Source organism: Plectropomus leopardus, chromosome 19, assembly GCF_008729295.1.
Source record: "Plectropomus leopardus isolate mb chromosome 19, YSFRI_Pleo_2.0, whole genome shotgun sequence".
Taxonomy (NCBI): Eukaryota; Metazoa; Chordata; class Actinopteri; order Perciformes; family Serranidae; genus Plectropomus; species Plectropomus leopardus.
The window spans coordinates 17,208,218-17,269,165 of NC_056481.1; the positions used below are offsets into that span (position 1 = coordinate 17,208,218).

General features: G+C 38.5%; 3 protein-coding genes across 3 annotated transcripts; all 3 read left to right on the plus strand.

The window, feature by feature from the left end:
- The first annotated feature begins 5,046 nt into the window (after positions 1-5,046).
- LOC121959308 (glucagon receptor-like) lies at positions 5,047-13,524 on the plus strand. The gene is made up of 13 exons (XM_042508555.1): positions 5,047-5,106; positions 5,284-5,386; positions 5,589-5,699; positions 7,456-7,577; positions 9,658-9,764; positions 10,258-10,414; positions 10,533-10,692; positions 11,781-11,841; positions 11,968-12,037; positions 12,133-12,224; positions 12,403-12,541; positions 12,666-12,707; positions 13,453-13,524. Exons 1-13 carry the CDS (start codon positions 5,047-5,049, stop codon positions 13,522-13,524), a joined length of 1,296 nt encoding a protein of 431 aa, XP_042364489.1.
- A 1,642-nt stretch (positions 13,525-15,166) lies between these two features.
- On the plus strand, positions 15,167-43,052 carry wdr90 (WD repeat domain 90). Its single transcript, XM_042507796.1, has 43 exons — positions 15,167-15,413; positions 15,545-15,636; positions 16,624-16,800; positions 17,837-17,975; positions 18,126-18,296; positions 18,977-19,103; positions 19,554-19,621; positions 21,189-21,301; positions 21,653-21,889; positions 22,011-22,073; positions 22,173-22,241; positions 22,330-22,440; positions 23,009-23,154; positions 23,299-23,356; positions 24,006-24,124; positions 24,829-24,987; positions 25,107-25,237; positions 25,395-25,511; positions 25,780-26,015; positions 26,583-26,719; positions 26,973-27,103; positions 27,322-27,452; positions 28,119-28,280; positions 28,567-28,695; positions 29,533-29,666; positions 29,770-29,810; positions 29,919-30,044; positions 31,055-31,219; positions 31,323-31,405; positions 31,494-31,596; positions 31,996-32,117; positions 33,103-33,259; positions 33,423-33,613; positions 34,533-34,701; positions 34,957-35,080; positions 36,219-36,390; positions 37,561-37,683; positions 37,926-38,094; positions 39,196-39,326; positions 40,914-41,057; positions 42,200-42,316; positions 42,433-42,517; positions 42,630-43,052. Exons 1-43 carry the CDS (start codon positions 15,401-15,403, stop codon positions 42,785-42,787), a joined length of 5,550 nt encoding a protein of 1,849 aa, XP_042363730.1. The 5' UTR covers positions 15,167-15,400; the 3' UTR covers positions 42,788-43,052.
- Positions 43,053-45,778: 2,726 nt separating this feature from the next.
- Positions 45,779-60,705, plus strand: rhot2 (ras homolog family member T2). The gene is made up of 19 exons (XM_042507460.1): positions 45,779-45,943; positions 47,302-47,360; positions 48,593-48,674; positions 48,840-48,883; positions 49,412-49,465; positions 49,572-49,624; positions 50,376-50,484; positions 50,686-50,787; positions 50,926-51,024; positions 51,117-51,225; positions 51,324-51,444; positions 52,363-52,447; positions 52,654-52,799; positions 52,927-53,027; positions 55,744-55,874; positions 56,013-56,093; positions 56,185-56,307; positions 58,231-58,433; positions 59,347-60,705. The coding sequence occupies exons 1-19, from the start codon at positions 45,907-45,909 to the stop codon at positions 59,462-59,464; spliced, it is 1,857 nt and encodes a 618-aa protein (XP_042363394.1). The 5' UTR covers positions 45,779-45,906; the 3' UTR covers positions 59,465-60,705.
- Positions 60,706-60,948: the final 243 nt, after the last annotated feature.

The following is a 60,948-nucleotide window of genomic DNA, read 5'->3' on the forward strand; positions in this document are numbered from 1 at the left end:
GTCGTACTAGATTCCGAGAGAGAGAGAGAGAAAAATGTCCCATGCTACAACAGGCAATAAACACTGTCCAAAAATTATCATGAGGAGAAAAAAAAACTCATGAGTAAATTTGCTCAAATTGCCATTATCACTACTAGTATTTCCAGAGAGAGAGTTTACTGCAGTTCTGTGTGTAGTTTGGTTCTGCCTGAACCCAAGAGAAACCTTTGCTCTACTGCTGTGAGTAGGCTTTGCTTTAAATGTATCAAAAAGTGGAAGACTAGACTGTAATATGAGTGTTATATGACATAAGTCAAAGTATAGTATGTCATGAAAAAAGTCTATAAAATGTCATGGTATAATCTTCATAAATAAAAGTCATTTCCTGTGCGGCCCTCAATCATATGCCGACTCCCTAAAATCGCACTCATAAGTGTCTAGTGTTATGTTTTGATGAGGAGGCCCATACCAGGATACACTGTAAACTTATATTCAGATCTTACTTTTAAAAATCTAGCAAACTGATTGCCTTGATAAAGGTAAACAAATATAGCTATTAGTTTTGATTTATGTATATTTCATATTTAATTGTTAAGCCTACTTTTATTTTAGTTGTATATACTTAATTTCGTGTAGTTGCTGCTACTTAAAAATGAAGAGTGAATTTGGTCGTTCTGTGTAAGTAATAGCAGCTTAAGTTTTTAAGTGAGCTAAGTTAGTCAGACTTAGCTGAAGTTTTATATATTTTGCAAGTTTGCTGAAGCTCCGTTGAGTATTGGTATTTGTGATAAAACTATATGACATGAGGTCCTGTTGAAATATTAAGTAAAGTCAAAGAGAAAGAATTAGTTTGAATAGTTCTAGTTTTTTAAAAGATTGTTTTGTAAGGCTTAAAAGTGGATTTGCTTTGATTGTATAATTTTGTTTGTTTCCACAACCACAGATCTTGTCTTAAGACATTGTGAATCACATTTTGTTAAAATGAAAATAATCCTGCAAACTAATCAGTCTTTGTGCTTATAGTGCTTATCAAGCACAATCAGTTTCCAAAATAGTACTGAGTAAACACAACTGTTCAGTGAAGTCAGGCAAACTTAGACTGATTAATCTGCTATCACTTAGAAAAAAGAAGTTATTTTCACTTGTCATTTTTAAGTTGAAGTTTAATTTCACAAAATGAAGTAAATACAACAACATTTTAAGTAAACCTTACAAATAGCTGTATACGGTGAACATAACATGAGTGGTTACATTTAAGTAATTATTTATTTATTTAAGTAAAATCAACTAAAACAACTAATCAACTAAAAACAAAATCAGATTTTACAGTGTACCTTTGGAGGTGATATCAGTTTATTCTAATAAAAGAGGTAAATAACAAAATCCTCCATCATTTGTCATCTATGTAACTCGGTCCTCTCCTCCATGGAGAACAACAGCAAAAGGACAAAAAAGGGATACATGTAATACATCAAACATAGACAACATACCTGACAAAAGAGATAAACAACAAAATCCTCCATCGGTTGTCATGTATGTGACTTGAGCCCCGCACCAACAACAGCAAAGGGGCAAAGGTAAAGGAGGGAGACACATATAAAGGGTGTGATATAACATGCCAGGTTATAACTACTTTCACAGCGCAATACTACTCAAAAATTTGAGAACCTCTGATCTGAGATTTTTGTTGAGAAATGCTTTAAGGCACCCCCACCCCTCATGGACCAATTGTGGCTAAAGAGGCAGAGCCGTAGTCAATCCTCAACTCCTCCAACATGTCTAGCATGTCTGAACCCGATTGATTGATTGCCATCAGGATGTGAGTGAGTGTGAATGCTCACACTGAGTAGCAGGTGGCATTTTGTAGCCTCATCCACCAGTGTGTGAATGCGACATGCAATTTTCTGAACATAGGCTCTAAACAGGGCCCTATGATCTCGAAAAAGAAATATGTCGTCACAGACGTCACAGAGTTGAGAAGCAAATAGTCCTGTAATAGCTATGAATCGCATTACTGTAATAGTTTTAGTCAGCCCAGGTTTAAGCAGTCTCGCATAAGACTCCTGCAGGTTTGGACATCTTCAGAACAGTCAACGCTAAGTCACACCTGTAGTGTCAAAGTTTTTTTTGACAACCCTCATCAGCTGAGGATGAACCTGATCTGGGGTGGAGATGAGTTGGCTCTGGGCTAAAAGTGAGGATATCCCTCTCTTTACATTCATGTGTGAAATTTCTGTTTGCCAAAGATTGTGGGAAAGAAGCTTGTGTCAAGCCCTGGTTTTATGGAACAACTCCACTGGCTCTAGGTAATGATGTGATGATGTTAATAGCCACTCAAACTTTTTTGTTTTTTTTTTCACTACAATGAGTCACATTCCGCTTCCTGTCATCATATCAGCCAGAGTGTGGAAGCTCCAGATGGGGCACATGGACCTATTAATAAACTGAAGCAATGTGGTCTCATTCTTAGAGCACTACGGGCGATGAGTGTCAATAGTCACCTACCAGGGGGGAGAAATCAAATCAGTGCTTTGGCAGTCTGTTGGCACACAGTGGCAGGCCCCGCTGAGCCTGAGGTGGGACCCCCACAGATGACGGGCACTTGGGGCCCGCTGATCTCGCTTTGCCAATTAATGCAGTTCCATTAGCAGGGCCACAGGCCAGACTACCAACCTCTAATATTTATCAAAGCAACGTCTTTTTTTTTTTTGACAAATAGGACACAATGAAAAAAAATTTAATTGACAGAAATTGAAACAAAAACAAGATTAGATTTGATAAGGGTTTTAGTGTAATCACCTCCTCTACCAGAATTCAAAAGATGATTATAAATTTTATGTTGTTGTTTTTTTTTTTATTTTACTTATATACCTGCATATGCAAATTTTAAACAGTTTTAGCTCCGGCCAACAGAATACAATGTTGGTAGTGTACATTTCTGCGAAATCACAGATATGTCGCATTTGTATTCTTCGTATGCATCATATCAGCGTTTCTAAAGGGACATAGTTTGGATGAAATGTAAGTGAGTTAATTAGTTAATTATTATTCTGGGTTAATTATCTAATTATCATGAGGTGGAGCGGATGGTGGATGGCGTGCGGCTCTATCAGGCATCTGCGAACAACTGCCAAGCAGACAGCAGCCGAGTCCAAGCGCAACAAACACTGCAAAAAGACACTATTTGGTTTACCTTAAAAATGACAGCGTCTGGGCTGCCTGAAATTTTTAGATTAACTAAATTTGAAAACACAAATTGAATCACCTCAACTTGTCTTCTAAAATTCAGTCAACTTAAAGTTTTAATACAGCAAAGACGCCTTTATCAAAGTTAAAAATTTGGTTTTTTTTACAGTGCACAAAAGCGGGTATTTTAAAGTTATACTGTGTAGGATTATTTGTTTCTGTTTGTAAACATCTTCACAGACAAAAGTGACAGTAAAAGCCAACCCCAGATTAAATTTTGTTTAAATTGGAGTTGGAGTTTCGGTTTGCTGTGTTTGTGTTTTTCGGCGCTGTGTCTCGCTGATGCCTGCTGATGACGGTCTGGTACCTGGTTGCTGCTTTTTTTTTATAAAGCTCTGACCTCACCTGAGCATTGTGTGTACACACCCATAAACGAAACATAAAGAAAATAAGAAAATAGAGGCGCATGGTTGAGACTGCAGATAAATACACCAGAACATACTCACACACGTCTAGTGGGTCATAAGTGTTGATTCAGAGAGATTACTTCTGTATGAGTCTTTACATTTTCTTTCTTTTTTTTGAAAATCCTGCATATCTTTAAGCTCAAGAATTATGTTTTGTACACATTAACCATAGCATTCTTACAACAGAATTTTGAAACGGAAACCAACATAACATATCTACTGAAGCTTACAAATGTTATAAATTTGTGGTTTGCAGAAACGTATGACGGTAACATTTATTCTGGTGACTGGGTTGTGCTGGCATCATTATCTGCCCCCACCAGACAGCTGCTGTGGGAGGGATCAATGCCAATGTGGACGTACTGTGCAAATTAAGAATCCAATGAGTCACTATAACATATACGTCATATGTGATTTAAAGGATGAGTGTCTGTCTTATGCCAATTACTGTCAGAATAACACGTTATTTATAACTTAAGGGGGTGTTAGGTTAAAAAGGAATTGGCAAAACCCCAACTCCCCCACTGATTTTTAACCACAGACATCAGAGCCATTACATTCTACATCCTGTAATTTAAATGTACATCCAAGGCAAGTAGCCTGTGAAACAAGTCTGTCATAATGAAGATGAGGGTAATATAGCATGATTTTTTGGATGGCAGAATGTTGTGGTTGCATAAAAAATAAGACAGTCCTGATGTGTTCAAGTGATAGCCACATTCCAGTTCTGTGCTACATACTTACTGGTTTTGAGTGTGTGTTTATTCTGGAAAAAACTTGACCTTTTATTGTTTGAAGAGTATTGTGTCATTGTGGCTGATATTATAAATTTGTGACAAAAACAATGTTTTTGAATTTGCATATTTAAATTTGTAGACATGGTATTTTCTGGTAAAAGTCCCTCTCCACTCAAAAATGTGGCTTGTTTGGTTGTTTGAGCTTCACTGCACAGAATGATTGATGATGATATATGGGTATGATTTCTCTTTCTGAAGTGAGAACACAATAATACAATAAAGCTCATTTGGGTATAAAAAGAAAACAAACGTTCTGTAAAATCAGGTTCCTGTTCATTGTCCATGGAGCAGCTCCAGACTTTATATCCTATGACAATGCAAGTTTGAGACATACGTCTCCGGTTCTGGATTTGAGAGGGAGTAGCTTATGTTCACAAATGTTGTTTTAAATTTTTTCTAGGCAATGGAAAATACAAATTGGAATTCATTTTTTAGGTAGTGTTCCCTTTTAATGGTTAATGCAGATCAATTCAAGGACAAATACCTGCTCTCTAAAGTCTGTTGGATTGTGCAAATTTTGCCAGCATTTACTGTCCTCAACTGTTGCAGCTGCTGAAACGGTTCTGTTCGTCTTCCTCCTTCTAGTCTTTCCGATGATAAAGAACAGGTCTGCAGTGATGGACAGGACACAAAAGATAATGGCTATGGTCTGTCTGCTGTTCCTCAAACTATCAAAGGTAAGTTTTCGAAAGAAAAAAATCAATATCAATCATTTTTTCTTTTGAGCGACTCTTTTGACAAGGGCGACTTTTAAAAACTGCAGTTTTTCTCTTTAAAAAGAACTTCAAAACGTGTTGGAAATAAAAGGTTGTAAAAGTCCTAGAGTAGACTTTCTTTGCCCTTTGTCCTTACAGTGTGGGATGGCCAGTGGGAAAGTCTTAGAGGAGACTTATCTAAAATGGGTCCAGTACAAAGAGGACTGTGTCGAAATGATAGAAAGTGAGCCGCTCCCTCAAGGTATGGATAAACTTGATTCATTTAATACTTCATTCATAATCATGCAAAAGGAAATATGGAAAATGGTGGAAAGGGGGAGGAGAGAGAACAAGGAAAATGTCAAATTTTGCTTTAGTAAATTAGCACTGAAATGATGATGATGTTTTTAGTTTTTATGGTTAAGACACATATCTTTTCAGTTTCTTATTGTTTGTGTTTCTAGCTGGCTTGTTCTGTAACCGGACATTTGACAGATATGCCTGCTGGCCAGATACTCCTGCCGGCTCTTTGGTCAACATCTCATGCCCTTTCTACCTGCCATGGTATGACAAAGGTAAGTCAAAATTTTAGTGATACTTCTAAAAGTTAAGAACACTAAGAATGTGAGTGTAGCCGAGGAGCGTATCTATGTTCGCAAGGGCATATATGTTCCTCTACTCAATATCCTCATGACTCACTGATCAGACCTTTCAAAGGGTTCCATGTTCTAAGCTACGTTTTTCCCATAGTTCCAATATTCATCGTAATTTCCCGGGGTCAATATGTTGAAATCACCCATCGGCTCATAGCCTCCTGATGTTAAGACCTATGCCCTCAAATTTGTGGGGCACAGGACATTTTTTCTAGATTTTGGAAACATCCATATCCCTTTGCTCTTTTGCAATTCAAACTGTGAAGCTATGAACCTTTACCAGTCTCTTTCAATGTTATATCAAGAGACATGTGACCCTGGGAACGTAGGGATGACCCTGCCTAAAGCAAACAATGTGTAGGGGCCAACACCACACAATACAACACGACAAACATTTTGGCAAGTATGCTTATTCATTTTATTGCTGAGAGTTAGTGTAGAGCCTCTCTTACATCTATCTATTCAATAAGAAGCTACAGCCAACAGTTAAATTAGCTTATAACAAAGACTAAAAAACCCAGAGAGCTGCTAGCCTGACTGTCTGAAGCTAACAAAATCCACCTACCAGCACCTCTAAAGCTAACTAATTAGAAACTCATGTCTTGTTTGTTAAATAATTCTAAGAAATATGTGTAAAAAAACAACATGCCAGGTAGCTGTTTCCCCTGTTTACAGTCTTTGTGCTGAGCTAAGCTAAGCAGCTATGGGCTTTAACGTCCTTACTGTACTGACATAAAGTGGTATCAGTGATAGCCGAGACCGGAGGCATTATGTTTTCGGGTTGTCTGTCCGTCCATCCATACGTACGTAAATATGAACAATTCCTCTGAATGCGATATCTCAATAACACCTTCAGGGAATTTCTTCAAATTTGGCACAAATGTCCAATTGGGCTCAAGGATGAACTGATTAGATATTGGGGTCAGGGTCCTGGTAACTGTGCATTTTTCTCATTCTTGTTAAAGCGATATTTCAAGAACAGCTCAAGGAAATTTTCCAAAAATTGGGCATAAGTGTCCACTTGGACCCTATAATGAACTGATCAGAATCTGGTATTGAAGGTCAAAGGTCATGGTGACCTCATATAACATGTTGTTGGCCATAACTAGAGAATTTATATGCTCAAATGTCACAGAAATGTTTAATAGGATATAATGATAAGGTTCTGACATTTTATATCTGAAAGGTCAAAGGTCACCTGTGACATCATAATGTTCTGCAAAAACACTTTTCTGGCCATTACTCAACGTCATAAGACAGGAGCAGAAGGGAAGACATTTGGTCAGATACTGAATTGGTAACACTAACCTTGGGTGACCACTATGCTAATTGTATAAATCTTGTGTGCTGCTGGAGGAAAAGTTTGTGATGCATCCATGTGTTCATACACATGGATGTAACTGTAAGTGCGAGTTGAATGGTGCGTGGAAGCAATCAACCACATGGCTGTATTTCTAGTTTTATATCATAAACATTTATGAAACCCAATTTGTTTATTTTATGTTTGTATGTGTTTATTGTGAGCAGTATATATCTTTGTTTTTCTATTACCTTTATGTTAGAATGATAACCTGTCCTGTCCTGTGCCCAGTGTAAGCTGTGATTGACATCAATCCCCTGAAGTCACTTATTAGCAGTAAGTGGGCTGAGACTGAAGAACTGGCTGTTTCTCCACCAGTGTCTCAGGGTGTTGTGCGTCGCCTGTGTGGCTCTGACGGCCTCTGGGTGAGAGGACACAACGGACAAGTGTGGAGGGACATGACCGAGTGTGAGGAGGAGAAAGAGGTTACATCTCAAGAGGTATGCTGGCCAAAATGTCTTCAGCTCGGGGATTAATTTATTGCAGTTGTAAACACTTTCTGTTGCTCAATTACAGTACACATATTCTTTATTGAGGAAGATAGTTTGATTTGGTTTGGTCGTATGTATTACTGTAATATATTTTTATAGCTGTTTTACATAGTTCGTTGTAGATATAAACATTACTAAAATCCCAAGTACACAGATTCACATAAAACACATAACAAATGTGTAATGTATATGAGTAAAATATCCATTAAAAGCATGTCAGTGACAGTAAAACTAATTTCAAAAAATAAGTTAAAAGAGAAAGGATACTGGGCTTACATTTACTAGATGGCTAGATACACAGCTAATAAGCAGAAGAACTTTATTTGTCATCTTATGTACAGTCATTCTCTGAAATTGCAATATTCCTGTGTTGCACAATATACATTAATAAATAAAAAGATCATTTAAAAATAGCCACTAAGTAAAGACAATGCACCAATGGTTAAATAGGCACCATAATAATAAGTAATACCTGTTGGATGTGTAATTAGGCAACTGTTTGCTGATATGAGCTATATCAACTCAGAAGGTGGTAATATGTCATTACTTTGTTGACTGCCCTTAATGCTGCCCTTAATGGCCATAAAAAACAAAGACAGGTGTTTTTAATATGATGCCTAATTAGTCTCCATCTCAGGGTCATGGGGGCATATAAACACTGTGTTACACATCTTACACATCTCTCTGGCACTCCTATTCATTTTGTTGGACCCATTTGGTTGGAGAAGTTGCAGTTTTAGGGCATGGTCTCACATGAGCAAAATTAATATTGCCTAATATTTACCACCTGTTCCCTTTCATCCGATGCGAGCAGAGGGGTGAATAAAACATTCACTTCTCAAAGCAATTTCACATCCTTGCATCAGGCGGTGTTCAACTTTGGTGAACTTTAACTGACAAAGTCGCAGCCTCAACCAGTAACAAGGGAGTAAGGAAACACTGATTGTTGACATGTTTAACCAGTCTATACTTCACAATATTGGCCACTAAAATACAAACTGTCCCACATGAGAGACACTGCCTTCCTGGTAGTGACTCAGGAGACGTGTGGAACCAAGCGCCAACCTTAGTGGCACAAAAATGAAGCCAACAAGGAAGCGCAAAAAACTGCAGTTCCTCTAATGACCACTGGAAGCAGGCTCCAATCAATCCCCCTCTGTCAAAATGCCAAAATTCACAGCACAAATAAAAAACTGGTACAAGTTTTAAAAACTGGTACAAAAAACCCTTTGGTCTCTTTTCCCATTCATGACAACTGTACGGGGGTGAATTTTTATATAACTCACCCATTTATATTTTTTAAGGCCCAATGTTACGCATAATTAAGTGCGGGCTGCTTTGAGTGACAGGCTGTCTGCTGAAAATATCCTCTGCTTCTCAGTCAGATCCACCCCTTGCTACTCCAAGTATGGTCACTATGGTCGCTAAAAAACCAAGATGGTGACATTTGAAATGCCAATCTTCAGGCTTCAAAACAGGAGTCCACAAACCAATGAGTGATGTTGTGTTAGCTCGGTTCATTATTTTAACAGTCTATGCATCGAAAGTAAGAACATTTTAAATGTACCCGTAACATAATATTTGGTGGCAGTAAGACTTAAAAACAATGACATGTCACTAAAAAGTTTCAGCTGCTTGTGTACAGTGAATGCCCATGCATACAAAATACCATCACATTGGCGTCATCAGCATTTTACGGAAAAAACAACTACTTGGCATTCAAGGTTTCATGCCTGCTAGATTGCGAGTATGGTAACAGAGGAGAGGTCTGGTGGGTTTATCAGCTCATACCTCTCTCACTCTATCTCCCATGAGAATTTTTTCAGGCAACAGTCATGTCTTTCATTCATGTATTAAACTCACACCCTGTAAAAAAATACAAAATGAGTCTCAGAGGTTCATTACTAATAGTTGCAGTGGAAAGATTTACCTCCTGCTTTTTTTTTTTTTAAGTCTTCAATTTGAGGTCTTATCAGCAGTTTTTGAAGTCTTACTTTCAAACAGTGACGGGTGTTATTTGCCTTCACAGCTTTGGTTCAAAGAGCTGATGGTGAGCTTCAGGATGTTGTACACTGTCGGCTATTCCTTGTCCCTCTTCACACTCGTCACTGCTCTCATCATTCTTCTGAGCTTTAGGTAAGCTGTCCAATAGATTTGTCAGCCTAATCAAGCTGCTCAAACAACAGTGAAACCCACTGTGAGTCTGTGTGACCTCTTTCCTCAGTTCCTCCTCACTGACTAATGCTGTAAGAAATGCTTTGAAATGCAAATAGACAATCAGAAAGCAGTCAGCGACATACTCAACAATAATCAAGATCTCCTGCAATCCGAGCAATTAATCAGAAATGCGGGCACAGAGGGTTGTTTTATGTAAACAAATGTTGAATGGAACCAGCATTTCTCAGTTTTGCAGTCCAATTGGACTATTTTACCTTTAGTGTGCATAGTGATGAAATAGAACAACTAAAGGGTGATCAAACAATGGCAAATGATGTGCTTTTGCAAGATAAAAACAGACAAGAAGTAAGAACACCAACAAAATTAAGTCCTAAGACACAAGATAAAAATACATAATTAAAGCTCTTATACACAAAATTCAAATTTGGGGTATTTTTATGTCCCCTGACAGGAAACTCCATTGCACCAGGAACTACATTCACGCTAACCTCTTTTTGTCCTTCATCCTGCGAGCTGTGTCTATCATTATTAAGGACACCATGCTGGAACGCCACTGGGGACGAGAAATCATAAAACAGACCGATGTGAGTGACATGCTCAGTAACCAGGTGGGTCTTGAAATATACTGATGATTGTTTGCTGTTGTCATTTATTGTTGTTTAAACACTGACTTTTTGTGATATGTATTTTTGTAATCTGTACATTTTGATTTTCTGTTTCCTCTAGGCTGCCATTGGCTGTAGGGTAGCACAGGTAATGATGCAGTACTGTGTCCTGGCCAATCACTATTGGTTCTTCGGAGAGGCAGTTTATTTGTATTCTGTGCTTATTGCCTCAGTGCTCATCGACAGCAACAAATACTTACCTTACATCTGTCTTGGCTGGGGTAAGCTCCATCCCTTTGTGTCCACATTAACATGCATCTAATGAGTTTTTCTGGGACTCGTTACCGAGATTTCTCATGTGATAGTAGAAATGACCCTGTAACAGCCCCTACTGATGGATGCCATGGACAAATCTATGCAAAATTTAGTAATTTAGTTCTTAAAGGGATAGTTTGTCTCAAAAAAAAAATAAAGAAAACAAAACAAAAAACATATTTTCCCTCTTACCTGTAGTGCTGGTTATCAATCTAGATTGTTTTAGTCTGAGTTGCAGAGTGTTGTAGATATCTGATGTAGAGATGTCAGCCTTCTCTCCAGTGTTATGGCAATAGATGGCACTCAGCTTGTGGTGCTCAAAACACCAAAAAAAAAAAGATAGATAGATAGATAGATAGATAGATAGATAGATAGATAGATTTGAACAACTTAACAGTATTTTTTCCAGCAGTTTCATAAAGGAACTATTTCTTCAGCCATTAATTATTACATTTCACGCTATCTCAAGCATGAGCCTCTCGTCCATGGGTAGCATGATTTACAAAGAGAACTGGATACAGTGTCAAACTGCTGTATTTCGTGATTGACTTCCGCATCATTGGGCCCATGGGGCAGGCGCACTAGAAATTTCTGCCCTCCCAGCTGGCTACTTCTGATTTAGCGCTCCACTAACTTGAATGGGAATGACATTATTTATTCATGCACATCTGCTAGACTTTCTAAATGTTATCGAATGGAGTGGATAAAATTCTGATAGTGAAGTCATTTTCTGCTCACAACAAGATCTGTGTAATATCTTAAGTAAGTGATATTTCTGGAACGAGACATTGCTGGTGGGTTTTTAAAATGTTTTTGAGTACCACAAGCCGAGTGCCACCTAGTTACATTATGTTGCAGAGAAGGCAGACATCTCCATAGCTGATATGTCTAACACTCAGCATCTCAAACCAAAACAATTTAGACTGATAAATAGCACTTCAGGTTAAAGAAAATATGTATTTTTGATTTGGGGCTGAATTGTCCCTTTAAGCTTGTTTTTGAAAGCACACACTAAACATCACTAAATCCTGCATCTTTTCCGTCATTCTCATAGGATCGCCACTTCTGTTTGTGGTTCCCTGGGTGGTAATGAAGCAATTGAAAGAGAACAAAGAGTAAGTGTGCTCTCAGGTGTGTGTAGTGTCCCCATGTGTCAGATCAGTTCATGTCTAGACCTCTGCCCCCCCCCATGGTCCAGATTAGACACTAGAGTAACTGTAACAACTGCCTTTTCTTCTCAGGTGTTGGGCTGTCAATGACAATATGAACTACTGGTGGATCATTCGTTTCCCAATTCTATTTGCTTCAATAGTAAGTAAGACCTATGAAAATAGTGTACGAAGTGAATGAGTCAGACTTTTTTTCATGGGATACAATAATTAATATTTTGATTTTCTTCTTAACAGATAAACTTTATGATCTTCATAAAGGTCCTGAAGGTCATCTTTTCCAAATTACGAGCCAGCAACCAGAGCGGATATCCTGATTACAAACTTCGGCAAGTTGTCCTGACGTATTTTTCCACTGATGATAAATTAGTTTTGTTAAACTCTTTTGTCTATTTTTTCTTAAAACTAAGGCCATGGCTCTGGCTGTTACAGAGTATCACAACAATGAATGTTACCAAGAAACAGTGTGGATGGTGTGACAAATTGCTATGTTTGATGTCTTGTTAGGCTCGCCAAGGCAACCCTTACCCTTATCCCTCTGTTTGGGGTTCATGAGGTCATATTCATCTTTGCGACGGATGAGCAGACAACAGGTGTTCTGCACTACTTTAAAGTCTTCTTCACCCTTTTTCTCAGTTCATTTCAGGTGGGTCCAATTAGATCGGAGAGTGACTGCTTTCTATATGACAATGTGATCATCTAGACATTATCTAATGTGTTCCTTTTATAGCAAATATGGTAAACAGAACTTTTTTGTGGCCTCTCTGCAGGGCTTTCTGGTGTCTGTGCTCTACTGCTATGCCAATAAAGAGGTTTGTTTCATTTTATATTCTCATTACATTTTTTTTTACCCTGCGTAGAAAGCAACTTGTTAGCCATATGTCACAGTGATAGTATCAGAGATACAGCATCTAGATAAATCTACATGGGTGTAGAACTGTAAGATTTGGCTTAAATCATATCAAAACATTGTTTATAATCCTGATAATGGGAGGATTAAGCCTATCGAAGGTCAGGTCCATCTATCGTACGATATTGCCAATGTGTTTCATGTGTGTTTGTTTACATAAGAATGTCAGCAAAGCCAAATGAACAGACAAAAAAAAAAAACTATGCTGAGACACATTTTTCTGCCATTTCTGCTCAAGTTTAAAGCATAAATTGGCCTTAAAAGGACAATTTTATTGTTTAGCACAAATATTTCTGGGACAATATATTGTCTAACAAAAGTAGTTTTTGTGACAGCCTGACAGCCCCATTTTGGATATAAGCCCACTTATATCATACAGATCACATAAGGATGCAAAGACAAAATTAATGTTTTCGTCATCCATTTTTGTACAGGAACCGGATCTTTCATATTTAAATTTGTTTCTCTGTTGCTTTGTTTGCTGAGTTTTTAGAGTGTCAGATTGATTTGAATATTACCTTGGTGAATTTTCAGTTTCCATTCGATTTTGAAGTATCAGACTGGAAAATGGTACAAATCAAGTACAAAAAAGGTAAATTACAAAATATCGGAAAAAAAAAAATTGCTCACCTCTGCTCTGTGTACAGGTCAGAACAGAGCTGAGGAGGAAATTACGCAGCTGGAGGACAGAGGCTGAAATTGTATGTTGTGGACAGTGACTAGCCGCCCTGAACTCTCGAGTGGACACTTTCTCCATTGCCACAGCGCCGGAGCGCAACAGATCCTCTGCCACAACAATGAGGGCAGTGCCTGATAGTTCACCCAATCCGGAAAGTTCAATGACTTTTAGAAGGCAAGACCAGCCAGCATCCCCCCCACAGGCTGAAACCTCTTTGTTGCACTGTCCATCAGTGGTAAACAGAGACAACACCCTGCATGAGGATCAGGATGACACTGGCCATTCATCTGCAGCGATGCAGGTGTCCTTTGTCATTCACCTACCAGATCCTGTGGAATTACTTCCACATGTTGTAAATGTAGACTCAGACTGAATGCATTTTTGCACATTTTCAGATTGTATGCAGAGTTTTTTGGGTTGTTTTTTGTGAATGTGTAAAATTGTTAATAAGTAATTCTTATCATTTAATTGGTAAAATTGTAAATAAGTGATTGTGGTCATTTAAGCCTTGAGACATATTTACATACAAAAATGTAAATTGTATTTGTTTATACTGATTTTTTTTTTATGTGTGATGACAGAAATACTGCATTGTTGGTAATTCATTGTAAGAAAGTAGTGTATGGGGTGATCGCTATATTACTTGATATGATTGACGGGTAGAATGAAGCAGTATAGTCAACAAAAATGTAAGCAAATGGGCAGTTTCTTCTTTCAAGCTTGGGTCCTCTACTTGAGTCCTGAGAGCTTGAGGGTCCTGCACAGTGTCTCAACTGTTCCTAGGACTTCACTCTTCTGGACTGAGATCTCCGATGTTGTTTCTGGAATCTCCTGGTGTCACTGTCCCAGTTCGGGGATGACAGCCCCAAATGCTTCAATCAACACTGCTACCACTACTACCGTCACCTTTCACACCTTCCCTAACTCCTCTTTAATCCCATGGTATTTTTCAAGCTTCCTCTGTCCCTTTTTCCTGATGTTGCTTTCGCTCAGGATTGCTACATCTATCACTACTTCTTTCTTCTGCTCTATTGACCTCTACAATGTCTGGTTGGTTAGCCTTCACCAAGTTGTCAGTCTGGATCTGGAAGTCCCCTAGGATCTTGGCCCTGTCATTCTCCACCACCTTTAGAAGTCTCTTCCATTTGGAGCTTGGGACGTCTAGCCACAGATGTCCCTGTACACAATGCCAGCGACTTGGTTGTGGCACTCCATGTACGCTGTGCCTGCCTGCATCTTACAACCTGCTGTTATGTGCTGCCATGATCAATGCCTTTGTGCTGTCCTTCAGACCAGTCTTTACCAGCCATTGGTAAGAAATAAATCTATCTATCTCTCTATCTATCTCTCTATCTATCTATCTATATATATATATACATATATATATATATATATACACACACAGTATATGTATATATGCCACGCTACAAATTCCTGGTAGCGCTGGCTGAGAATTCTGCACTGAGGTCTGTGTTAGATAGTTAAATTCATTTTTTTGCCACAGTTTCTCTTTTTTTACAATTCCTTTTTTTATTTCTGTTTGCTCTGTGAACTTCATTACCCAGAAGCACCAGAGAGAGCAACGCCCAGACGTCATGAGCGTCGTGCGTGTCGTTGGCAACGGCGGAGGCTGGAGCGGGAAGGATACAACTGCTGCAGCAAGGGCTTGTTGTCAACTTAAAAAACCCTTTTTACTCGGTACCTGGAAGAACTAGGGGAGACGTCGCACCTCATAATGACCTGAAACTCAACGTTTAATCGTTTAGGTCTGTGAGAAGTTGATAAGTAGGTGTTCCGGTCATTTCGTTGTGTGTTTGCTAGCTTAACTTACACTAACTTAGCTGCTCGAGTTTGAACAAGTTATACCGAGATTGAGACGTCAACAGGTGGATTTCCCATTTGCTTATCCACTATCGATGGCCTCAAAAGGTAAAATTAACTTTAAAGTTTTAAATTAAAGTCGCTAAGTATAGATACATCAAATATAGAATGAAGACTGTGAAAAAGAAGCTGCTGTTACTGTTAAAACTGACTGTCTGAACCCTGTTTTGATTTCGCAGGGTGGCAGCATCCTTACGTCAACATATTCAAACATGTCAGAGTTGAAGACTGGAAAAGGTCGACAAAAGAAGGGGATGTGTCAACATACACGGTAACTTTGATACACTGTAATCGAGATTTTCACTCATACCTGACCCCCAACTATCTCTTTAATACCATGCACCGTTGCAGGCTTGACAGGTGGCTGTAAAAAGATTGTAGGTTTGTCCAAGAACTAATTTCAGCTACAGATGATTACAATAGTGACCAGTTTTCTCTTAGCAAAACCTCCACGAATTGACTATTGCAACAGCATACTGTGTGGCACATACACTAAAATCCTCAAAAAGGTGCAATACATCTAAAACTCAGCTGCCTGGCTGCTCACCGACTCCTGCACCAGAGATCATATCCCCAAAGTCCATTCAATCAAGAATACAGTTCAGATCCTCATCACCTACAAAACTCTTCACAACCTGGTCCGTTCCCTACCTCACTGACCTCCTGTTCAGACATACTCCTAATTACAGCTTGAAATTCGCAGACACCAACCTCCTCACCCATCTGTCACCCAGTCGCTGGACCTAGGCGGACAGGGCCTTCTCCACTGGTGGCCCCTCCCTGTTGAATTCTCTGTCCCCACACCTTTAGCCAGTCTCCCTCACTTCCCTCTCTTAAAATAGGCTCAAAACACACCTATTTAAATCATCTTTTAATCTGTGATCTTACTACCCCCCCCCCCTTCTTTTTTATTGTTATTGCTGTATCTGTTACCATTTTTATTACCATGTAAATTGCCTTTTAGTACTTTTTTTTAAAGTTCTATTGAAATAAAATGTATTATCATTATTATTAATAACTTTTCAAAACAATTCTGCAGCATAATCCTCTTATCTGTACTTCCTCTGTAAGCTTAGTGTTTCCAAACAGTTGCATTTTGGCAAAATAACGAGCTTTTGTCTCCGTCTCCGTCTTTGTCTCAGTCCTCACCAACTTTCAAGCCTACACAAAGATGATTGATTTTGTTGATCACTTTTAACAATAAGTATTCGGACCAGAGTCAGTTAACTTTATGTCCACTTTTCCTGAAATCCCACAGGACAAGAGGCTTAAGTGTTCAGTGTTCAGGATCAGGGGTCCTGTTCCTGCCAACAGTTACATCCACATACCCAAAAACAGCAACCAGTCTCTGGGACTGACAGGTCGCTTCTTCTACCTTCTCTTCAGGCCCACCCCTGGCAAATACTTTGTGGTCCACTTGGATGTTTCTGTGGAGGTTTGTGACCTGGTTTTATTCAGGGATTATGTGTATGTGTGATAAAATCAATAAAAACACAGATTCTTTGCTGATTTTTAACCAGCGTTGCATCATAACAATGTGGGCAGTACGTCTAAATGAACTGTGGTAAATTTCCCCCCAATGCCACAGTGCACAATTTGACTGTATTATGAGAATTTATGGACAGAAACTGAGCGCTTTGAAAGATCTTGGCTTTATGGAAGAGTGGCCAGAAAAAAAAACACTGCCTAAAGGAATATATAAAAACATGTTTGGATTTTGCCAAAAGGCATGTGGGAGACTCCACACAGATTTGGAAGAACAAACGTTTGTCATATGAGACGAATATTGAAATATCTGAACACTCCTCCATAAAGTGGAGTGTATGGCACAATGTGGTTCTATGCACAGATACTCCAGACTCCACTGTGAAGCTCTCGGCTCTTTCAGGGATATTTAATATTCAACCCTCGTCTACCTAGTAAAGAATTCCAATATGGTATTTCATGACCTAGGAAAGTTCAATCGATATTTGTGAATAAGAGCTACTCTCTGTCAAAGCCAGAGAAAGAGAAGTAAGTCTCAAACTTGTGATGTCATAGGGCATAAAGGCTGGCAGTGCTCCATAGACAATTAATGGGAGCCTGATTTTGTGAAACCACAGTGTTTGCTTTCTTTTTTTTTTTCTTTGCGAATGATCTTTATGCATTTGTAGAGTTCTCAGTTCTGTAGCAGAAAAGGTCCCCATATACCCATAACATTGGTGCTCTCAACATCATCTATAACATCTTTGACCATTCACTGAATATGGAGCAACTCCAGACTATACCCAGTGACATCACAAATTTGAGTTTTGGCACTTTAGTTTTTGGATTCAGGAGAGAGTTATTCCTTTTTTCTAATATTATTAACTTGTCTTAGGCCATAAGAAAAACATGTAGGAATTTTGAAAAAGTATCTCCTTTAAATGTCACTGTGGTGTGTAAGATCTCATTGATTTAAGCTGATTCCATCTGTGTGCCTTGATTTGTAGGAGGGTCAGGTGGTCCGAATCTCTTTTTCCAACATGTTCAAAGAGTTCAAGTCCACCGCTACCTGGCTTCAGTTTCCTTTTTTGTGCGGAGCTGCAAAGGATTCAGTCTATGAAAGCACAGCCAAATCCACAAGACATGGTAAAATACATTCATACACACACACAACCATACTTACATGAGCTATTGTTCCAGTACGTTTGTACTGAACGTTCAGTGCACTTTAATATATAATGTCAGTAATCTTGCATGCCTTACTACAGTTGCAGTTATTATGCTTATGTGGTCCAGGTTTGGTGGGTCCAGCTCCCACTTCAGTGCGTTGGACCTGTCTGATGCTGGATCTGCAGGACACACTTTCTGTCTACCTCAACCGCTGCTACAGTCATCTAAAGAGCATTAAACTCTGTGCCAACATGGCAGTGAAAAACATGTTTACCAGCGACCTGCTGCTAGATCCAGGTGAGTTTCAGGATCAATATTACATATGTACACTTTGTTTCTATATGTGAACGTCGCTGGTGTAGTTGATGTCATGTGGATATTAGATAAAAAGGCCACGTGTTCTACATTAAATCTCAAACTAGAAAAGAATATGTTTTTATTAACAACCAGGGTGGATATTTGACTTTGGCCCACCTGACACAGATGACAACACATTATAAAGCAGACAAGCAGTTAGTATTAATAATTTGGAACACTTAACACATTAAGTCACTTCATATCAGTGTCTCTCTGTGGTTTAAAACCCATCAGCCACTTTGTTGAGTTAAGAGAGAGTGTCACAGTGCTTTTCAGTAGAATTTATGGTTAAATTAGTCACGTCGATCTTAAACCCACTGCCTATTTAGACCCATTCCATTCAAGGATCAGAAATATCCCTTTTTTAAGAGCACTTTCAATCCTTTTTGTAGGAAAAAATATTTCTCTACAGAAGTACCACTCCATATCGTACAGCATCCTCACATTTATGAATAAACTACACAGTGTCCTTTTAGTACATTTATGATGTCTTTCCTTCCCTCATCTTGTAATCTATTGAAACTCATTTATTTTAAGTGTGTGTACATGTGTTTGTGAAGCTCCAAAATGCCATATAAATAAAGATTCTCTTATTTACTTACAATTGTCTCCTTTAACAGGAGTGTCCTTCAGTGAGGCCAGACTAAAGGGTCTGGCCTCCTGTCAGGGAACAGGTCCCATACCCAGAGACATGTCATTTCCTGTGCCCAAGGGAGGCTCCTGGCATGACCTCTATGATTATATCAGGTATGGTGATCTCACCTGGGAACAGAATGTGCATCACAATAATCATAGACAATGATCTTTAGAAGGCAGCTAAGTATAGATTTGGAAATGGCAATTAATTATTGAATCTGAATCACTGAAATTATGCTGGCAAGTGAAATCTACCCTGAATTAGTTTTTGGTATTTCTAGGGCCTCACTCAGTGCTGTTGTTTTGTTCTTTTGTCCCCATTTTGGGTAACGAGAAACACTTATAGGCCTTTTTCACAGCAGACATTTGGCATTCCTTTTGATACTAGAGTGACATTACCAGCAGTTATGTATGACTTCCAGCTTTATTTGCTCAAAAACAGCTGTATAAAATAAGATCTGAAGTCTTTATTGATATTATTGAAGAAAACTGAAGTTATCTGCTCTTGTCACAGTGTCCTGCTACAGTATGTAATTCTACATCTTGTCCTACTCCCAACAGGTTTCCCTCAGAGGGAACAAAGTTACCCTTTGACGCCATTCAAAAATGCAATCCCAGGCCTGAGGCTGGTAAGTCATGAAATGTCACACTGCTTCTTATTCTCAGCATACGCTATTTAAAGCTTATCATTGCCCTTGCATGCTTTACCGTTGTACTCTTTTGTACCTGGCTCCTAGAAGTTTTTAATTATTTTTTATTTTTCTCTCCACCAGAAACAATAATAATTCCTGTAGGGCTGTACCTGACTCAGAATTAAGTTAGTCAAATCTGATAAAAGGCTATGCAAAATAAATATTCGACTTCATTCTTTTTTTCGTTTATAGTCTGCCTTTGGACAGAATTGGTGGGATGCACAGAGTGATAGTAATGTTCACAGAATATAGTAAACAAGCCCGGTTAGCCCTCTGAACTAATGCGTGCTAACTACTCTGGATCAGAAATGTGTGTTTTTTGCTGAAACTAGATAACAAACAAAAGTGAAAAAAGCTGTATTGTATTAAGCTTTTAGCTGGGAGCTTTAAATTAACCACTTTTGTCCAGTTAATACAGCTTATCTGCTTTTCAGTTTGCAATTAATTACAAATAAAATTTTAGGTAAAAGGGAAATTAATAACAAAAAAAAAAGATGTAAATAACCAATATATCTGCAATATAAAGAAAGAAAGAAAGAGAGGAAAAAATGAAAGTAAAAGCTGAAGAGATGCAGACTAATTAATAGTACAAAGTAATGACTACTAGGTTCTAGTTGTCGATTTGTAGAAGGGAGAAGATGACGTTATCTCGTAGCCTTCTAGGGCAAAGCCTCTCTTCCTCTTGGCAGCTGCCTCCATCTCACTCATTCAGCCTAATTTTGAACCATTCAGAGCAATCTGGACCAAGAATAAATAGGTTCCACACCTGAAAACATGGTTCTCAGCTGGAACAACAATACAGCAAATCGAACCATGACGTCAGTGGGGTCAAAAAAGCATGCAGTCGTCTTATCAATCATTGTTTCATGCTTGTTTTTTTGGGTAAAAACAAATATTTTTTACCCAATAGAGCAAATGTTCACAGGTAATCAACGTAATCCAGAATTTTGCTTCACCCGTGTATGTTTGTTGTACATTGTACAACACCTCTGAATGATAACACCTCTTGATTTTAATGGTTCCATTTACAACTAGTGTAAACGTGGGCTAGTTCAAAGAAGTGATGAATTTTTAAATCTAAATGGAACCAGTTCTAGAAACAGTACTTGATGGAAAAGGGGTGTCAGACTCACCCTGGGTCTGGGTCCGCAGCTGTCTGCTTAGAAGCAATGAGCGCTCCATCTAAATTTGGGGAGCGAAACTTGACCAAAAAAAAAAAAAAAAAACATAACAACTACCTGACTTGAAGGAATTTCAATCGACTGAGGGGTCTCCGACTGATGATTTGAATCTTAAATTTTCAGGGGGCAGCCTGAAATTCTTGTCTGATTCATTTTGTTCTGCTCTTAGTTGTTAATTTTCAATTGAATCGAGCCACTGAAGCTTTGAATAGATCATTATTACCAGACAAATATTTGGGATGAGAATGTGTCTAAAAACAACACATTTTCTCTCGTAGGAATGCATTTAACATGACTGACTTTCATATTCCTTTCTCTCCCAGGTTGTTTGTCTAATCAAAGAAGCCCCACGAGAGAAGAGTCTCGCTCTGTCAGCCTCAGCAAACCAGTTCAGGACCGTGTGTCCCTCATCCAGCAGATCACCACTCCAAAATCAGTAAGAATTGAGTACCATTTAATCAAGTCTCTGATTCCAATCAGCTTGAATTCCAGCTGTGAAAATATGGCAAATATGGTCTATTTATTTTTTTAGTCTGGCTTTTATGTAGCAACTTATTATTTTTATGTTTTTATGGTTTTCAGTCATTCTGTTTTTTGAGATCCATTTTAGCTTATTTCATATGTTGTTGTTTTTTTGTTTTCATTTTTTCAATCAAACTGTAATGCACTTTGAATTGCATTTGATTTGTTTGAAAGGTGCCATATGAATACAATTTTATTGATTGATTGATTTAAGAGAGGCTGCTATTTGTCTCATTAATTAAATTTAATCCCTCTGTCTCCTCAGCTCCCCAGGAATCAAACTCCTGTGGTGACCAACATACCAGAGCTTGGCGTAGTTTCCACCCACCAGAGTGATGACTGGCTTTGCCATGATAATGACCAGCATCACCATGAGTCCCCGTGCTGCAGTTCACAGCAGTTCACATCCAGGTCTCCCTGGAATACAGATGACGGGGGAGTTCATGTGCACGTTCATACTGAGGAGGGCTTCAGCAAACATGAGGAGGAAAGTGAAGAAGAGGTGAAGCTTCACAATGAATGGATTATGCGCTTACCCAAACTCAAAAGCAAAGGAAAACCTCATTAAATACTACTTATCTCTCTTTTTTACATTTCATTTCATGTTTTTATTATTTTCCCAGTTGGTTTGCACTCCAGTTCCACGTCCGATCCATCTAACATCGTCCAAAGAAACCAGACAGCAGGTAAGACTTGAGGAGAGTGAAATGAAACCAGCTGCTGTGACATCATGTGTTTGAGAGCTCATGACAAATATTTGGCCTTATCTCTGCTCTCCTTGTTAGAAGCTGCTCCCAGACCCGATTCTCAGGCTCAATCGAATCATTGGCTTTGGAGGAGCCACTACTAAATGTGTATGCTCTTTTTTTTTAAGGTCAAATATGCATTGAATCAAAAGTGTAACAGGAAGAGGTCTAACAGTGTTACTTTATTATGCTATAGGCCCTATGGACCAAATCGGGGGATGCAGTGGTGTATCCGTGTCATGCAATTATCGTCTCTATGAAGATATCCTCTAACCAGCAGAGATTCTTTATCGGCCACACTGATAAGGTAATTGAGCTGTGATGTGTTGTGCTGCATCACAAGCTTTTCCATTGTGTCAGATGGCAGAGCTGATACTGGCAGAATCCTAAACGAGGTACTTTGGTGATTTATCTCACACGAGTCCTGGCCTTCTAATGCAGATTCTGTTAAGAGGAATAGTTTTGTAGTATGTTCATTACCAGGCTGCACAGTGCACGTGCAGCAAAGTACCCCTGTTAGTCTACTACGAATAGCAATGTTTACAACTTCTACAACTATATCACAGAATTAATTAATTAACGTCTACTGTTACTTGTGTACAACACATTAAGCCTGTATTCCAGTAAAAATGGGGGAAACACTAAGTATAACCTTTTTGTAAATTGTTGTATTTTTTGTTGTTGTTTATTTAGTTTTTTAATAAGGCAGTCGGAGGGTTGTAACATTTTTTTGTCGCAGCAACTTTAGGCTGTTGAATTTATTTATTTTGACACAGAGTACCCCTTTTTCCTGCACTACAAAACTTTTAACCTCTGTTCACCAGCGTTACATAGACAAATTTTCTGCAATATCTGTCCATGTGTTTTCTCTTCAGGTATCTGCACTGGCTTTTAATGGCAACACAACACTGCTGGCCTCAGCACAAACTGGCAGTCACAGTGTAGTTCGAGTGTGGAACTACCATAAAGGGAACTGTCTGGCTATGTTTAGGATTCATGCGCACTCTTTATCCTCTCTTAGGTAACCAACTGCATTTACACATACACTAATGCACACACAGCTATCACAAAATAATATAAGCCTTTATATACAATACACAATGAGGTCTATTCTTATCAAGAACGCTGCTCATTCACACTGATTTTGTCTTCTTTGTTCACAAAGCTTTTCATATGGTGGAGGTATTCTCTGTGGAGTGGGTAAAGACAGTCACAGCAAAACAGTAAGTGCTACAAATGCAAATTACTTTTCCTGAGTGAACCATAGTTTCAGTGTTTTTTTACAATGTAGAAATTTAAAAAAAATCTTAGAACATGGGGTGTTTTGCATTTGGGATAAATAAATAAAAACAATAGTTGAATAAACATATAGATACAAAAGAAGGGTGTTTCGGGGAAATGTACGTTTTCCACTTCTTCTAAATTTCTTCAAATTTAGTTCCCTGAAGCCTCATTGGAAAGGTAATTCTTTACAGTAAATAAAATCATACCAGTCCTGTGTGGATGGTGCATCTGTCTTCTTATAAATGCTTTTCTAGCAGCTACACTCAGTATTTCAAACAAGTATTTTGTTTTAATATTTTTAGATCTTGAAAGTGAAAGACCATCCCACTTAAATATAATTGGTGTTCCACATGAAAATTCAAGTGCTTAATTTTCTGATGTGTACGAAGGTAATTATCGTGAGCTGCACTCAGAATCTGTAGGGAGCCATGGGTATAATTAGATCCAGACTGAAAAATAAAAGCAACACCGTGTCTCATTGTTAAGGCTGACTTAAGTTTAAAAATAGTCTATATCTAATTGCTCCCCTCATTAGAGTTTATGACTTAGCAAAACTGACTGGTAACATTTTTTTTGTTTTTTTCAAAGATGGTGGTGGTGTGGAATACTCTGAACGTTAGTAAAGGCGGAGAGGTGACCATTTTAGCCAAAGCACACACAGATGTGGACATTCACACCATGAAGGTTGCCGTCTTCGATGATACCAGGTACCCTCCCCTCTCTGTGTTTGTATCGGACCTGATCAAGGCATTTTTTAACTGATTGAGATCGGCTGTAATGAGCAGGGAAACAGTATAGTTTTAACGTTAAGTTTGAACTTTTCTTTGTAAATAGATTTCTAGTTTTTAATACGGGAGACAGGGGAAAGCTGTGACATTTTTGACAGCGAAACTCAAAAGACTCACACTGAACTGAAATGAAACAAAAGCACATAACTTTGGTAAATGACTCCACGTTGCAGTACATGGAAGCTTTGCAAGTAAAAACATAGGATTGGATCAGGCTCCGTATAGCCGATGGTGATCAGTTAAAAAATGCCGCGATCTGCCCTAAACTGATCTTTGAGATCAGATCAACAATCACAATCCATCATCATCATCAACAATCCACAGCCTACACATTCTGTATATACTACTGTATCGTGTCATGTTAGAGGTCTGCAGTAAATACAGGATGAAACTTCATTTTTTATACACTCCGAAGTCACACACACTAAATCCTGCCAATGTGTCATGACAATTCTGATACACTCTCACACACCTCCTGCATCAGGTGCTGTTACTGCAGGAAGGTGTAGACGGAGGTGGTGAGAGATTTGGAGAGGAGAAAAGGTTCGAGCTGCAGGAACAGGAAAGAAATATGCAGACTCTTCAGTCCATAAGACCATAAACTGTGATTGTGCTGGTTTCAGGATGGTGTCATGTGGTCGTGACAATGTTCGCCTGTGGCGAGTGAGGAATGGGACGCTGCGTTCCTGTCCAGTCAACCTGGGTGAATACCACTCACTTGACTTCACTGATGTGGCCTTTGAGGAGGGAAACTCCAACCAGCATCTTGATGATCGAACACTGTGAGTGGGCAAATCAGTCACTGAAGTAATCTGCGTTAATAATATAAACATCTGACCCAAATTACAGTAGGTTATTGGTATTAAAATAATCACTATTTTCCCTCCCTGTCTTCCCACAGATATGCCAGCAGTCGAAGTGGCTACATCTTTGAAATAGACTACAGCAGAGTTATTATTAGAAATGTCAGGAGGCTGTTGCCTGCACAGCAGCAGCATAAAAACCGCAGGGAGAAATTGACTTTTAACACAGGTGTGTTATATTTTGGTCTAAAGCAGGGGTCGGTAGAGGCAAAAAAAGTTTGTTAAAAGCCTTCGATAACATCAATGTGTCTGTGTGTGTGTGTGTGTGTGTGTGTGTGTGTGTGTCTGTCTGTCTGTCTGTCTGTCTGTCTGTCTGTCTGTTCCAGGTCCAGGCATTGCCATCAACAGCATCAGTGTGTCCTCATCATTTTGTGCTACGGGCTCAGAAGACGGCTTCTTGCGACTTTGGCCCCTTGATTTTTCTGCCGTTTTCCTTGAGGCTGGTAGGCACAGCGGGATGTGGCATAATATCTACCTGCAGTGAACAAACAGTAGCTGACTGTTTCCACTCCACAGGCAGTGATAGAATCTTTAGTTCATTTATGTTTAGATTGTCATTTTCTAGTTTGCAGGGGGGATGTTTGTCAGGTTGCATCCATAGTGATTGACAGTGCCAATAGAATTAGAAAAATATTAGATTTATATGTGCACTCACACAGACCAAATACACTATTTAGAGAATAACTCAGACACATTGTTGTTGTTTTTCAGAGCATGAGGGACCTGTGAGCCTGGTGTCGGTCTCATTAGACAGCCTTCAGGTCTTGGCCGCCACCTCTACCGGTAACCTTGGTTTCCTTGATGTGAGCAGCCGTGGTTACAACACACTGATGAGGTCACATACAGACACTGTGCTCGGCTTCAGTGTGGATGGCATCCGTCGACACCTCACAACAGCCTCTTCCGATGGCACAGTGCGCATTTGGAACATGGATTCCTTGCATCAGGTCAATAAATACCACATTCACATGTTTTCAGCTACTTTTTAACCTTTTTATATGAAATTCTAATATTTGAATTTTTTATTAATACATATTGACCATGTCTTTTGATTTGTTGAACCAGACAAAAGGTCTATGAACATAATTTCACATAAAACAAAAAAGGGAAAGAGACTTTGGTGGCTTTTTGTCATTTGTCTCATTTTTCTGTTTAAGTTAAGCCAAGAATGGCTCTGTTTTTGTTCCCCCTCAGATTTTCTGTGCTTTAGAAAAGGAGAGATGGTTGTTACAGTCAGCTTGCAAACTGAGCACCCAACTCCCCGGTTAAAAGAATTTTGAAAATTTTGCTATTTTACGATACACTCCCAACTCATCAGCAGCAAATTAAACTACAAAGAAAATTATTTGGATTTTTTTAAGTAAGTTTGATGAACTCAAAAGTATCTCTTCTCTTTCTACTTATTTGAAGGTGCACCACATAAGTATATGTTTATAACTAAAGAAATTAGCACTTAAGCTTTACTGTTACCTCATTTACTGTTTAACTGAACGCCTTTTGTCTCTTGTGCTTAGTTGTATGATTTTGTGTCAGAAGACAGTCCCTGTTCAGTGGCCTTCCATCGCAGCGAGCAGGTCTTCTCTTGTGGCTTCAGCTCCGGCATCGTCAGAGTCTTCGACATCTCCAGTGCCAAACTGCTGGCTGAACACAAGTATGTCCGAACTTAAGTGGAAGCTCCAACTCCAGCAGTGACTGCAGTTCTTTATTTTGGAAACTTGTGTGTCAAGTAACTGGAAAATACTGTTTTTCCCAGCTTTGCCAGTATGAGCTGCTGACCAGCTGTGAGAGGCGCCATATGGCGATTATGATGATGTGTCATGGTGCTGCACATTTATACAGATTTTAGAGTAGGCCCTCTAAAAGGATAATGACTGCTATTATGTATTTGTTTCTTTGTATTACAGGCAACACAGAGGAGAAGTGGTGGGTCTTGCCTTTTCTCCGGATGGGGAGTTCATGTACAGTGCTGACTCAAAGGGCTCTCTGGCACTTTACAACGCTTCTGAGGAAGAACACAGTGTGATCAGAGTTGTGTGTATGTATACACACGCACAAACATACCCAGTTAATTTCACTGCCTCATATGTTGCACTCATCAGAGATGAGAACTTTTGAATTAACAACATTGTGAGATAAACTCTTGTTTCTTGTGTATTAGCAATTGATATAGTGAATTACTCAATAACTGAGTTAACATATCAAGCATACACGTTCAACATCAGTGTTTGTTTCACTCTTTTCCTGATTGGCTAGGTAATGTGGTGGCCCGAGGCACTGAGCGTTCTCCAGACGCTCTCACAGTGAGCAGTGACAGCCGCTGCCTGGCTTTTATTGGTCCCTCGGATTACATTGTCACCATCGCTGACTCCCAGTCTCTGGATGAGGTATCTTGCACTCTGTCACCTTTCAGCAATGCGCCATTTATCGCACAGCTGATCTATTATGCTTTAACTTATTTTCTGTCATAAATATAATGTTAAAGTAATCGCTGTGGGCAAAATTATTCATTCTATGGTCGTGAGGTCCTAGGAAAGTACTGCTACACTCTATTATAGTCATTTGCGGACTGCAATAATGGTGCAGAGATACAGAAGACCCAGAAACGCTGACCAATCAGAGCAGACTTTTTCTGGAAGGGATCTTAACGAGACAGGCAGTGAAATGTGTGTTTCAGACAGAGAGTGAATACAGGTGGTCCAGCACAGACAGTATGAGGAAAATAGTGTTTTTTTTACCATTAAAGTATATAAACATGTTCTAGTAGAAACCCCAAATACAAGTAAGAGCCTGAAAATAAGCAAAATAGGTTCCCTTTAAGATCAAATTTTACTTAACGGTTAAGAATAAGTGGTGAGGCAGCATCACCTTTTCCCCAAAACTATCTACCATACATAGATGTACCGGGGATTACAAATATGTTTGTAATACTCACATTAAAACAAGTTAATATAATTATCATATCACCTTAACTATGGAGATCATGTTTTTATTTCTATTCTCTTCCTGTATGTTCTTGTGTGTCCACATTGACCTGTTGCATCTCTGTCTAGTTGCTCCATGTAGATGTGAGTATTTTGGACATACAAAGCACCCGTCTCGATTCTGCACTGAGGGTCTGCTTCTCTCCGGCCTCCACTGAACATTTGTTGGTCGCCACATCTGCTAACAAGATCCTCTGGGTTAGCACCAAGACAGGACGTCTGCTCCGAGAGGTAACACTGCTGAGCTTTAACACCTTCTCTGACCATGTCAAGTACTACAGAATCAATAAATGTATTGCTGAGATGGACCATGATTACGCATTTATGTTTGAAACATTTACTTGGAACATAGACAGAAAAGCAGGAAGATGTGATTTCTGTCAGTAATTATATGCTGTGTCTGAGGCAGAAAAATGTGAAAAATGTGTCTGTAAATTATAAGCTAAAGCAGTAAGGGCATTATGTGTGGTTTGTATCAACATTTTTGTTTCTGACTGGATTTCTTTCCTCCTGACAGGTGTCTAAGGTGCACAAACACCAGTGCTCGTCACTCGCTGTGAGTGAGGACAGTCAGTTCTTGCTGACAGCAGGACACAACGCTCTCAAAGTGTGGGATTATAACATGCAGCTTGATATCAACTCACAGGTAGTCAACAATTCATACCTTTTTAGAACTTGTACCGTTGACTGGAATACATTGTATTCGCTCCTGATATTCATTTGATGAAGTCCCTCCAGCTGCTTCTCTGTTTTACATGTGAGTTTATATTATATATATATATTTCTCTATATATATATATATATATATATATATGAGCATTTAGCGCTCAGTGTTTACTCCAGTCCTTTTGCTGTTGACTACAGCTTACCAAGAAAAGAAAAGGTGTCGTCATGTTATAGCCTTGTTTTAACTATCTTCTAATATAAATTTAACTTGTATGTCTTCAATTTCAGGTTTTCCCAGAAATTATATTTATATTAATATTGATATTTTCAAAGTATTGTGTCAAAGTTAATTCTAGTATTGTGACAACACTAGTCCGACACACTGTTCAAAACCCACTTCAGTTATTCAGATATTCAGTGAACTACCGTGGAAAAAAAAATACAAATATTTACATTTCAGAGGCTGGAACAAGTGGATTTTTGTGATTTTTTCTTGGAAACTACTGAAGCAATAAAATTACCACAATTATTGTCAGTTCATTTTATGACAATCAATTAATTAACTAATCATTTACTGTTTAATGCATACATCTTTTAGTGTTTCCTGTGATAATGCCATCATAGGTCAGATAATTTCACACTTCTGTCTAACTTCATGTATAATTTTTAAAATCACGTGAGCAATTTAATTGTGCAGTTGTGAGGTAAAGCAGTACCGTTATCATTATCATAAAAAGTATATTATCTTCATTTAATGTAGCATTGGGAATATTATATTGTGCCAGTAGAAACTGAAACATGTGTTTCTTTGTCCCAGATGTTCATAGGCCACAGTCAGCCGATCCGCCAGTTGAGCTTCACCCCTGACCAGCTGGGCGTGGTCTCAGTGGGAGATGCCATATTCCTTTGGGACTTCTTGGCACATCCTGTTGACTCTTTGACTGACAACTGGTAATGATCCCTGCTGCATGTGTTAATCTTGTTATTAACGTGTGTGTTATGCCTTGTAAGTTTAACTGGTGAAATATCCAATACACATTTTCCTCACTCACAGTTCACCTCTCAGAGAAAGCTGCATCTCAGCTCCTAAATCAGGTAACTTCACTAAGTATGTAGTCATGTCACAATAATATAAGATAAACGTGATTCAAATGTTCGTACTGATTACAAATAAATAATTTGTGTTGTGTTTAACAACAACAGTTCACCCAGAGGCTGAAGTGAGTGGAGTTCGGCTGTCCAATGGAATGCCTCGCCAGACAGCGCCCCTCCCCTCATCACCACCACCACGACTGGATGTCAGCACCCTTGACCAAGTTGACCAGGGGGGTGAGTTTTTTTTTTATCATTATTTTAAAATCACCCTAACTGTATGATAAGCTGTCAGGACACACCTTTGTAGCTGATGTCTTGCTCAATACTGACCATGTGCATATTGCACGAGAAAAATACGATGTATTTACACAAATGTGCCTTAGGGTTAATAATTTAGCAGTGTCTTCATGAGTCTCAGAAACTCAAAAAGCAGCTTAAAAGCCAGATTTTCACCTCTACATTAGGAAACTAAAAATAACGAATTTGCGCTTAGTTATGTGTTATTAGTGTTGTCAGCCTTGCCTTTAATTCCTTTGATAAGTAATGGGCTGCTCTTTTTTTGCTTGTGTCTGCTCCATTTTTGTTTTCAAATGTCAGTATGTATTTCTAAAACTGTTGTGAGTATTCAGTTGCAACTGACATTTGTGAAGCTTTCCAATGTGAACAACTGCCTCTTTCTCTGCATTTCCTTTGATATGTGATTGACTCATCCATTCATTAGTTAGTAGACTTTAGAAAATTGCAACATATCAACAGAATGTAAATGTGGTCAGAAGAATGAGTGAGATGCACACATTCTCAATGCACATCCTTTTTTTTTATAGATACCAGTTTATGTGGAGAAGATGTGTATGCATGTTTTTATGCATAAACATTGTTTATGCATCTAGTCTCTGCTGTATGTATTTACAACAGAAGTCAAAATAAAATGTGGTAATTTCTTTCTGCTTTTAACAGTGTGTAGCATTTGTAGCTACTGTAAGTATAAGTATCAAAAAGAGAAAAGCAAAGACCAGCTATCTAATTGAAGTGAAAGAATACTTTTGTCTGCTGTTAAGGGTCAAAGGGTTTACTGACCACCCACATGCTGGAGGAGTTAACTTGGTTAATCAGGCCATTAGAAAATAAACTGACCACTTTGGACTTGTTAATGACCAGAAGCCTCTATTTAAAATACAGACAATAATATATTAACATTGATAGAATATCAATATAATATTTTCTCTCGTGTTTCCCTCCTGCAGGTTTGGGCTCCTTGTTGATTTGTGACGGCACCCAGACTCTCCCAACCGCCATAGTTCCAGCCACTAGCTCAGGTCCTTCCTCTGACCCTAGACCTGCTGCCTCTTTCCTCAAAGTCACAGAGCTGGTCAACACAGCAGCCTTGAATCAAAGTCATATGGACACTGGTAAGTTCCCCACTGCATTGTTCTGCATTAACAGTGAACTGACTTTGTGTTGTTTTTTCTTCTCTATGAAAGAATTGAATTTTTATTTTATGTTGGCCTTTAGCTGAGTTGAAAGGGAAGATGCCAGTACGTCCCGATTGTTACAGGCACTTCATCCCACGTTTCAAGTACTCCACTCTTGACCAGGTAAAGAGCACTTTGTATAATCATATTCCTAAATTACTGGCTCTATTAGTTTGTTTGCTGTCTCACCTTAATGTACTTCCTGGTCCAGGCTGCTGTGGCTCCCCAACCAGGAGAAGAAGGCATAAAGCTGAAAGCAGTGATTGGCTACAATGGCAATGGGCGTGGCAACATGGTGTGGAGCCCTGACCAAGGTTATTATAATTTATTAAAAGTAAAACAAAAACTGTGTGGACATATTATTTTGGGAGAACTTAAAGGATATAATATTGTCTGTCAAATCCCAGTGCCTTATGGTATAATCAACTTTAAAACTCATGACTTGAGGCTCACCTGAGAATTTAGATTCATATACATGTATATGAGATATATAAATAAGATAGAAGGTACATATACTATAACTTGAACATTGAGCAAATTAAATCAAACTATACCTACACAATCTGAATATAGACCTAAGCTAGACTTGCTGAATTTCAATGGAAATAGAAATTAAATAAAGTACACAAAACATTTTGTCTCTCATATAAGGTTGTTAAAAAAAAAGGGATGGTTTTTGTTGTGCCATATTCAGCAATTGATTTGTGTTGCAGGCTTATTTGCATACTCGTGTGGCTGTGTGGTGGTGGTGGAGTACCTTCATACGGGAAGTCAGAGACACCTGCAGGGCCACAGCGAGGAGATCTCCTGTCTTGCTGTCACAAATGATGCACAGGTACTTTTAATGGTTCTCAACTTCACCGTTACATAACAGTGATTGAAAACACAGGGGTCCTTATTTATCCAGCTGACAAACTAGCACAGATGAGAGCATTGAAACCATCTTATAATGATTAGTCAGTAATGACAAAAAACTCTGAACACAGTCTACTTAGGTCATTTGGGTTCTTGCACAGGTATCTTTTAAACAGGGTTGGTACAGCTGGTGATGTTGCTAAAGGCAACAGAAGATTTTTCCTGCCATATGATGAGCAAAGTGGACTCAACATGCCTCACCCATTTAGCTCAGCAGAGGAAGAAATCGTTGGTTGGTCACTGCGGGGCATAATTTTTACATTGTCCTTGGTCGTTTGGCAAGACAAGAGGCAGAAAAGGAAAGTAACATCCTCGAGTCCATTCTCACCAGGACAAGACAAGAGAAAGGGACATCTGAGATGGTTTGTCTTCTCACTAGATCTTGGTTGGACAGTGCTGTGGGAGCTCTTTGTGCTCCGCACTTGTCATGGGAGGGTGCCAGCACTTGATTTTTTTCTTCGAACAGAAATTGGCAAGGCTCTGAAAACACTTCTGATGTGTCGAATAAGTGTGACAGTCAGCACAAAGGATCATAAATGTCCAAAGGAAATTCCCAAGGCTGCCTCATCAAAGTATTAAAGCAACTGGTTCCATTTAAATGAATGTCTTACAAAGCACGCTAAAGGGATTTTTTTTCTCTAAAAGTCTTCTCAAAAGATGTTGGATCAGATGGTTTATCTCTTGGGAAAAGGTCCAGAATTATGAATCAAAGTACTCTCTCACATGCGTCCTCTGGTACTGTGTCTTATCTTTTTAACTTTATCCTTCAAAATGGCAGACATCGGTTTCAGGGTCACGGTCAATAGGATGAGGAGGAAGGAGATGCGGAGACGCAAAATAGAAAAATGAGAGGAACCCATAGTTTTAAATAAAAGTACTCTGTGTCTGTGTTACTTCTTGTCCAGACATTGGCATCAGCAGCTGCAGGCAGTAATGGTCGCAGAAGCCTCATCTGCATTTGGGACATCCAGAGTGGAACTTGCCGTAATACGATGTCTTACCACACAGGGGCCGTACAAAGTCTGGCCTTCTCCAGGGATGATCGCTTCTTTCTCTCTGTTGGTTTGTAAAATCTGAATTGGATTGCATCCATCAGTCATGAGCATTTAAACTTGATGTTTTGCATCGCTAGACATAATTGATTAAAATACAGAACATGTGTCAGGTATAGCCAATCAGATGACTCTGCTACGATTGACCGCTGATTCTTGCAAACGCCCCTTAGGAGACTTCTCTGACCCAGAGGTGGCTCTGTGGAGCAGCAAGACCTTTCAGCTGCTGTCCAGTGTGAGTGTGTCAGGGCCGATCCATGATGCAGCCTTCAGCCCCTCAGCAGCCAGCCAGCTGGCCTGCGTTGGCAGCCAAGGGGTTTACTTCTGTCTCCTCCACACTCATGGCTCTGATGTAGACCTCAAGGTGAATGACCACAGAAAAACACACTCAATATGTGTAGTTGATAAAACACTTGATCAACTCCCCTGATCCACTATGTCAGCTTAAAGGGACAGCTTCTCCAATAATCAAAACTACACATTGTTCCTCTTACCTGTAGTGCATTTTATCATCTAGATTGTTTTGTGTGAGTTGCCAAATGTTTGAGACGTCAGCCATGGAGATGACTGCCTTCTTTGAAACGTAATGGAAGTAGTTGACTTCCACCTTTTGGTGCTCAAAAATGCACTTGAAAATCTCAACAGCAATGTGGCTTTGCAGAAATCATGATCCGGTTACTTGAGATGGTCCACAGACCTTGTTGAGAGCAGTGTCATGTATGAACTATTTTCTATCTACGAAACTACGCCTACAAACTATATCAAGTATGCATTTACTAATGGAGTGCAAGATGTAAACGTTGCTGGCGTGCTCTTCAGCTAAGCTGTAACATTAGCTAGCTCAGTGGTGTTAGGTGAGCTAGGAGTAGATGCATGCTTCCTTCTGCACAGTTAGTGGGTGCTGTTCGTTAGAGAGAAAATAGTTCATACATGTAACTACTTACGACAAGATCTGTGGATCATCTTGAGTAACCGGATCATGATTTCTGGAAAGATATTTTACTGTTGAGATTCAATGTGTATTTTTCCCTTTTTTTCATGTAATTTCCACAGAGTGCCATTATAACACTCTGCAACTCACTCCAAAGTGATCTAGATTGATAAATAGCACTACAGGTAAGAGGAAAAATACATATTTCTGATTTTCTGGGTGAACTCTCCCTGGGTTGTAATCGTCTCAAGTACATTAAGTACTTCAAAACTACATTAACATTTTGACTTTGTTTAGATTTTAGTGCATTTAGTGTAGTACACAAGGATTAACCACTCTTTTACACTTGAAGGTCCAGAGGGTGAAAGCACCAGCAGAGTTGGGTGATGTGGAGCTCACGGCTCTTTGCTACCACATGGACTCCTTTCTCTTCACCGCCACCAACCGAGGACACGTTTGTGTCTGGGACATAAACACACAGCGCTGCTTCATGAGCTGGGAAGCTGATGAGGGAGAGATCGGTACAGTTGGACCCTCTGTATAATCTCACCGTCTAACTTGGATAGCAATATTTTTTACCCAAATAATAGGTCTTACAGATAAAAAAAAACAAACGTAACTGCATTATTCTCTTCTAGTTGCTTGAATTAAGGAGATGCTTTTTATTTCACTGGTAAAGTTACCAAAAATGTTGCTCATTCTCAATCATGTGGTGTACATGTATTGTGGTCCTGGGTCTCTATAAATTGTAAGAGGTTGATGGTTTCTTGGTGTAGGAGCCCTGCTGTGCCGGGGGAACCGTCTGTTGACTGGCAGCAACACCCGCTGGTTGCGACTGTGGGGGGTAGAAGCTGTGCAGGGCTTGAAGCCTCAGGAAAAGGTCTGCAGTGGGGAAGACAGGTCTGTAGCTCATTCTTTATTGATTCTTCCTGCCTCTTACCTTGCCACTAGCCTTTTTTCTTTAATTATCTTGTGTTGAATATATAAATGCCATTCTGAGTCAGTTTAGTCAGACCAGTGTCTATAAAATTATTCAAAAGTACAAGTACTAATTGTGAATTACTCTGTAATTTTTCCTGTGTGATTGTGGGAAAACTGTCCATCATAGACTTGTAGACGGCAAGTTGCACAACTACCACAAGTCTTTTTAATAATATAGAGGTAGACGAGGATAAAACAGAAATAGTAATTCAGAAGGAGAATACTGGATGACAGTCTCAAAGTAAGTTTTAAAAAGTGATTTTTGGTGTATATTTGATGTCTGGCAAATCTGCAGAGCAGCCTTTTTTGATGGCAAAAGTGGCATTTCGGGATACAGTTGGAAAACATTTTTTCATCCTGCCTAATATCCTCAATTTAAAGATCAAGTTGACATTTTTTTGACAGAAGAATACTACAACAACATGTTGCTACCGAGCAGCAACGGCAGTATGTAGCAGTGCTTCGGTAATAAGTAAAGCGAGGGTTTTGCTTCATTTTTCAACTTTAACTATTGATTCCAAAATTCTGCAAGTCTGTGGTAACATTAATAACCAATTTAAAAGTTGTCACTTTTCCTTTTGTTTGCCATTTCTGAGTAACTTCAGAGTAAAGTTCAAAGACATGAGAGGTATGATACAGATATGTGCAAGTGTATGTGACAAATATATGTCTGTGTGTACAGGGTTTACCTGCTTTGTACTTAACCCCTACAGTCCTCTAAAGAATGTCTCTCGGAGATCATCAGAAGTTAAAAATGTTTAATTATGAACATGTCATATAGCAGTTAATTTAAAAGAAAATGCTCTTAATGTGGAGATTGTCAGTGGCTCTCTTGATCATACAGAGTCTTTGTACAAATGTGTAGTTATGATTTAATTCAGTTTTTTCAGTTATGTTAGACCTGACCCAGAGACCGATTATTTTCTTTTCAGTAAGACATTTGTCATGTATGAAAAGCGCACAAATTATATATTGAGATCTGTTATATTCCATCTCATCCACAAGTGGTCTTGTCTAGATTTCATCATGGGTTCATCGTTTTTGGTCTTTCCTTCAGTGACATCACAGTGGTGTTGGAGCAGGAGATAATGCTGGATGGAACAACAGTCAGTGCAGCATTTGACAACACAATGGACATGGGCATTGTGGGCACCACAGCAGGAACCCTCTGGTACATCAACTGGCCAGACAGCAGCAGTATCCGGCTGGTCAGTGGACACAAGACGAAGGTACCAGTTAAGGGTTCACTCTGGGAAATGAAAAATAACCATATGAACATTCTGTGTCTCCATCAGAGGCCAGAGCATGCAGCGTGTAACTGTCATAGTCATCATGGGATAATGAAATGGTCTGCCCATGGTGTGATACACCTGTTATTTGTAGTTATATGATTGCAAAAATGTATAGCTATAATTGTAAAATATTTGCAATAATCAAATACAGTATTACCACCTACCACTAAAACTGATCTGTTGCTGAGCTCACAGTTTGCAGCTTTTTAGGACAAACTATTTTAGCCAGGACATAAAGATGAGAAAATCAAAGTAAAGAAGCAACAGGGAAGCAATTAACAGCTATTGATGACATTTCAATGAACTGGAGGCAAGGCCACCAGCACTATTAACACATGTTTAATTACGAACTTGCAACGTTGAATTTTTCACTTGTTTGAGGTCAGGAAAATAAAAATAACTCCTGATCTGGAGAGGGATTGGAAACATCATGATACAAGAAAAACACTGGTTTCACCACTTAATTGACTTTTTTAATCAAATTAAAAGGGTGTCTCAGATCAAAGAAGCTTGTTTTTGCCATCAGGGTGACCTAGACTGTGGATAGGCCTGTTTGTGAAACAAAGACTGACTTATTGCTATTAACAGCTTGTCCTTATAGAATAAATTTAGTTTCTCACTGCTTTATTATCCTGCTTAATTGTTTTCTTGTCCTTTATTTTATGCCCTTATGTGAAATGTTTTGTAAACTCCACTTATAAATTAGTTGCATTAGAAATAACATTTTGGATTAGAGATTTGTCCTTTGTTTTTTTTTTTTAAAGCGGTCCAAAGTACTTGTAATGATATTGACAAATGAGGGGGTCCACATTAAACAAGTTTGTGTTAATTTACCTCACAAATAACTGCGATTATTCAACTTCTATAATCGATGATTGTTTCTTATGTTTATTAATTTAAATAACACTGATAGATGATTGGGGCAGTATGTAAAGCTTTACCAAAAAAAAAGATTTAAAAAAATGACTGCACAAAAAGGTGAGACAATATGAATAATAACTGTGTGATGTAACTTCTGAGCAAGCTCTGTGTGAGGGTTGTGTTGCAAATATTAACATGCTGAACCAGGATTTACATCCACTCTGTGTGGTCTCCTCTGTGCTGCAGGTGAATGATGTGGTGTTCAGCTCTGACGAGAGACATTTTGCCACCTGCAGCGAGGACGGCAGCGTGAGAGTGTGGTCAGCTCCCAGCAATGAACTGGTGGTGCAGTTTCAGGTGCTCAATCAGGTGATGACATGCTACGCTTAAAAAATATCCCAAATGAATATGTGGGTCAGTTCTGATGCTGTTTACAATGGACATCTTGATGGAAGATCTCAGACTGTTAATTTGATGTGGGAATCAATAGAAAATCAGCAAATTTGACAATTAAAATAAACACAAGGACATATGTTGCACTACTTTCGATTTGATCGTAACATCATACACCCTTGAAATAATACCATTTGCTCTTTTCCGCTGTGTGTCAGGCCTGTGGCTGTGTATGCTGGAGCCCTTCTTCCAGTACAGAGAGCACATGTGTAGCTGCAGGATACAGCGATGGGACCCTGAGGATCTTCCGCCTTTCTTCGTCAGAGATGGAGATGAAGCTGCATCCCCATCAAGTGGCTGTCTCTGCCATCCAGTACTCGGCAAATGGTGAGATCAGGGCTCGACAGTCACGTTTGCCAGGTTGGCAACCATTCTGAGAAATTAGCAAGCAATTTTTTGCCTTTGGTTGCCGTTTGTGTCAGACACGTTGAAAATAAGGGCAGAAAACAGCAAAATGAACACCCCTCTATTTTTTTTTCTTACAGCTTACTGTTTCTTACAGCTGTGACATTTAAACATTACTTTTACAGCTGGATCAGGAGTCACACAACGCTGCATGCGTTAACTCACGTACGCACAGGCATCTGTTGTAGAGAAAGTGGCAAGCAAATTAATTGTCATCAGTTAAATTTTGCATAAGATACGATCTACAAAGACTTGTTTGATTACTATAATAATGCTTTTAAACATTCACTTATGTTGCATTTTCATTGTTGAGCTCCATATAATAATACTAATGTAAACTTTATTTATAGAGCATGTTCTTACAAGGAATGCAGCTCAGAGTGCTTTACAATAAAAAATGCAACACAATAAACATGATTAGACAATCAAAAGACAGGTGGTGATAAACAAGATATGAAAGTCAAAGTAAAAAGTACAGAGACCCATAAGCACAGTAAAAATAAGATAATGTATATAAAATAATATTTGCAAGAACTGATATAACTTCATATTATTTCAAAATTTAAGGTGACAAAATATGGCAACCATATATTCAGATTTGGCAACCAAGGCTGAGGACTGGTTGTCAGCCTGGAGGCCAAAAGTCTGGGTCTGTATTTACAATGATAGTGCTTCTTACTTTGCTGGAGTTACTTCATGATGAAATGTTATGACTGTATTTTTTTGGACCCCCTCGTCTTCCTTGTCTCTGACTACCTTTTTAATGATTTTTTATGCATTTTAACCTCCAGAAAAGAGCTGTGAACCTGTTTGATCCAACAGCTTGAAGTTGTAATGGTCATACACTAATAGGACAATGTATTATCTAAGGACAGTCAATGCAGGATTGTGTAGTCAGGAGAAGAACTCCCCTTTGGATTTAAAGACCCACGATCCAGCTGTACTTACAGCAGTTTCATGTTCGATCATAGCTGCTATGCTTCATTCAGTTTGGCTCTGTAAAACTTTTTTGGCTGCCCACAGGTCATGTGATCCTTTCAGCGGGGAAGAATGGTCTGGTAGCTGTCAGCAGCCCAGTGAATGGAGCGACTGTGCGTTTCATCAGGGACCACAAAGGAGCACCCATTACCACCATCCAGTGTGTGAATGAACAGGTCAGCTCACTTAATCACATGTCGAAATGACACTGTAACAGAGCTCAGATGTGGCAGCTCAACAGAAACCATGAGAGAGGTTAGAATAGCTCTCGATGACATTTACGCTTAAAGTGATGGACTAAAAATATGATCCTAAGAGTGCACTGCTGAGCCACTTCTGCAGCATTTGCTAAGTATTTCCACCACATGCGGTTCATAATCCACAGAACGGGGTTGGCATACTGACATGTTCAGAACAAAAAAGAACAGTCTGGAGTGACAGTCTCTTTCTCTGTGGTATATTTGAAAGTAGCTGGTTTGTGCTTTGACTCCTTGTCAGGTAGAGCGGTTGTGTAGTGCTGCCAAAGCGCTACAGAACAAGTCTCCAGCACATTTTTCCTCCATGTGAGGATTAGAATATATATATGCAGTTTACCTAACACGGTTGAAATTCATAAACATTTTTTTACCTCACTAAAGCATATGCCATTTAAAAGAAACAATAAAAACAATTGTGTAGACAAAGTTGTCACACTGACATTTAAGGTGTGTGTTCATATAGTCAGCTCCTGCATTGAATAAGAAGCAAGAAAACATTCTACATTAAAAGTTGTCTGTAGCTGCCAGCATTAGCCATTGAATGCCACAGTGATAACTGCTAGCTGTTCACTGGTTAAGTTTAAAAGGCAGCAAAGCATCCTTTCATTTTATAGTCATAGTTAAAATGTATGGAAAACTTGCCACAGTATGAACAGTGGTTACAAAAGCTTCAAAACCAGCCACAACTCAGTTGTGAGCAAGAGTGACGGTTCTCGGATTCTGGCTCCACCTTTTAGTATGGGATCAGTCTGCTGGGTACAGTAACAGGGGGTGATGACACAACATTTCACAATGGAGACAGAAAAAGAACTGTTCTTAATGTGTGCCGAACTGAACTGAATTGGACTGCTTTGTTCAAAGGAGGCTCGATACATTAAACTCTTTGAAAGTGAAGATATATTCTCCATGAAGTTTGAATTTCCTCAAAGTGAAAGTGATGTTTCTGCTGGCAAATACAAAAACATATCACCTTGGTTTGCCTTAAGCTTTTCACATGCAAAGACTTGCCCAAATAATGTGAATTTTATATGCATTGGTAACCAGTAACAGGAATTTTTAATGCTGACATTTAATTATATAAAAATGTCATCAGTCGTTACTTCAACAAATTGTTGTTCCAGGTGCCATCAGTCCATTTAGAAATGGCGTAGAGATTTTAAAAAGCCATATGAAATCTATTATGTTTATTGATAACTTGAATATTTTAATACATTAGGGAGAGTAATAAAACAATAACCAGCCTGCCTATTTTGGAGGCATTGAATAAATTCAGGCTGAGAAGAGGGGATACAAATGCCAATACCATTTAGTGCTCTTTACATGTTTTTTTTTGCCTACCTTTCAAGCAGAAAATTGCCTGATATTTTCTTTCATCTACACTCCCCATCTAGGGCATACAAAGTTGTTGAAATAAGTGGTCTTGTAAATCTCTCCATTTGGTTGTGACATTTTCTGACATTTTGTCATCATTATGTATCTGAAGCACTTTTATCCTCTTTTCCTCAGTGTAAGAATTTCGGACTGGAGGGGAACGAGATGTGGTTGGCTGCCAGCGCTGACAGACGCGTTAGCGTTTGGGCTGCAGATTGGTTGAAGGACAAATGTGATCTGCTTGACTGGCTGACCTTCCCTGCTCCTGCCTATTTTGGGGTACCGTCTGTGTTTTAAGTAGTAATACATCGTTATGACCAGAAATATCACTCTTGATGTTGAGTGCAGCTGTCTGTCTCCTTTGAAAGGATCATGAACACTCGATCTCCCTTTTGTTAAGTTTTAACACTTGAAGGCTGATACTTAACCCCTAACCCTTTAGAAACATAATACACAGAAATGTCTTAAATGTTTCTCTTCATTTAACAGGACTGTATGATTGTCCAGTCCCAAGTGACCATTTATATAGTGATTACTCACTCTGTTTTACATTAAATTCGTAAAGAAAACATTTTTCTTAGATTCCTTCATGGTGAACAAAGAATCCAAAAACGTTCACACAGCTCGTGCAGTATAATCCAAGTCTCTTTTATCCAGTCATATGCTCATAACAGACAGACCTCTCCAACGGGGAACTGAAATAAAAGTAAAAACGTATATGTGCTGTCTTCAAAGCCAGAAAAAAAAACCAACGTAATTTTACCTCATTGAACATGTGTTGCTGGTCTATTACTGCCTTGATCAATTCGTTTTTTTGTTTTTGTGTGACTTTGATGTTTTAAACAGTTCCTTCGGATTCAGCAAAGTCACACAAACAAATTAATAGAGGCAGCACTAGAACAGCACCGTCCGTGTTCAGAGAGGTAAAATTACTCTTTTTGTTTATGGAGTCTGGCTTTGAAGACAGCATAGATGCATTTCACTTTCTGTTCAGTCCTAAATAGAAAGGTTTTTAGCAGAAATGCAAATGTGTTTGGGAAGTAGTGATCATATGACTGACTAAATGACACTTGCATTATTCTGCATATTACTAATCTGTGTTTAAACAAGAACCAAATTACTTCAATTCATCAAAAATCTTCTCAGTGTTTGGATTCTTGGTTCACTGGTGCCAGGAGGGAAGTTTTCTTCACCAATTAAACTTAACAAGGGGTGAGTAACCGATATACAAACAGTCGTTTTGGGGTTGAAGAATTCCTGAAACACATGTTTGCATAAAATACATCTCTTCAGTGTATTTTATTCTAAATGTGTGTTTGTTTGTTTGTTTGTCTGTTTTGGAAATACCTACAAAAAAATTAAGCCCGGCCCATATTAGATTTTTGCACATCTAAAATTTTTATAACCGTTTTGTGTGATAGGATGACAGCCCACCTCCCAGCCTGGCTGCCTTCTGCCCTGCTGACCCCAGCCTGGTGGTCTACACCGGCTACGGCGTTGACAAGGAACTGTCCTTCTACAGCCTGGCTAAAAAACAGGTACTGCACCTCCCCCTGCGTCACTGTCATGATTTTTCCTGGACAGGGCGGATGTTGCTGGCAGAATGCTCACAAAATTGTGTGTAATCTCTTATGTTTTTTTTCATTATCTACAGATAATAAAAAAGATTGCCCTGCCTGACTGGGCCACATGCTTTAGCCTCTCCTGTAAGAGTCAGCTCATAGCTGTGGGATCAAAAGGTAAACTCAGATCTTATTTTTGGCGATGCATTTTCATATAGTTCCATTAAAAAAAAAATCCAGATTTGTTTTTGGAGTGTAATTAGTTTCTACCTGTCTAATATCTTATCAGAGCGAGTGTTGAAGTTGATCAACTCGACCAGCGGCAGGTTCCAGGACTTCCTGCAGCACAGCGACTCACTGCAGACGTGTCACTTCTCTCCCTCGGGGACGCTTCTTTTCACTGTAGCTTATAATGAGATCCTGCTGTGGGAGGTGCAGGGCCTCTGAGGGCCTCAGATCTGTTTTTAGATTTATCCCAATTCACACATGCCGAGCTTATGTTGTCACTTGATGTAATTACATTGTTCTGTATTTATTTTTTATCAATATTTGAAGGGAAATCATATTCATTTGTGGAGACGCTTTGTGTAAGATTTTCCACATCTGAGTCTTTTTTTTTTTTGTTTTGCATGTTCAGTCACTTCTAATGTTTGACTATTTATTGTAGGGTTTGTTTTTTTTTTACTGTGAATTAGAATGCGTATAAATACTGATAACCAGCTGCTATCATGTCTGCTGTTTTTCAGTGGTAGCTGCTGTGTAATTAGATGAGTTTGAAATAAAAATAAATATGTAAAACAAAAATCTCTTATGTAAGAAGACTATAACAATACTAGGATGGTGCCAGCACACATACAAAAAAAAAAACAACAACAAAAAAACCCTGGCCGCTTTTACTTGTCTTTTCCCTAGATTGATTGAGGACAGTTGCACTCCCCAGAACATTTTGCATGAATCTTCTCTAGTTTCCATTTTTAGTAATGGACACTGACAGAAGTTCCTTTCTGTCACAAGGACTTGGATTCAGGCTTCCCAGTTTGAATGACAGTTTCCCTAATTACCAGTACTGGGTGACTCTTCTCTCAGAAGTGTTCTTCGCTTTGCCAGTTTTCAGAAATTTTGGAGACTCTCTGTAGATACCAGCCCCTCCACAGCTCTGCTGTTTTAGGAAGAATCATGCAAACCAGTTTAAGGAGAGCATTTAATTTGATACCAAACCGTCTGGAAGTAGAAATATGATTAATTCATGGCAAAGATATGGGAATTATTGAACATCATAGGCATGTTTGATACTGAAATGTGAGCAAAGCTGGCAAAGGAACGCTGCAACTGTGAGAAACAACAGCCGTCATTGTTAAGAGCTCAAGTTATAGTCTCTTATGTCTTCTCTTTTTTTTGCTCTTGAGATTGCTCCATTATACACATAACTACTTGTGATGTCCTGGTGTAATGGACTCAACATCAAAAGCCCAATTTTGACATTAGTTTTCTTTCCTTGAGCAGAAGTGGAGTTCTTTTTACACGGAAAGGTGAAGATCCTGCTGTTGAAAATGACTCCAATTTTTCTGACAGTAATGATGGCACTCTGTCACCAACTGTTCGGATATGACTGCTATAAAGCTTTTGAATTATAGTTATTTCTTGATTCAGGTTTCAGAATCAAACAAGCTTTGATCCTTAATGGGCTTTATCTTAAAAATATAGGGTGAAGAGCCATTGTTTTGATAATTAATCAGCATTTTACATGTATATGATCATGTTGCTGTTGTTAAGGTGAAAGAGGCGTATTATATATTTTATATAGAGATAAATAGAGATAATCTCAGCTGGTTGGATTAAAATTAAGTCCTGTACCTTGGTTTGATTCATTTTTCAAACTATTATAGTAGAGGATTAAGGGACTGTTCATTATTTAAGAGAAGAGAGGGGTGGTGAAAACAGGAGAGGTACTTAAAAAATAAAAAAATAAAAAAATGGGGAGGGAGCTATGTATTTTATTCTGGCTTCGGGGAAGGACGTTGATCTCGAAATGGTTGAATTCATTTATTTTGCCCCAAAACCCTCAGGTTGGTTTGAAAGGTTTGTCTTAAAAATGTCCAAAATCACAACATCTATGTTAGTCAGAAACTGGAAAATATTGTTATTTATGGTGGAGGGAGGGTAGTGGTGGAATAAGTACTGAGATCCTTTACTTAAGTAAAAGTACTAATACCCCCCAGAGAAACTGATTTGTTACAAGTAAAAGTCCTGCATGGAAAATGTACTTAAAAGTAACCAATATAGACAGATCCTTAAAAACATCAAAATAATCAAAAAAGAAAAGAAAAAAACATCCAACAACACACACCCAAAATTTTAAAAAATGGATTACTGATTGATTAAACTACTAACTGTTGCAGCTGTACTTGTGTACTAAATTGTTTGGTAATTTAATGACAAAACAAATTTTATAAAATCTTGTGTTTTTTTGTTTTTATACAAACAACTTGAAAGTAACTAAAGCTGTCATATAAATGTAGTTAGCTAAAAAGTATAATATTTCCCTTTGAAAAGTAGAAAAGTAAAAGTATAAAGTGTATAAAGTGGCTTAAAAAAAATCTGCCTCCCCAGTCAATATGGGTGGCAGAAAATATTTGTAGCTCTGGGAAGGGTCATGATATTTAAAAAGAAAGAAAAGATAACCCCCATACTTAAAGTTAGACAACCCAACCAAGGATTTTGCTGTTAATGGGGCAAATTTTGGTGCAGGCAGCCAAGTACAGTTGCTTAGGATTTTATTTATGTACAATTTTGAGATAGGGATAAGTTACTGCAAAGCTTCTTTTCTGTTTGATGAGACTTTATCCCACTGTTAATATTTTTATTTTACCTTTACTGTAAGTTGACTGGATGAGAAGAAGGCAATATGCAACCCAGAAATTCACAAAAAAAGAGAAAGTAACAAGTACAAGAAAATTACCTCAAAATTAGTGATAAAAAAGAAATTTGAAAAAAACAAGGTAATGACATAGAAAATGTTCCTAATATTTTCTAATAATTCTGTAACATAATTCTAAATATGTAATTTTGATAGGTGTAAATATAGGTTTTCCCTAGATGTTTTCCCTTTGACATTTTTCCCTAGCTTTTTAAAAATAATTGTCAAAACCCACAAAATTTTGCAATTTGAAGAACATTTCTTTTCCAAATTGCTCATTGCCTTTTTTCTCATGATTTTGAAATAAATCGCATCTATTTGCTCAAGGTTCAAAGTTTAAAATACGTGTGAAAGGCGTCAAAACACAGTACAAGACAAGTTATGTCGCTCCAGGTTTCAAAGGGTTAAAGACAAACGAGCAGAGACCAGGGTGAAGTGAAGGCGGCCAGCAGAGGGTTTGTTCGGCCAGCAGAGGGCGAGTTTTCACCGTCTCCTCTGTGAACCGGAATCATATGGTTTCACCTTGGGTGCATATCGCCGTGGACAGGCACACGCTTGATTTTGAGCAAGAAATTTGACTTTCAAATGAAAGATAAATGTCTCTGTAGCATTGCAGCGCGTCTGACTGTTCGTCAAACAGAGAAGAAACATGAAACAAGACGTCAGGATACTCTTATTGGGGGAGCGTAAGTCGTTTGCACTGACAGCTGACCACAAGCTAAAGGGCTAGCAAACATTAGCTGTTGTAGCTACGAATTTGTAGCAGAATATACCTCGGTTATACCTGGCTGTATGGTAACGATAATTGCCTTAAAAGGGAGAATAATGTCTGCACCAGCTGTGTCCTGACAGATAAAATTATGTTTGCTAGAAAGTGATAACTTTTCAAATGTCAATTTCCGCTAACTGTTATGCTAACGTAGCTAAGAGTAACTTTGCTTGTAAGTTGTGAACGGTTAGCTTACTAGTGCTGAGCGCTAACTTTTCTGCCCGCTGTAGAAGTTATGGTGACGTTTTGGGAGTTTTTTTGTTTGTTTGTTTTGTTTTTTACCATTTACTAACTGAAATCCACATTTTCATTTAATTGTATATAACATTTAAAGGTCTCCTTCATAGCTTCAAAGCTCACGAGCTAACGGTTAATCTAACGGCAGCTACTTGAACGTTTTAAATTAACGTAATGCTAACGGTAAAACAGTTAAGCTAATTATCGTACCCAATATAACTAAAATTATGACTATGCTTTATTAAAAAAAATGCTACACTTTCTGTTAGCTCAATTTTTTGTAAAGGTTAGCGGTTCAGCAGCCTTTGACAGTTTGCAAAAAAAGAGTTTGTTTCATGCAATAAGTAACAAGCAGCACTTCAGTCCATATCAGGCCATTTATGTAAATAATATCAGTAGTCAGATAACTCCCTAAAAACATGATTTTACAGAGGTATATGAACGAGGAAACACTTTGGTCACAGTCATGTCTGTCTATGACACAGTATGACATCCGTGTTGTAGATACAGCTTGAATTGCTGTTTTTAAAATGTATATTGTGTGTTTAGTTGTGTGCAGGTGCATACACTTATGCATGTACGCATATTATGTTAAATATACATGAATATGCGTGGGATGTATTTATCTACGTTCATGCATATATGTGTATCTATATGGATGTGTGTGTAAGGTTGTAAGTGTGAGTCTGTGTGTGTAAATATTTAATCGTATGTTTTTATGTCAGAGATGAATTTCACTGAATAATTAACTGATTAGCTGAGAAGGGATAGGAAATAATATGTTTATACTTCCTCCTACTCCTTTTCGAAAATGTAAGATGCAGCTTCTTTTCATTGAGTATAGATTACAATCAATTTTTGTTATTGCCATTTTGTTTTATTTTTATCTTTCTGTTTGTTTTGCACATTCGAAATGTTCAAAATAAATAAATGGCTATCCAGTGCATGTACTTTTACAGTAAGAGCTATCATTCAAGTCAAAGTGAGTCTTTCTCTGGCAGCTCTTTTCATCCTCTTCATGTTGTGTCCTTCAAACAGCCAAGGTGGGGAAGACATCACTCATTATGTCTTTGGTTGGAGAGGAGTTCCCAGAAGAGGTAACTGTCACTGAGTTACAACTAATCATGTCCTTATAGCTGGAGGATGTTAAACCTATGAAAGCTCGGGGAAAATCATTGAACTGACCAACTGCCTCCTGAAGTTTGTAGTGACCTTTTGCTAATTATGGACGAAGTTGATGTACTGTTTTCAGTACTCAGAAAACTGGTTTAATTTTGTGCAGTAAAGAAAATCAAACCAGATTAATTTATATTATAAAGCATGTTTAGAACAACTAGAGTTGACCAAAGTGCTGACAGTAAAGTAAGTCAATCAAATAATCAGTCAAATAATAAAAGAGTAAAAAATAGAGCACAGAAGAAAAAAAAAACTGTAAATGAAATATGAAATAAGCTGTTTCTGGGTGCTCTTTACTGTGTGCAAGCTTATAAAGTGTTTGTTTTGGTTACATTTTATTGTTGAATATTCATCATCTCTGACACTAGAGCCTTACTCTACATATGAATATGTGTAAGGTTTTAAACGCATGCACCATTTGAGGTCACATATTTGCAATTTCTTTATGCTTGCATAATGATAAAGTTATTGAGGTTGAAGTTTGTTTCCCTTTGCAACTAACTTTGCCTTTCGTACAACTCTTTTTACTCTTTTTGTAAAACATACTTCTTTTAGGATAAGATGGAAAACTATCATATATAACAACATAGTAAAGTTTCTTGTAAGTAGGGTGTGTTTTATGCTGCCATTGCAGTTAAGCTGATCTAGTGAGTTTATAAACGTTTATGAAATCACTAGTAAAATTAACAGGGTGTAGGTTTTTGCCACCTATTTGTGACTACTTCTTCATGTTTTGGATCTGTTTGACATGATGAAATCAGCCTGCCCTGCTATGTGATATATGGCCAGTATTGTGTTTTTAGTGTAACTTTTAACTTTTAGTTTAAGTACGAAACTAAAGTATGTAAGATTGTTGGTACTTATTTCTCCTGTTCTGTCTTTTCTGCACAGTAATGCATTTCCAGTCAAAGTGCCATGGAGAAATGTTCTACTCATATACATAGCATTAATAATTATTGCATTTTGCTCTATGATGATACATTTTCTGCTAAAAGTGAAAATTGCTTAGTGATTCAGCTTATTGCTTATCTTTGTTTACTAAAAACTCAGTTATGCCATGCTTAATGCAAAACAGAAATAGTCTGTGTTATTAGACGCTATAGCCTAAATGAGTGATGATTGAAATTTATCTGTGATCTGTAATCTCTGACAGGTTCCCCCAAGAGCTGAAGAGATCACCATCCCTGCTGACGTGACGCCAGAGAAGGTGCCAACACACATAGTGGACTACTCAGGTAACATAAACTAAAGGCTAACATGTAGCACCACCATTACTCAAGTCCTCTGACTGGTCTCAGTGCTCATTGCACAGAAAGACGCCAATCTTGCGTGTGTGTATTTTGTAAAGGCATAATGGTTTGAACCTGACCTTGAGATCTGTTTATGTTTGTCCTTAACAGAAAAAGAGCAGAGTGATGAAGTTCTCAAAAATGAGATCATCAAAGTAAGTACACCACACAGCACTAATCAACAAAGCAACAGCATCCTTTCTAACAACTGAAATCAAGTTCAAGTTGCACTGAAGGGTTGAACTGGGCTGTAACACACTTGAGCAATGATATGCAACCCCTGATTAGGTATAGCAACTTTGAGCCAAATATGAAAATAATTGTGAGGTTTGTCAAATTTTTTTAAGAGCAAAGTCATATTTCTAGAAGCATTTACAGCATTTAGACCAGCAACCTAAACATCCTAAGCCTTATCTTTTTCATAACTGTATCTCTTGTTCCATGTATGCTTCTACATAAACTACTTTGCACTTTGGAACAGACACCTGAATGTTTTTACATCTGATTAGTCAGTCTAAGTCAGTCTTCCATTTTTTTCCCAGAGTCATATTCTGTTTTTGTGCAGTATGATGAGATCAGTTTTATTTATGTAGAATTGTAAGGTACACAAGGTTGATTGAATTTTATGGATTCTGTTTTTGGCATAATGTCGCTCACAGCTTTTCTCTGTCCAATCCACACAGGCTAACGTGGTGTGTGTTGTGTACGACGTCACCAATGATGACACGATAGAAAAGGTAGCAGTCTCATTGTCTCATACTGTACAAGCATTCCATATACTGTACATCATATTTACTTGATGCATTTTAAATACAATTGACGTGTGCGCCTCTTGTTTTTCAGATCAAAACTAAATGGATACCTTTAGTTAACGGGGACGCAGAGAAAGGAAACAAGTATGTATCAGCTGTTGATGTGTGATTGTTACCTGAGCTGTGACATTGAACTTTGCACTCCCTCCTACTGTTTGCATGTAATGTTGGCAAACTTGGTAATCTAGGAATTTGAGCCTGTTGTAACGTTTTATCATGTTGCCAAGAATAAGACCTCAGAGCATCAGCAAAATGCTCAACTTGTGGGGAGTGTGACTGCATGCAGTATTTGAATGTCAGCTGGTTTACATTATATATTGTATTGTAGGATTACCTGTAGTTATACAGTAAACCACTATGGAGTTGTGTTAACCCTTTGAAACCTGGCACGTCACTTTTCCTGTGCTGCGTTGAGACGCCTTTCACATGCATTTAAACCTTTGAAACCTGAGCAAATTGGTTTTGACCTCCTTTCAAGAGGCAATGATCAGTTTGTCAAGAAATGCCTCACAAATGATAAGAAAATAGCAAAAGGTGAAAAGAAATACATGAAAATTAGTTTTTTGAAAAAAGAGAGAGAAATTATGAGTAATTAATAATGTCCAGAAAACTATGTGTAGGTTTGTACTACTACTTATAATAATATTACTACCATTCATTATTGTTATTATTTAGCATGATTTAGTATTTTTCTTTATCATCTTTCTGTGTTGTTTTCTTTCTTTTTCTTTCTTTCTTCTTTTTTTTCTTCTTCGCATGTTTTTGAAAGAAATCAAGCCAATTTACTCAGCTTTCAAAGGGTTAAGAGTCACCCTGTCTCTATGTGTTATATTAGAGTTCCCATCATCCTTGTTGGAAACAAGTCTGATCTGCGCTGTGGAAGCTCAATGGAAACCATTCTTCCCATCATGAACCAGTTCTCTGAGATTGAGACATGTGTTGAGGTGAGACTGAACTCTTTCACACAGACATATCCAGTCTGCTAATCACTGCAGTCTGTGCACACCTGCTAACCTTAGAATTGAAATACACACTTGGTTGCCAGGTGTCACACAAATATTTACACATGCACACTTAATCTGGGTTTTTAGTTAGCAGCACTAATTGTATCCGAAATATTCTTCCTGCTGTTTGTGTCTTTCCAGTGCTCTGCAAAGAACCTGAAAAACATTTCAGAGCTTTTCTACTATGCACAGAAGGCAGTTCTTCACCCCACTGCCCCTCTTTATGACCCTGAGGACAAACAGGTCAGCCATTTTTGGAAATGTGATGCAAACTGTGGAGTCATTGTGTCTGTCTATCCTGGTCTGCTTATTTACATGTGTGCATGCAAATGATTGGTTGAATAATGATACGTTTTTTTGTCCTCTAATGTTTTTCCTTAGCTAAAGCCACTGTGTGTCCGAGCCCTTAGCAGAATATTCTTCATCTCCGACCAGGACAATGACCGCATCCTCAGTGATGCTGAACTCAACAGCTTTCAGGTGCAAGTCAAAATCACTTAACATTTTGTCTCAGTTAACATTCTTACCAAAGCTGTTTGTTTTGCTAAAAAATCATCGGTCTTTATGTGTAGAAATCTTGTTTTGGGAATCCTCTGGCGCCTCAAGCCTTAGAAGATGTAAAGACAGTAGTTTGGAAGAACACCAGTGATGGGGTGCAGGACAACGGCCTGACCCTCAATGGTAAAAACCAGTCATGAATGAGATCATGCAGCTTTAAATACTGTTGTTGCAAGGCCACGCACGAGTAATGGCCAAGAATTGTATCTCCTCTTTTTCAGGTTTCTTGTTCCTTAATACATTATTTATTCAGAGGGGCCGACATGAAACCACATGGACAATCCTCAGGAAGTTTGGTTATGACGACAACCTTGAGCTGACTGATGATTACCTTTACCCTGAGTATGTCTGGTATCACTACGAACTGTATCTGTTAATGCAGATGTATATTTTTATATTGCTAATAACTACAGTACAGACTGCATTGCGCCAGTATTTGAGAGCAAAGATCCCTGTCACTGTACTCTACATAGTAAGCTATCTCACACTTGTATTTCTCTTGTCTTTAATATTTGGCTTTGTTATGTTGGAGCACACAAGTCAGAAATGCTCCGAAATCTAACTTGTTTGGACTGGACTTTCAGTTTGATCTGAACCAAAATTACTAATTTGAAACCTCCCCAGGACCACAATAGGCAAAACAAGGTGGTCTCAGTCTGGTTTGTTTCTAGTGTGAAAAGTTTTTTGGATTATTAGAACTTTAGACCAATTACAGGAAGTTCTGTCAGGCCAGCATCTTGTCACAGTGTCATAGCTGCTTTAAGGAAAAATTCAGCGCTTAGTGTGTGTGGTTGAGACAGAGAGATATTGATGGTGGATGTGCTCAGATCAGACAGGTGTTGACATAAACAACAAAAGAAATTGAGCCGTGGCAGCACATGGGGAGAGGAGGAAGCCAAATGTTTTATTGACATTTAGTGGGATGACTTTATAAAAAGTAAGTTGTAAAAAATGAAAAAAAGGGGGAAAAATGACTACGACCTTTTGATTATTTTCCAAAAGAATGAGAGATGCAGGATCATAGGAGCGGATACAAGAGGACGAGACAGCCTGTATACAAACCAATAAATGTCAAGTATCTTGTGACACAGCTCACAGAGTTGGAAGATGATAGTGCGTAGATATGCCATATATAGTTCTTTAGTTTTCTTACATAATTTTAATGTGAAACCAGATCAAGTGTATTAGTAACAAAAAGGTGAACCTAAGTTAAGACGTTCAGGTGTGAAAAGGCCTCAAGTGTTGTTTTTCTGTTGACAGACTACGAGTTCCTGTCGGCTGCACCACAGAGCTCAATCAGTTAGGTCACCAGTTCCTCCAGCGGCTGTTTGACAAGTACGATGAAGTAAGTAGCAATCTGAGCTGCCTTTGGTCAACTGGACGTTGAAGTGTAACAGTTAAATGTTGTGGGAATGTTATTAAAATGATGGTTATGTATTGACTATAATAAGGGAAAGCATAACATGTGTACCAACAGTGAACAAACAATCCTGCATAGTATACTTTACAAGGTTTCATTGTTTTTAAGAAGTGACCTGTTTTCCCTGTTAGGACAAAGACTTAGCCCTGTCACCAGCAGAGCTTAGGAACCTGTTTTGCGTGTGTCCCTACATGCCATGGGGTGCAGAGGTCTACATGACTGTCCCAACCACAGACGAGGGCTACATCTCTAACCAAGGCTACCTTTGTCAATGGACGTAAGTATCTTTCTCGATTGTCAGTAACTTCATGTGACTGCATGTGCTGGGTTTACACTTTTGTGCACTTTAATTTATGTTCTGCACAGTTCAAAGGTCACATGAATGTCAATCCTTTTACACGCAGGCTTTCTGCATACTTTGACATCCACCGTTGCCTGGAGCACCTAGGATACCTAGGCTACCCTATCCTCACTGAGCAGGAGTCACAGACTGCCGCAATCACAGGTGTGTGTAATTAACTCTGATAATTGTTGGCAGTCCAGACAGACGGCACGTGAATTGAAAAGGCTGAGACAATCTTCCTATGGAGCATGAGGGTTACTGGGACATACTGTACATCCTCTTTGAAAACTTAAATCCCATTCTCATAGTTAAGCACTGTTCTGTGGGAGGATTACAATTCTTAATCCTGTCCACACTCACCTCAGAGATTTACACGTGTACATTGGTCCTTGAGATGTGAAAGAATAGTGAAATTTGATTTCGGAGTTGCATGTGTGAACACATACAGTTATGCATGTATGGTTTGAAAATGTAGTGCACTCTTCCACACTAGTGTTGTAACAATACTGGAATTTCTAACTTCAATGCGATAACTTGGGAAACATTGATACTTGTTCCTATTTTTGATTCCAAGGGGGATAAATTGACATTAAGGACATAAAATCAGAAAGATAAATATAACAAAGCTCTAACAACAACAACAACAACAATAACAACAACAACCTTTCTTTTCTTGATTACTAGCAGAAAACAGCATAATAACTGTAGTAAACATTAACAACAATGTACTTTTTTATATTAATGCCAACAACCTTATCCCAAAAGTCTATATGCAACCAGAGCGACTGAGAGGAAGGACGAGAAGGCAGCACTATGACAGAGTGAGAGGAGGCGGGGTTATGAAGGCTCTACAGTGATGCGTGTCAACTTGCTATTGGAGAGATAAGAGAGCAGTAAAACACAGCTGATACAGGTGTAGCAATGCTGTGCAAAATACGTTTTGATACCGTTTCAAATATTTAGGATCGATATTTATAAATATATATATCGATAAATAAATACTTTTGACAACACTACTCCACACCAGCATTTTGTTCCTTGTGAGGATTGACTAAAGGAATAACGACTACACATTAAATTAGTGACTGATTAAGCTTATATGAGGAGCTGTTATTTTGGTGTATATGATAGTAGTGTTCCTGTGCAGATGTACTGTATGTGAAGTGGACCAGAGGCAACCTGAGGACAGTTTGCTGGGAACGCTTGGACAAGAGTGGAAAGTGTGATGTAACATGTCTCACTGCTGCTAATCACACACATTCTGTCTCTGTCTAAGAGGTGAGCACCTTAAGGTGACCCTGCTGTAGATGTCAGAGAGGTCGAAAAGCCACAAAGATTAACCTACATCTTTTAACAAAGGGACTGGGTGTAGCATGTTTCTGTGTTTAATGGTGCTTATCAACCTTTCATTGTGTAATACTGATGTTAATTGTTATTGTACATTTATGTCAGTTTGTTTCTCTGATTGCCTGTCAGTTGGGTTGTTAGTCAGATATGTTGCTCCTGCATGAAATATTTAAACAGCCATATTATGGATTGCTACAGTGTTTGTGACAGACATCCTTTACCTCTGGAAGACAAATCTAAAGACTTTGGTGATTTCCTGATTTTATCTAGTGTCTCAGCACTTTGGGCTGAGAAGTACAGTTTAGACTGGTGAATAGTTGAGTCAAGTCTGACAGTGTAGAATAGTAACAGATAAGCTGAGTCCCAGAAATCCTAACATGCTTACTGCACAGGCAATACGCTCTCTTGATTTTACTGTCCTCTGGCTGTATCTTCAGGCCAAACTTAAATGTTTGTGTCCCATTAATCATTGGGGTCTTGATTTTGTTTCTCCTTTTTTCATCATTTCATTTTTTTATCTTGAAAATTGTATTTTATACCTGCATATCTTGCAACCATTAATCTTATTTCCTGTATGTAAGGAATGTAAATATCAAAATATAGATGTATAAAAACACAATATAGGAGATATATAAAATCATCACATACAGTCTATGCTTTAAACCTGTGCTGTTGAGCTGCCTAATTCAGACAGGATTGACGTAACCTGTACTTACACAGATCTGATATATATCTATTATATTCTTAACTTAATTGTTATGCCTTGTGGGATTCCCCCTTACTGCCACAAGAGGTCACTTCAGACTAATTTTACTTCAGTGTGAAATAAATGCAGTACAGTTAAGTAACCTTAATATATAATGTCTTTTTTCTGTAATACATTTTAAACCCAAAGAGTGGGGGTTATGGATCATCCTACAAACTTTATTGACTGTAGAGAAGTTTCTATTTTTTTTTTTATTAACGTTGGTGTTATTTTTATATTATTTCCTGTCATTCCTATCATTAAGAACAACACCAGCAACAAATGCAGCAACTACAAATCTACTAGGATAAACAATGAGCACAAGTGATGTTTTCTGCAGGCTGGGCTGCTATGCTCTGTTTGGTGGCCAAGATCAACCAGATGGATCAACAGACCCATTTTTTTTGCCATGTGGAAGAACTAAAACAACAGCTCATTTAGCAGATTGATCTTTCTCAGCTGGTGCAGAAACTGTATCCTGTGCTGTGGCAGTGTTGGCCTCCCACCTCAGGGCTATTAATAATATTGGCTGAGAGATGATAAGCTTACAAATTATGGAGTGTGTAGAAACGCCCATTTTTTTAACTTCACTTGGCAGGTGATAAAATGGGAAAATCTGGAATTAAAAAATCAAAGATCCTTCCTTTAAATGTCACTATTTCAGTGAGGTCAGTCAGGGGTTCAGCTGTATTTTGCAGCTAGTCAAATTCTAATCGACACAATAGCATGCCTGTGTGTTTGTGCATTGTGTTTATATTTTGTCTGCCTGTGTGTTTATGTGTGTAGTAACACAGGAGAAAGAGGTGGACTTGGAGAAGCGCCAGACACAGCGGTCAGTTTTTCTCTGCAAGGTGATCGGACCACGGGGGACGGGCAAGACCGCCTTTCTCCAGGCCTTCGTGGGCCGCAACATTGTGGTATTACACCATCTGCTAGTCTGGAGCTGAAATAATTACATTTAGCATCATATAAATGTGTGGTAGTTGGCATCATCAAAATCGATAATCTCTAGTAGTGGCTTTTTAACTCTTTTTTTTCTCTTTTGCCTTCTACAGAAAAAGGGAAATCCCAGCAGTGCCTTCTCCCCCTATGCCATAAACACTGTCCAAGTCAGCAGCCAGGAGAAGTACCTTATCGTAAGTAGCTCCCATCCTGATCTTACTGCTGACCCTTACCCTCTGACCCTAACTAAAGCCTGAGCACCACACTCTTCTCCTCTCCATGCAGCTCAATGAGGTGGATGTGGAGGTGGAGTTCCTGAAGGCATCGGATGCCTCCTGTGATGTTGCTTGTCTCATGTATGACACCAGTGACCCACATTCCTTCGACTATTGTGCCAGTATATACAAGGTCAGTGACAGCAAAAGTTACAGGCGCATTTAATGGATTCTGTTTTTTTAATTGTTGGTTTGTTCCGTGAACGTAGGCTGTTCGTCAGTCTATGTGCTTGTTAATTATCAAAGCATTTTTACAGCTGACTTTGCAGCCTTAAGTAGTTTCTAACACAAATTTAGATGGGCTTTTATTTCATAAACATGCGGTCACACATGCTGTCAGTCATGTCATGAGAACTAAAAACACACACAAACTCAAAAGATAAAACGATCAGTACAAACAGAAAATTCATAACAAATGTTGCTGTCTCATTAGAATAAATAATAAGCTCGACTTCGAAAAACAAAAAAAAAAAACTCTGTACCTCGTTGGTGGCATTAACTTAAAGAGGATAACCGAACGGTGTTGAGCGTCTTCACAGTTCCTACTTTTATCTTCACAATTTATCTTCAGCAGCGATTCCACGACTCAGCCTCTATTACCTTGCAGGTAAAGAGCTCAGCTCTGAAGGAAAAGGGAGAGTGGAACACCGCAAACAAATAAATTCTTAAGTTCTGGTATTCTGGTCAACAGGTCATTTCAGAGACACTTCTATAATTAATCTTACACACCATATTAACATTAATCAACAAAAGACACACAAAGCATGATTTAATTCAACCCAAATATTGATCCCATTAATTCAATATTAAAATTCAACTCAGATATTGATCATGAACTTAAAGTTCTAACTCCCACTTGTGGCAGCTACAGACCTGCCTCCAGTTTAATTATTAGCTTATTGATGTGTGTGCTTGTGAAGCAACAGTTTGTGTAAATATTACTCTGTGGGTATTAAAGGGATGCTTTAAAACAATGTGGGTAGTATGTGCAGATGAACTGTGGTAAACTTCCCTCCAGTGTAATTCAGTAGCGTAATACAGCAGAGGACTACTTAGCAGAGGATAACTGCTAACTGTTTATTTTGGCTGTCATAAAAGTGTGCATTTATGACAGGCCTCTTTGGGGTTGTACAAATCCATATAATGTCATTGTCTTTGATAACACTGAAATAAATAGTAACTTTTATTACAAAAAAACTCAACAGATTAAAATGTTTAAACACATTTAACTGTATAGATTATTTGTTACCTCTCGGCCGCCATTGTGTCTAACCAACAAGATCACATTAACAACTTCTTGAGAGAAAGCGAATGCCAGTCTTTTTTTTTTTCCTCTTGTCATGTAGCACCAATTTCAGAAGTATTAACATTTTTCTACTGTACAGATGACCTAGTTTTATGTGAGGACCGTCTTTATATCGGCAAAATACTTCTTTAAACAGAAGATAGCGGGCCACCTCCTGCTCCTGCTGCGATTAAGAATCTCCTGAAAACCAGTAAATGTCACTTAACTAAAGATCTTTCCCCCTGGAAAAATACAGCACTTGGATAAAGCCTACAAGTGGTTGAGAGTACTCATGAAGATGAAACAGTGGGAGAGACAATGGTGTGGATTTTAGATTTGTACTCTTTCCAAAATAAAGATCTTCTGGAAATACAAAGTAATCACTGTCGCGTACATGCCAAATTGTATCTGTCAAAAGAATTACAAAGGCATTAAACCAACTCTTCTGAGTATTTATTCAGATTAATGTGTTTACAAGTTGAAATTTTCTTGGTCTGTAATCTGATTTTTAGCTCTATAAAAGGAGCTTACTTGCTCACTGTCACACTTGACACCCACAGGGAGAAATTGGTGTCTCTGCCAATAAATGAACAAAATAAACATTTTTCCTTTCAAACTTTAATAAATCTACATCCCTGCAAAAACTTGTGATAAAAGTGGTTTTGACTATTATTATTAGTATTACAATAAGGGCTGCCTGACTTTCAGTGTGACAAGCAAGGTAGATTCTCTTTTCTCTCAACTAGCTTTCTCTCTTTATTTCTTATGTAGCAACACTATATGGAGAGCAACATCCCGTGTGTGCTCGTCGCCTCCAAGGTGGACCTTCCTGAGGTCAAGCAGTTCCACGGGATGACTCCAGCAGAGTTCTGTTATAAACACCAACTGCCTCCACCGCTGCCCTTCTCCAGCGTGTTCCTCGACTCCACCAGCAAGAACATCTACACCAGGCTTGCCTGGGCAGCAGTGTACCCGTACGTTCTAGTTCAACAAACTACTGCTCTTAAGGAAATACTTCACCCACAAAATGACCATTTGTATATCAACTGCTCACCGCTCGTTACCTTAATTAGAGAAGAAAGCTTTGCTTTTCTTGCTACCCTCAACGGTGAATTAAAAATCCCCAAAAGGCAAACATTCTTCATGATGTGAAAAATGGGTACCCATTTAACAACAGCAAATCAATATTAAAGCATCCTATTACAAACTCAGAAAACTACTGCAGTATAATTTAAGTCTCATTCATCCAGACTTTTGCTCAGTACTTGTGGAACACATGCATTTTTAGCTAAAACATTCTGATTTAAAATATGTCAGTACAGGTAGTCTCACGTACTGCCGAATACTGTCCGGGTACGTGTGTGCGTTTGAACTTTGCTCAAAGAGTTCATATGCATATGCTCAGGGTGTGTGTATCGAATGGTGGAAGGGTTTTTTAAGGTTTTAAAAAATGTATGTGTTTGGGAAGTATTGAGCGTATGACTGGATAAATATGACTTGGATTATACTGCATGAGTTGTGTGTGAGTTTGTGAACAGATGTTTTGGTATAGTACTGCTGTTGTGAAACGTGATCCCAATTACTTCAATTCATTGAGAATATTCGCCTTTATTGGACATTCAGCGTTAAAGCTAGCAAGAAAAGTTTTCTTCTTGAATTAAGGTAACAAGCAGTGAGTAATTGACATACACAGGGTTATTCTGCAGGTGAAGTATTCTGTCGAGGCGAAGTAGATATTTTAAATCAGTCACAGGAGAACATTATTTAACAGTCTAAGTGATTTAAAGGTTATAGGTGGAGGTGTAAGAGAAGCTAGATATTTGTTTTGCTCATGGTATCAGCTGTGCTTATTTATGTGACTGACCCTTAATGATTTTTTTCCTACAGACACCTCAATGGTTCAGACATGAGCAACACATCATTCTGGCTAAGAGTTGCTTTGGGCTCGGCTGTGGTTGCAGTTCTGGGTTTCGCTATCTACAGAGCTGTAGCCAGACTGAAATGATCAACAACCAGCTTTTCTTTTTCACCCTGACGCTTCATCAATCCATCCATCAAGACCAAACCTCAGAGACCAGATTCAGAGCCGCCACATCATTTTATTTTTCAAATTGGAGGCTCCCAGTAAACTCTTCACATCTCAGCTCTCACTTTGTCCCACCCCCTGATCGCAACTGTCCAAAGGCACCTGGAAGCTAGTGATCATATTATTCCCCACGCTGCTGTGTCCAGCTTTTTCTGCCTTACATCGTCCAACCAGGTTAAGTAGGAGTTAACCTGTCAGCACTAGCTGCATTGATAAATAAGGAACTGTTCACATCCAAACAGGTGCTTTATCAAAGGAGACGAAATGATGCGTCAAATTTATTGCTTTCCCCTCAATTATCTGTTAGGTGTTAATGGTGAGATTGGGGCGTTTTTATATATATGCAGTGTTTTCTGAGCATAATGTAGAAAAATGCCAAATTGATTAGACTGAAGAACCAAAGGGCAGCAACACGGAGCATTTTTAACTGAGCAAACATCCTCATCTGCTGCTGCTGCTGAATCTCTCGCTGGAAATTCCCAATGAACTCCTCTTCTGACCATGCCACCACAGACACTACATGTTCATATCAGATTTGCCAAATAACTCCAGCAGCAGTGAGTAGTCAAAGCATGTTATTTGCCCCTTAGGCATATTGTTTTGCCTGAGAGTGAAATATTTTAATGTTTTTAGCAGTGAGGCCTCCTCTGTCACCGAGCTGCTGTGGCAGGGAGAGATATGCATGAAGAAGAATGGCAGTCTGTTTATGCATCTGCAAGAATTAAGAAGAAGCAACAAACATTTTCTCCTGTAAAAGGAGAAACTAGCAAACCATAAAAATTACAACATGCTGAAGAAAAAAAAATGGTCAAATTTATCTCTGCTTCCAATCAGTTTCCTTCTGTTCACATTGAAATGGGATTTCATTGATTCTGACTGAGACTGAAATAGGTCTGTGATTCTATTTAGATACACCTGACACTGTGCATACACTTTGACCTTGTTACATAATCTGCCATTGCAATGTTTTCCAAACATGAGTCAGTCATGTTAAGTATTTTTTGTTGCTTAATTTAGCTGGGGACCTGCTGTTTCTGCAGAATACAATTCTGTGACTTTTCAAGTATGGCTGTTTTTCTTACTGAAATTGAACTGATTTAGATGCTTAATAAAAAGACCAGACTAGACTGGGCGGGGACGTTTTACCCAAAAGCTGTTAATGGATGTTGGGATGACCAATGAATGCTGTGCTTTATTTCAGTATGTCTGACAGTTGGTGCCTGTACCCTCCAAATTTACCTTGTTGGTTTTGCAGTATTACTGATTGCTTTTAACTGAATTATGTTTTTTAGGATTTATACATTTTAGGGATGCCCGATAATGGATGTTTTGCCGACCTCCGATATGCCAATATATATAATGACTCATTTGACCTATGACCAATACCGATATTGATATATCCA

Coding starts and splice junctions, on each gene's coding strand:
- wdr90 (XM_042507796.1), top strand. Junction 24,125..24,828: donor GCCGTCTTCGATGATACCAG/GTACCCTCCCCT, acceptor TGCTGGTTTCAG/GATGGTGTCATGTGGTCGTG. Junction 31,406..31,493: donor AGTACTCCACTCTTGACCAG/GTAAAGAGCACT, acceptor TTCCTGGTCCAG/GCTGCTGTGGCTCCCCAACC.
- LOC121959308 (XM_042508555.1), top strand. CDS start 5,047: ATGGACAGGACACAAAAGATAATGGCTATGGTCTGTCTGCTGTTCCTC. Junction 5,700..7,455: donor CCTGCCATGGTATGACAAAG/GTAAGTCAAAAT, acceptor TTTCTCCACCAG/TGTCTCAGGGTGTTGTGCGT. Junction 12,542..12,665: donor TTTTTCTCAGTTCATTTCAG/GTGGGTCCAATT, acceptor GCCTCTCTGCAG/GGCTTTCTGGTGTCTGTGCT.
- rhot2 (XM_042507460.1), top strand. CDS start 45,907: ATGAAACAAGACGTCAGGATACTCTTATTGGGGGAGC. Junction 45,944..47,301: donor GATACTCTTATTGGGGGAGC/GTAAGTCGTTTG, acceptor TCCTTCAAACAG/CCAAGGTGGGGAAGACATCA. Junction 56,094..56,184: donor GCCAGGAGAAGTACCTTATC/GTAAGTAGCTCC, acceptor CTCTCCATGCAG/CTCAATGAGGTGGATGTGGA.